Below are 66,841 nucleotides of genomic sequence, written 5' to 3' on the forward strand. Positions count from 1 at the left end.
CGTAATTTTCAGACAAATGAACGTGAAATTGGATCTCTCATGAGAGTAACGGTGGAGAATCAGCGCCCCTTTGTCGGTCTTGAACTTACCGTCTTGGCATTTTACGGCATTGCCGTCTGGGTCGGCGTTGCGCTCGTTTTCTCCGCTTTTGGGCCAGAAACCGGGTGTTTTGGACGACGCGTGTTCCACTGCCCATTCAGACCGCAAGTGATAGAAACAAAGAATCTCCGTTCAAAATGGCTGCCATTTTGGCCGCAATACTTTGCGGGTACTTGCACACGCGTGTGTATGTTTCCTTCTGGTTCCGTTATTGCCTTTTGGGCCATCTGCCGCCATCACCCCAACCGATGCGCACGCTCGGATGCAAAGCGGGGGACGGTGGAAAAACAAAGGAGTCCAACTTTGGCTTGAAACGTGACATTCCGAGCTGCGCGTTTTGTGTGTCGCTGCGCAAGATGTGAATATTTAATCGCCGTCCCTCCTTGGGCCATGTATTAATCATGCCGCAGTCTGCTCGGGCTGAAAATAGCGCCTAGCAAGCTCCACAAAACGTGTTAGCCTCGCTGTGTATTTTCTGGTCTGCTGCTTGGTCACGTGTGTGTGACACAGCACATGGTCCGCTCGCATTTTCCCTCCCCTTGTCTGACTTCAGCGAGGGGGGGGGGCGGGGGGGATGCTGGCAAAGGTGGCCATTGTGTTTGCACAACACATGTTCACCTTTCAAAGTGCTGCTCGACTCCAATTTGGGCCAGCAAATTGCCTTTAGCGAGCTTCGGCGGGATCATTTATCATTATTTTATCATGTGCGTTACCTCAATGGACCGTTCCGGTTCGGCTGCGGAAGCTTAAATATGAGAAACAAAGAGCGATTGGATCGTATTGCGGTTTTTAGTGAACAATGGTCTGAAAAAAATGAAACGGCTTTACACGCATGCGCAACGGTAGACGATAAAAAATGTCCTCAAATTTTATTTGGCGCTCTCGAAACATTAAGCTAATTTCTTTCGAGAGTTAGGGTGCGCCCTGTGCAAGTGGAACTTTGCATAGAAGTCCAACGTTTCCGGGATATCAAAATAAAAGGGGAGACCGTCGTGGCTCGTCGGGCGTGTTGGTGTCATAAGGTGTGGTTTTTGCAGGTCTGGTCAGGCCTTGCACACCAGGGGGTGCCACCGAGGTTGTCCACGGTCTATTTGTACCTCTCTCGATCACCTCCATTGATCCAAGCGGATCGTCGGAACATTTTTAAAAGGGTCGACGTCGAACGGCTCAATAATATTGCCACGACCGTCCATCGTTTGAATGTTTACGATCGGCACATTTTCACTCTGGAAAATTTTGCGATTTCTGACACCACTTCACTTTTTTTTTTTTTTTTAATAAATGAGAGGCGTTGCTCCTCTTGTGGAACGATGCTGCCCTGCTGAGCATGCAGTCGTCCCACGTGTAGTATGCTCGTCCCATGTGGCGGCGGAAATACCGATAAGGCATCGATGCAACAGATGGCTAACACTGCTCATGGCATGTATTGGTCACATGTCACGCACGCAAACGTAACGTACTGTGTACCTCCACAGACAATATGGCGGGAATATGTACATGGCGTAGCTTCCCCCCCCCCCCGGCAAGGTGCATGCGGCCGTGGGTCGCCCCGTCCGTCCGGTCTGTTTATGATCTATCTCGTCATGCGCGTGACTCATAAATAAACACTCGAGCCACCCTCACGGAAATGCCGCGGTGGCCTCGTCTTGGGGAAACACCGAAAATCAAGCACATTTCGACAACGCCCCCCCCCCTCCCCCGTGTTTCAATCACATCACAATCAGAACTGCCAGCCTGGGCCTTCCTGTTTTACAACATGCGAATGTGGGTTGGGGCATCTGTTTGTTTTCCTGAACACGCATGTGACATTAGGCCACGCCCTCAAAAACAGGAGACCAGACACAAAATGTGCGTGCGTACATGCGTGCGCACCTGCCTGCGAGAATGCAATTGTGCGGCTTAAAATACACTTTTTTGCCACATGGCAAAAAAAAAAAAAAGCTTTCTCCCACTTTGCACAAATTAGCAGCAGCCCACACACACCACTGACACATAGCTAGCGATCAGAGCGCAGATGCTGCAGGGATTGAGGAGGAAGGTGGGAGAAGAAACTAGACGGGCGAGAAGAGAGACATGCATCATTATTTACTTAGTATTTACACACGCGCATATATATACTGTGTATATATATATATATATATATATATATCCATCCATCTTCCGAGCCGCTTGATCCTCACTAGGGTCGCGGGGGGTGCTGGAGCCTATCCCAGCTGTCTTTGGGCAGTAGGTGGGGGACACCCTGAATCGGTTGCCAGCCAATCGCAGGGCACACAGAGACGAACAACCATTCGCACTCACACTCACACCTAGGGACAATTTAGAGTGTTCAATCAGCCTGCCACGCATGTTTTTGGAATGTGGGAGGAAACCGGAGCACCCGGAGAAAACCCACGCAGGCCCGGGGAGAACATGCAAACTCCACACAGGGATCGAACCCGGTACCTCTGCACTGTGAAGCTGACGTGCTAACCACTGGACTACCGGGCCGCCCTATATATATATATGTGTGTGTGTGTGTGTATATAAAATACTGCGTGCCAGTACCACTTGTGCTATTCATTCATTCATTCATCTTCCGTACCGCTTGATCCTCACCAGGGTCGCGGGGGGTGCTGGAGCCCATCCCAGCCGTCTCCGGGCAGTAGGCGGGGGGACACCCTGAATCGGTTGCCAGCCAATCGCAGGACACACAGAAACGAACAACCATTTTCACTCACACTCACACCTAGGGACAATTTAGAGTGTTCAATCAGCCTGCCACGCATATTTTTGGAATGTGGGAGGAAACCGGAGCACCCGGAGAAAACCCACGCAGGCCCGGGGAGAACATGCAAACTCCACACAGGGAGGCCGGAGCTGGAATCGAACCCGGTACCTCCGCACTGTGAAGCCCACGTGCTAACCACTGGACTACCGGGCCGCCCTCACTTGTGCTATTGACACATCCAATTTTAATCCATCCGATGACAGATAATTATCTAACAAAGCTCTTTCTTTCTTTCACTCTGGTACACACGATGAGTTGCCCCAGGGGCAAACCGCCACAATACTTGATGTCTGATTTTTTTTTTTTTTTTTTTTTCCCCCCCTCAAGTATCAGTGGCTGGTATCGGCCACCTTTCCAAACGACTGACTACCCAATGCACTGAAATAGGGTCGCTATCAAGCCGATACCGTTACCGGCTATCAGTATTCTATTTCTAGAAAAAAAAAACAGGGTGAATTGGCAAACGGCAAACTCCGAAGTCACCGTTACATGTCTAATTGTCGACAGTCCATGCGTCTTCATCTTAAAAAGGCCAACGGCAGCCATGAAGCGGGCCTGTTGCGACAGGAATCCATCTCTCCCCGAGCTTTTCCAAACCAAACGGAATATCTTGCCGGCGAGATCACTGCAAAAGAAACGCTGCCAAGCCGACGAACAGCTGGCAAACGTCCCGGCCCACTGAGTCGAGCGGCGCTCAAACTTCTGCGTGTTGACGTGCGCGCGCGTTTGTCGGGAGCGTCGCTCGCAGCTGCACAGTGTGTGTGTGTCAATATTTGGGATTATTTTAAGTGACGCAACTTGTAAATGGAAGGAGCAAAACGCCGCTTTTGCTAAAGCCGCGCCGGCCGAGCGGCTCTCCGCGACTATTTACAGAAGCGATCGGCCGCCGCAGAAAAGTCACTTTTTGCCACGTTCGCTTTCATAAATGAGTTAGTAGACGGCCGTCCGCTCGACTGTGATCAATTTATTTATTTGTGACGGAGACCAAAAAAAAAAACGTTTTCACCCCAATGGCCAACCCTAATTTCTTGGCAACAATTTAGACGCCCCCCCCCCTCCCTCAACCACTTTTTTTAAGTTTGTGGTGGGTTTCAGAGCTCACCGTGACCACATTAAGGCCGCCAGCCAGGCTTCTGCCTCACTGGAGTCTTTTGAGGGAAGGTCTCTGAATTCATCCTTTTTACATCCGACATTATAAAGTCAGGTTCTTGTCTATTTATTTCTATCATGTGATCATCTTCAGCTTGCCGGAAAACTCATTAATTAGCGCCAGTCTTCTTCAAAAAAAAAAACCAAACCAATTTTTAAATAATGATTTTTATATTTAAAAAAATGTCACTCTCTATTTTTTAAGATAAGATAAGATAAGACAAGATAAGATAAGATATCCTTTATTTTATTTATAAACATAGTCTCAACACAATTAAATGGAATGTAAAGACCTGTTTGTTTTTTTTTTGCGACTCCTGAGGTGTGCCACATGGCCGCGTCACAGTCATGAAAACGCAAACGGTTTTCACACAAACGTGTCGCAAAAGGGTGTGCACACTTGTGCAACCACATCATTTAAAAAGATCCCGCCCCCTCCCCCATTTGACTTGAACAGGTTACAGGACACTTCAAACGGTGCGAAATTATTTCCTGGTCTTCGTTTGTAATTCACCAAAACCTGCCATTTGAACACGGATGGGGAAGGGGGTGATTGGGGTGTGGGGGGCGTTGCCCCCCCCCCCCCCCCGGCCTGCTTGCCAGAGCTCCAGATGGGCCCACAGAAACCCAACGCCACACCCACACACTCCCTGACCTGGCATGGAGCTCCGTGTTTGCTGCCAGTTTGGTGTAGGCAGCATTCAGTGGCAGCTACCTCTTGTCTGCACACACACACACACACACACACACACACACACACACACACACACGTATTTCCATTCTATACTTTAAGGTGTATTCTGATGCGAGGCTAAAACTTTTCAAAACAGTGACAGGTTAGACTTCCAATGTTAAAACACAGCAATTTATCACTACCTAATTATAGCTGGGGGTTGTGACCTTCATGTCAATGTGCGCACGCACACACACACACACACACACGAGTGCGCGCGTGTGTGCACCCAGCTGTCAGAATAATGGCGGTGGAGCAGACAAAGTAGGCTAAAACATTGTCTGCTCTGCTGGAAGACAAAAACAAGTCTGGCTCTGAGCACTCCGCCGGTCTGACGAGGCCTTAGTTAAGTGCTCGTTTGTGTCGGGCTGGACAATTATGGGAAAAAAATTAAAAAAAAAAAAATCGTTTGTGAAGCAATTCTAGATCATTTGTGTTGTTCATCGGCTTTCTGTTCCTGGTGTTCAGGCAAATAGTTTGTGATTTTTTTTCCAAGTTTTGGAGTGACCAACAGCCAACGATCTCCAGAATAGATCCTGCTTTGCACTTAACAGCAGCAGCATTTCCACATTCAGCGCCCCCCCCTCCCCCCACTTTTTTTTAACTAACCTTGTGCCCCACGTCAAATGTCATTTTTTTGTAATATACAATTTTTTTTGGTCAAGTCGCGGGGCCGCTGAAAAATGAACGGCGGGCCGTAAATGGCCCCCGGGGCCGCAGTTTGGACACCACCAAAAGTTGACGCGCTGCAACCGCAACGAAGATTCACTGGTGTTGAAAATTCACTCATCTACCCCAAAATGAGCAGTTTTGTCGCCGCCGTTCCTTTGCACCGGCGAAAACTGATTTGAAATACAATTGTCTTGAGTTACCGGCGCAGTCACGGAACAAAATATGCAACTCGTATCTCAGGACGGCGGTGCGTTCGGGTAATTGTGGCCTCCTTTTCGTCCAGGCCAGTTTTAGTGACGCTTCTTCGAATTCAAAAGCAACACTTATTTATTTATTTATTTATTTATTTATTTTTTCTTGCTACTTGAGTCGGTGTCCATTTTTTTTTCGGTCATCACTTCTTTCAGCGAAGGGGGTCCCAATCATTTTGCCTGCGTCCATATTTTTGCGCTCTTTCAAGCTTTCCTGCTCTTCTACCGGCACAGTAAAACAGAAGGGGGGTGGTGCGAGCGCGCCATATGTCCCCCTAATTTGCTCCAAATGCAAACCGCCGTCACTGGCAAGATGGAGCGGCAAGCCCTCTTCTCCACCCAAAAAGGAAAATCAATGGATTTGATCAGATTGGGCAGGCGGACGGTCACGCAATTGACCATCTTCGTGAATTTTTTTTTTTTTTTTAATTAAAAAAATTGGGGCGGCCCGGTAGTCCAGTGATTAGCACGTGGGCTTCACAGTGCAGAGGTACCGGGTTCGATTCCAGCTCCGGCCTCCCTGTGTGGAGTTTGCATGTTCTCCCCGGGCCTGCGTGGGTTTTCTCCGGGTGCTCCGGTTTCCTCCCACATTCCAAAAACATGCGTGGCAGGCTGATTGAACGCTCTAAATTGTCCCAAGGTGTGAGTGTGAATGCGAATGGTTGTTCATTTGTGTGTGCCCTGCGATTGGCTGGCAACCGATTCAGGTTGTCCCCCGCCTACTGCCCGAAGACAGCTGGGATGGGCTCCAGCACCCCCCGCGACCCTAGTGAGGATCAAGCGGCTCGGAAGATGAATGAATTAAAAAAAAAAAAAAATCAGCCATCCCAACATTTTTCCCGACCGGCGAGTTTGCTGTCAAATTTGATCGAAATGATGCTTTCTGCTGTCCAAAGTTTTATCGCTCCTTCTTTCTTGTGCCTGAGCGGTCGCCATCCGCCGATCATACGGGCCAATCTCCGTCCGTCCCGCTCGTCTGCGGGTCTTGCGGTTTCTCTTTGTGTTAGGTCAACGCCCGGCGAGATATATCGTCTACGTTTGACTTGCGGCCGTTCCTCGGCGCTCTTTCACTTCCTCCGGCTGCTTTATGCAAAGATGTACGCTTTCGTAAAGGCTTTTAAGAGCGCCAGCGGCACCGTATGGATGCCCAGCAGTCTTCTGCCAGCCATCCACTGTATAATGCATGACCACTTCTGGCTTTCGACCTTTTGCTTTACGTTCCCAACCATTTGGCTGGCCTTGTGGACCACAGACGCCGCGCGTAGCACATGCGCAGTCCCGAAAGAGGATTCCTTCCCGTCTAATGGCCGTGAGCTATAGTTGAGCACTCACCCAGTTGAGGAAACGTAAATCGGAACTCCCCTGAAATTCTTTATCACTCTGTGCTGCACAAAGCTGCTCTTAATTGCAATTTGTTCGTTCCGCGAGTGCTCACTTCATCTCCCTCATACGACGTGACGAGCTGCGATTTGCCGCCTAATCACGGTCTTCGCCTCAAAAGCTGTGCTACTTGCAGCTCCAAAGCGACGCACCGCCGACGTGTTCGGGGATCCGTTCGTCATTTCACTGGTTTACGAAACTGAATCTCGCGGGCAAACCGGGCCTTTTTGAAGAATGTATTCGTCTGTGGCATTGAACGGCGGGCTTCCATTTGAAGAAGAGAAATGAAAAGCGATGAAAATGCGTTTGACCCAAAACGGAATAAATACATCAAGAAATCATTTTTTCAGCTTTGTGTACGATGTGGTATTGCCATTTTTGTGTCTGCGCCTTTTGAGGTTGTCTTCCAAAAGAAATGGGTTCACGGAGGGCCCCGTAGGAGCGGAAGTGCTTTGGAAGAAATGGGCAGGGCGGGGAGGGGGGGCGGGGGGTTGCCGGCATCACCGCCCTGCAGCTAATGGCTCTCGCTCTCTATTGCAAGCTCGGCACAGACCCCGGAAGGCATTACCATGGAAGGAGAGCGTGTGAAATATGAATGAAGGGAGTTCCTCGCTCAAGAACAGGACAAAGATTCGGCCCGCTTTCAACCAAGCAGTTTTGGGCTTTTATATTCACAGACCGGTATTGAAGTACATCGGTGTGATGGACAAGGACGAGCAGTAGTTTTGGCAGAGAGAGCGAACGAGTATCTGAAACAAAAGATCAAATCAAGACAAAGACACATTCTGTATTTGGGGACCCCCCCCCCCCCCAAAAAAAAATTAATGAATCGCATCAATGTAGCAGTTTAATGTTAATGAACAAAAAGGATGCAGCAACACATGTATAAATGCAATATCAGAACACAGTGGACAATCACATATGCTTATTTGCTGTACTCCCCCCCCCCCCCCCCCCCCGATACTGTAGCTGATAGGAGAAATGCATTTTTATTTTATTTTTTGGGGGGAATGGCCACTACAGTGAGCATCAATTATTCACAGATTTTTTTCTATTCGTCATTCCCCGGGATTTGAGGGGTCCACTGGCATATTTTCTTTCTCTTCAATGAAAAACAATCAACGCGATTGCAGTTGACTGACCCACCGAGCTGTCAAAGTTTTCTCCGTTTGTGCAGGTCCTGCGTACCAGAAGGAAACCATATTGCAACCCCCCCTGTATCTACCCCGGTCAAGGATGACGCCTCGTACTGATGTCCAAAACGTTTATTCATGGAACACCGTGAAAACTAAAACACATTTCGAACAACAATCAAAATTATAATATCTTGAACAGGACATTAAATAAATAACACAAATGACATACCGTGTGCACCTTGGTAAACCGAAAGTAGATCAAATAACGATAAATCACGTAGATCACACGGTATCGTAGTTCTCTGACTCTCTCTCTCTCTCTCTCTCTCTCTCTCTCTCTGTCTCCCGTTGTCTTCTCGATCTTTCTCTCATTCCTCGCTATACACAGCACTTGACCCGGAAGTGATTTTTAACAAACATTCCGAATAACATATTCAGAGGAGTTAAGGAAAAACAAATATGAAAGTTCACTAAAAATATGAAATACCTTAGCAAAACAACAAGCCTAAAATAAATTATTTTTTTGCTGTCATGGCAACCAACAACTCAGTCTTGGCGCCAGTTACACCCCCGCCCCCCCGATCATTCTTTACATTCTTTATATTTCGATATGTGTTATCTATTGGCTGGAATGGATCAATGTCATTTCCATTTCATTTCATTTTTGAATCATTGGTCACAGAATGCGTAGTTATCATCTTTGTCACAAGATGGTTTCGTACTAAATTGATGGGTGGGGCATCCATGACAACTCTTGTTTTTCTTCTGAAATGAAGATATTTAATTTTTAAAAAGTCAAGTAGCATGTGAAAAAATTGGGGGGGGTTGACTAGCATGTTGCAACAAGAGTGCGTGTGTATTATAAATAACGCGAATCAATAATAAATGACACGCTAGCTCCCGTTTTTTGGAGTCCCTGTATGTGATTATTGGGCGGGGGGGGGGGGGGGGGCGGATGAAAGAAAATCCTCCCCCCCGTCCTTTTTCCTTTTTGGTCTCCAAGCAGAGGAAGACAAAGATGAATTTAAGGTGGCTCAAAATCAAAGTTGACGTTTTCGACCCGTTTTCACCCACGGGACGAGCTGCTAGCGCCCGCCGGGCCGGGCCGCGTTTGTGTGTACGTTACGAGGCCGATGCCGTGCATGATTTATTCATCGGACTTGTCTGCCCGGCCGCCACGCCGCGTACTTGGAAAAGCCATGAAATCATTATGCCGCATGCATTATTGAATGCACACGCACGCATTGCACGCACGCCGGCTCTCATGCTGATAACTACATGAGAGATTTATCCGGGATATGCTCACTTATCGTCTCGTCTGCTTCTCTTGTAATGGCACAAGCCCGCCTCCAAATTTTCGGCGTCGACAAGGTGCCTTCGCTTTAGGACAGCCGCGTCAGATTCATTTATGTTGCAGGCCGCATTTTAGTTTCTTTGGAGGGCCGTTATGACTGAAACCAAATCAAAAAGTCAATACCAACAGTTTATTCAACTACTCTAATGGGGGGGGGGGGGGGGCGGCCCGGTAGTCCAGTGGCTAGCACGTCGGCTTCGCAGTGCAGAGGTACCGGGTTCGATTCCAGCTCCGGCCTCCCTGTGTGGAGTTTGCATGTTCTCCCCGGGCCTGCGTGGGTTTTCTCCGGGTGCTCCGGTTTCCTCCCACATTCCAAAAATATGCATGGCAGGCTGATTGAACACTCTAAATTGTCCCTAGGTGTGAGTGTGAGTGCGAATGGTTGTTCGTTTCTGTGTGCCCTGCGATTGGCTGGCAACCGATTCAGGATGTCCCCCGCCTACTGCCCGAAGACAGCTGGGATAGGCTCCAGCACCCCCCGCGACCCTAGTGAGGATCAAGCGGCTCGGAAGATTAATGAATGAATGAATGAATGAATTTCACATTTTGGTCGAGATTTTAGCAAGTTGACATGCATGATTTGCTTTCGCGGGCCACATAAAAAGGTGTGGCGGGGCCAGATCTGGTCCCCGGGCCTTCAGTTTGACACCAGTGTTCATTGGCGTGGCAGCGAGGAAATCCAAATTTCACCGTTTGCCCACCGTGCCGCCTAGGGGTTCCTGAGTTTTTAAATGGATACGAGAAAAATTTTTAATGAATGACCCAGTGGGGGGGGGGGGGGGGGGGGGGGAGAGAACCGAATGAAGGCATCAAAAACTCTCCGCATTGTTTTCAAGGTGCAATGAGCTGCATGGATTATCTGCCCTGATCTTTGACCGTGTTCGAATGCTTCCCTATATGCGGCCGTTTACCCTCGCGGTCTGGCTGCTCGCTCCTCGGCCACACGTGGGGTCATTGCCCTCCGCCCGCCCCCCCGCAGGGTCTCATCCCTGTTCTAAAAATGAAGAGGGGCTTTGCACACGATTTGGGCTCTTATCGAGGTCATGAAGCTTAGGTAAGGCTTTGACGTCAGCGGCGCACATCGCGCTGATAACGGGCCCCTTTTTTTCGATGCCAGGTGTTTGTGTGTGTGTGTGTGTGTGTGTGTGTTTACCCGTCGTAGAAAAGCTTCTGACTTCAAAAATGGCACCAAAACAGGCCGATACGCACTTTGGGCCTTTCACGCACGCGGACGAGCACGTTTGCGCACAACGGCTACACGCAGATCAAAATCGGTGCCGTGATCGCAAAAACCTACGTCCAGATTTTATTTTTCTCGCAACACCCCAAACATGTTTGACTAATCGAAACACGTCGATGCTTATTTTGGGCAATTCGCCGACACATTTTCAGAAACTGTATGTTGGCAGATAACTTTTTTTATACTTTTTTTTTCTAGCCAGACCTACCTGCGATCGGTGAAAATCGGAGAACCCCCCCCCCCCCTGTTTTTTCTTTAATTTAATATTTACATTTACATTTAATACCCTGTCCCAACATTCTTTAATCACGTTGAAAAGTCGTTGCACACGCGGGAAATGTCTTCAACACTCGTTCCGTTTTCAAATTGCAAAATGACAGGCACCTAGGCAGGCATCACTTCAAAACACTCACACCATGCTATAAAAATCTCCACTTTCAGTCTAAAAAAAAATGTCAGGGAAAATAGACCAGTGCCATCTGTTCATTTAATATTCAAACTTTTCAGCGAGTTGACACACTGTGGCAGTGTAGAGACCAGGGATGGCCAACTGGCAGCGGTCGTTTTTGATTGATTTAGTGATTTATTTATTTTACACGCCCCCCCCCCCCCCATAAAAAAATCCTTAAGAAAACACTGAGAAATATTCATTATATATTCCCCTTACATAAAATGGGGGGAAATGTGGAAATAAATTCCTGTAAAGAAAGAGGGAGAGGGGAGAGAGAGAAAGAGAGAGAGAGGAAGAGGGAGAGGGGAGGCGGGCAGGCAGTCGGTGGAAGGAGGGAGGGGAGGAGAGCGAGGCAGCCGGAGGGCAGACCCGAGCCAGTCAGCGCGTCGGTCAGGGAAAACCGAGACAGGCGAGAGACACTCGGAGTGGGAAAGAGCTCTCACTCCCTTCCCACCAGGAAAACAACATTTATCTCTTGGGTGCGCGCGTGTTTTTTTTTTTTTTTTGTTGCGGACTTCGCTTCCTAGTTTGACTTGTGATTTTTTTTTGGGGGGGGGGCGGTGGGAGGCTCGCAGTAAACACTCTACTCACGTTTGCCCCGCGGAAGCGCAACTGATGGGTAAGAAGATCCTCTTGTTATTGTTCCGTATGCAATGGAAGTGTCTGTGTGTGTTGGGAGCGCTCGCTCAAGTGTTCCCGGACCTCCCGATTTGACTTGTGTACGTTGCGCCGACTTGGGGCTTCTCTTGCCACCGTCGTGTTGTTGTTGTTCGCTTGACTGCGATCTCACCGCCGGCCGCGTTCTCACTCCGGTCGGGCGAGTCGCTGTGCCCGCGGGCTCATCAACTACGTGGGCGTGCGGGGCGGCCTCGAGTCGAGTCGAGTGAGTGTGTTTCTTGAATGGTCCCGGTGTCCGGAGACGCTCCTCTCACGACACAGCGAGCCATTCAAGTGAATGGAACAGATGGCAGAGGTCGCATCTGCGCCGCCCCCGCGGGATCGTTTGTGCTCGTGTATGTTCGTTCGTGTATGTGCAAAAGTTGAGGCTGAGAATTCATCCGTCCTCTGTCTGTTTTTTTCTTCTCGGCATTTACGTAAACTAAATAAATAATAAAATATAAATAAATATAAAAATATGAAATAAAATAAAATATAATTAAATAAATAAATAATAAAATAAATAAATTTTAAAAAATAAGTTGAGAGGTTTGCTCTCTCGCCAAGCACGGCCAATTAGTGTTGCACTGCACCTTACAGTCGTCAGGTTGGAGGGTTTCGATTCCCAGAGTTTGCATGTTCTCCCTTTCTCAAGTTACATTTTCAAAACATGCACGTTTGCTTCATTGGCGGCTCTAATACCGGTGGTGCGCAAGTGTGGTCCGCGGGAGCCCCTATCCAACCTCTTTTACATGTCCCCCCCTTCCTCCAACACACCTGATTCAAATGATCAGCTCACGAGTAAGGGTTACAGAAGCCCGCTAGTGAGCTTGAGCAATCGAATCGATTGTGTTGGAGGCGGCAGACGGGCAAAGACAAAACAGGCTGCCTAGGGGCTCTCTCCAGGTCCGGACTTGGGCACCCCTGCTCGAAATGCTCCATACTGGAGGTGAGTGGCGATTGTTGGCTTTGTCTACTCACACAGTGCCGCCCAAGTGGCTGCGGCTCAGTTGGTCCAATGGGTTGTCCGGTGACCAAAGGGTCTGATGTTCGATTCCCCATTCCAACTGTCAGTGTCCTTGGGCAAGGTGCTGAACCCTAAATTACATAAGTTGTTGTTATTATTGTGACTAGCTCGTGGCCCGCCTTTCAAAATTTATGAGCTGCAAGCTGTTGGTTTGTTGTTTTTTGGGTTGTCACGGGGCAAAATGTGAATAAGCTTTCTGGAAAGGGGGGAAAAAAAACTCTGAGCACGATACTCGCTGCTGCACTCTCTGCTGTTCATTGAACAGTCAAACATACGCATGCAAAATGAAAACCCTCGCAAGGAGCATGGAAAAGACGCTAACACTCAACTAACCCAAAGTCATAAGTTCATTTATGGTCTACAGGTACTTCCTATTTTCTGCAGATGGATGAAACCTTTTGTTGGGGGCTATTTTTTTCCACCAGACTTTCTAGGTGGCGCTATTGAGTGAGATTGAAATGGTGTTTGCGATTTTTGCCATTTGTCAAGCAGACCTGCTTCCATTTCGGGCTCATTTGGACGACCATCTAAACAGTGCGGTACCCAGCCAAATGTAGAGATTTACGTTAAAAAAAAAAAAAAACTTCTTTATCTGTGTTTGTTTTTATCCCTTTTTTTGCTAGCTTTGGGGGCTTACTTTTTTATCAATATCTCGTGACCAAGACTGGCGCTTTTGCGTGTACAGGGGGCAGCACCTGCTTTTCAAAATGGAAGCCATGATGACCAATGATTTTTTTTTTTTTGTCCATCTGTGTAGGCCGCTATGAACCCAAAAAGTGGTTGGCTTACGGGAAATAAATAAAAATAGTCAAAGAGACGGCGTGTCAATTTTCGAAGCAGATTATCGGTACTACAACCATCACTTGATGAAATCAGCTTGTTGCCTATTCAAATTTCGGGACCGCCCCCAAAGTATAGCCCCGCCTCCCGTATCAAGATCCCAAGCATGCCCTTGACAAATAAAGCGCACACGCATTGATGCGCCAGCATGTCTGGTCCTGCCACACCCTTTCTTCCCTCCTTTCCGTCCTGTTGACGGGGTGTCAAGTTTCCTCCCTCGCTGAAACGCTGCCCGCTACCAACCATGTCACAGGCTAGCTGCGGCAGGAACTGCAAGCGTGTTTGCCAGCAGATTGGTCGCTCGACTGCTCGGGGCGATAAGAGGCTCACCGCTTCGAAATGTTTAGTGACGCTGAAGGAACGGAGCAATCATTGTCGCTTCAAATGTAAGGTGTGTAACGTGCATATTTTGGGGACCTCTGTCTGTGTGTGTGTGTGTGCCCGCATTGGTGACCAGTCCAGGGTGTTCTCTCACCAAGAGCAAATTGAGGTGAACTGAAGACGGCGAATTGTCCCGAAGTGTGGACGTGCGTGTGAATGGCCGCTTGTTTAATCAGTACGTGCCCTGCGATTGACTGGCGACCAGTCCCGGGTCTAGCTCGCCTCTCTTTTTGCGGCAACCCACTTCTTCCTTGACAATCGTGCCATGTTTTTGCGGTTGAAGTGAAATGAATACAATGCTAATACACTCTATCTGCGCCCTGTCCAAGGTGTACCCTGGTTCTCGCCCCAGAAGTAACTTTTCTTCACAAAAGACTCTGAAGTGTGACTGTAGGTGCTTGTTTGTCCATGCGTGCCCTAACGATTGACTGGAGACCATTCGCTTCTCTCGCCACAAGTCAGCTGGGACATTTCGCAGCTAATCTGCCGCCCTAGAAAGGATGAACAGATCGACGCGGTCGCCGTCTCAAATGGATCATCCGCACTTTTTTCATCCTCAGCCGCCAATCTCGTGTGCGATAAGATGACAACTCAAAGTGCCTTTTCACAGCAGGCGTGACATCGGCGCATCCCACAGTTGACAATCAACAAGCCACCAAATTGTTCTCGCGTCTTGCAATGCGGATGAGTCAGCCGCTTGAAGGCCAACCAAAGCAACGGTATGCACTGGTTAAAAAAAAAAATAAAAATAACGGCTTCCGATTCATTCAATTGGCACGCTGGCTAGCATCCTTGCCGTTACCATGGCGACCAACGGAATATTTCTGATTTAGCTTTTGTCTCTGCCACGTCGGCTATTCCTCGCTCCCGAGCAGCACTTCGCAACAGCACACTACAAATCTGCATTGGACTTAAAAATGAAAGACACACACGCACACACACACACACACACACACACACATGCATGCGCACACACGCGCTGACAGTAAGCCCTGTATGCGTGTCAGCAAATCTCCGCTGCAGAACTCATGTAGGAGTGGGATTGTTTTTTTTGCTCTCCGCTGCCATAATTCATCACTCAAGTCAGGTGCTCATCCGAGATTCTTCTCCTAAACCCCCCCCCCCCCACCCCCTCTCGGTTGGGTTTGTATCGGTGAATAAATGAAAGAGCTAGCGTGTTAGGCTAAGATGCTAGCTAAATCAAAGAAGATTGATATCCGCCCCACGGTCGTCACGGCAACAGGTTGTATTTTTCGACTTTTTGGGGAGCTAATGCTCTTACACAATAAATAAAACCAAAACAAAAAAGGCGTTCTTGCTGACGGGCGGCACGCCTGCCTCACAGCCTGCAGCTCATCTCCAAACATGGGGGGGTGAATTCATTTGGTCAGGTTGGGAAAATTTGGCACTTGACTGCTTTTGCAGTCGTCTTTCGAAATGCTTCTCGAAAAGAACTTTTCCACAAAAGTTGCAAAATTAGCCTACAAAATGTTTAATTTTCACCTTTCACCAGAAGTTAGCCAGGTTGTGAATATCTAATTTCTAATTCTTCCTTTTTTTTTTTTTTTTTTGGAACCAGTTGACGTGAGCGCAGCAGCCCTGCCCGCGCCGGTGCCCCCCACGGCCACAACGATCCTCCCTATGGACCTGCGGATGGTTGACCACCACCACCGCCACCAACAGACCCCCTACGGTTTAGTCCCCCAGCCCCACCCTGCGCCGCCCACCTCCACCGCATCAAATGAGCCGAGCAATGGGCCGTGCATTAGTCAGTACCGTTGAGCCATGAGGACTCCATTTACGTGCGGTCGGAGCCTGACGTTTTTAATTTTTTTTTTTTTTCCCTTGCAGGCCACCAAGAGCAGCAGCTGCAGCAGGAGCTGGTGGCTCTCAAACACAAACAGCAGCTCCAGAGGCAGTTACTCATTGCCGAGTTTCAGAGGCAGCACGAGCAGCTGTCCAGGCAACACGAAGCCCAGCTTCATGATCACATCCAGGTGAGTTGACGAGCGTCCAGCAAGCGCCCCGTCGTTCAACTTGCGGAAAGCTAACCCTTCCCGCTGCGCAAACACCCGAATCACGTTCGACGGCTAATTTCATTGCACTCTTGGCGACGCCCTGAGATTTTTTTACTACTTGACAAAAGCAAACATTCTGAGGTCACGTCATCTTCCCAAACTCTTGTTCAAAGATCTTCAAGCCACAAGTGATGCGATGAATCAAAACGATGAGCTGACTAAGCGGTTGAAGCGAGAGGGGGGAAAGGGATCCGTGCGCAACGTCGTGGCTGACCGCTTCCTTCTTCACCGAAAGCATTACGACAATCCATTTTTAAACCCTCCTGCCCCCCCGCCCCCCACAAAAAAAAAGCAAACGCAAATGGAGCTAACCTATTTTTCACTCATTATTGTCCAATAAAAATCCAGATTTTCAATGTTGAGGTGACAAAATGTTGAACGGCTCTTGCGGGCTTAAGAAGGGCTGGTTCGGTTGATTTGAAAATAAAAATTTTAATTGAAAATTTTTGGACATGCGGCGTTTTTTCCGACCGTGTCAAGTCATAACTCGGCTCAATTAACGATTAATGCAATTAACAATTCATCAAGTAACTCGAACAGCTGTCAATATAGCTCAACTTTATGTGTCGCTTTTGTCCGTGACAGCTGTCGGCAGATGTCATCGTTGTTCCCCGCACCCCCCCTCCCCAACTTCATCCAAAACATAATCCTTGAATCGTTTGTGCCCCCCTTCCCCCCACCCCCTCCTCCACGCACGCACATTATTACGCAACTCCTCGGTTGAACTCTTTCCGTCCCTCCAAAACAGCACCAACAGGATTTGATGACGTTGAAACATCAGCAGGAGCTGCTGGAGCATCAGAGGAAGGTGGAGCAGCAGCGCAACAAGCAGCAGTTGGAGAAGCAGCACCGGGAACACAAGCTACTGCAGCTCAAAAACAAGGAGCGCGGACAAGAAAGTGAGTTGGACACCACAGGCGACCAAAAGGCCACTTTTGAAGGAAGACGATTTTTCAATCTTTTTTTTTTTCAAAGAGTCGCACGCAGTCCGTCTCTTGGGTAATATTGACGGACTGAAAATTGCCGTTGAGCCAATTTGGAAGAACAAAAAAAAAAAAATTGGATGCAATAGTGGTCTAAATCATCACATCAAGAGTTTATGAAAGGTGATGACAAACATTGACTTAGTACCTGCACACCAACGTACAAATTGTCTTGAGCAGGGGTGCCCAAACTTTTTGGATCTACTTTTCGATCAACTAACCTCACGGGATCTACCGTTACCGGCGCGCGCACGCACACACACACACACACAAATTTAAGATTTACCTGCTTTATTTTATTTTTTAAATATTTTTTTTAGTGAAAATGAGACTGATTAGTGGCGGCCCGGTAGTCCAGTGGTTAGCACGTCGGCTTCACGGCGCAGAGGTACCGGGTTCGATTCCAGCTCCGGCCTCCCTGTGTGGAGTTTGCATGTTCTCCCCGGGCCTGCGTGGGTTTTCTCCGGGTGCTCCGGTTTCCTCCCACATTCCAAAAACATGCGTGGCAGGCTGATTGAACACTCTAAATTGTCCCTAGGTGTGAGTGTGAGTGTGAATGGTTGTTCGTTTCTGTGTGACCTGCGATTGGCTGGCAACCGATTGAGGGTGTCCCCCGCCTACTGCCCGAAGACAGTTGGGATAGGCTCCAGCACCCCCCGCGACCCTAGTGAGGATCAAGCGGCTCGGAAGATGAATGAATGAATGAATGAGACTGATTAGTGTGCAGTGTATATAAACACAAAAAATATATTACTAACATGCACAAAGACACACAAATGGTTGTTTGTTTTTTTTCTTCTCGACACTCCTCGGATCTACTTGGGACCTGTCTTAGATCTACCGGTAGATCAGGATCGACCTAATGGGCACCCCTGGTCTTGAGTCTTCTGTCACTCTCCCAAGCTCAAACGCCGGGATATTGTCGCGCCCGCAGAACGCCAATCTATTCGTGATGATCTCCCCCCCCCGACCCCCGTGTGTGATATCAGGCGCGGTGGCCAGCACCGAGGTCAAGATGCGACTTCAAGAGTTTGTCCTGAACAAGAAGAAAGCCTTGGCTCAGCGAAACTTAAACCACTGTCTGTCCAACGATCCCCGCTACTGGTACGGGTGAGTGTCGGCGGCCATTTCTCATGTACTTTGGACGTCTGCCTCATCACCCACTCGCCCTTTGAGAGTCGTTTAATTTTTGTTGATGTCAGTGATTGATAGCCAAGTTTTTTTTTTTAAGGCCAGATTTTTGAATGTGGGTGTTTGAAAAAGCGTTTTCTTTCTTTTCTCACACATGCTTTGTGACGTCATGCCCTGCCGTTTGAAATGGCGGCAAATAATGCATTCGCGTCTCATTCGCCTCAGCCCCATCGCGACGGCTTTGTCGTAATACTGCGATTTGACCTTGCAGACGACGGGAGACGAGCTTTCTTTCTCGCCGGCGGATTTTCTTTTTGCGGTTTTCTTAGAGAGTCTCTTGAGTGTGAACGAATGTGAAGATGCACCTCACACATCTGATTGTTTAACCTACAGGAAAACCCAACACAGTTCACTGGATCAAAGCTCCCCTCCCCAAGCGATGATGTCGGCATACCACCACGCGGTGCTGGGCACGTACGACTCAAAAGACGACTTCCCACTCCGCAAAACGGGTAAGGAAGAGCCGTCGTGTCTCGCAGCGAACCGGCTAGGCTTCGGGACCTGTTGTTGTCGCTAGCAGTGCTAGCTAGTCACTGACTTTTTCGTAATCGCCTGTAGATGTTGGCAGCAAAGTTGAGACTGAGTTTTTATGTTATTTTTTTTAAATACTGTGGTCTGGAACAACACAGACATCTAACATGTATGCAATGGTGAACCCATGTTCCCTAAAGCACTTTATTGAGGATTTAAACGCCATGAGGCTCATCAGTAGTGCTAGCTAGCATGCTAGCACGCCATGACAAAGTGATCTGACGTCCGATAGATGACTCTTAGCGAGTACGACTTGCAAAAGCAAGCGCAGTCGGGGTGTTGCCAACTTTGGAGTTTTTGCCCCCCCCCCCCCCCCCCCACCTAGACTTGTTTTGAGTCATGTCATTTGTTTTTTTTTTTTTCTATACGAGAAATGGAAAACAATTTGAGAGTTTATTTTTAGATGTCTCGCCCATCCCTATTTTCTCGTCGTGTTCAGACAAATCTCGCAGACGTCATCGATTAGACTTGTCCCGTCTCAGCCTTTGCCTTTGGGAAACATCCTTGCTCTCATGTCTCACGTCTCGCTGTCTGTTGAGTCTTTGTCGGGTTATTGTTACGTGATTATTTTCTCGCCATCGGCAGCTTCGCGTCACGCCGCTCCAGGTTCTCTAGATCGGCAGCCATCATATGTGGTCAATTTGCCGGTCTCCTCGGTTATGTTTGTATTTTGCGCTCAATGTCGGCAAAGGCGCGATTATCGGCGCCATAAATGGCACTCGACAGGAAGCGAGGAACAGAGGACCCCCCAGTTGCACGCTCCTCTGGCGAACGCCGCCGTCACGCGCGACCAACCCCCCAGCGGTGACCCATTTTAGCGATGTCTATGTGAATTATAGATATGCGGAGAATTATTTTCCGTCTAGTGAGCGCAGACACGCGGCAAAAGTGCAACAGGCACGCATTGTCCAAAATTCTGCGAGAGGCTTCGCTATACCGCCTCTGAACAAACAGAGAAGCACTTTGAATGCAGCTCCAGGAAGTGCGTCTGGACGACGCAACGCCCTCGCTTGCTGTCGCACTCCCACACATGTGCGCACGCTTGACATTTCTATGTCACTCATTGATGAAATGACTTCTACCAGCGCCGCTTTCGACAATCGGTCGCAACAGACAAACGGTTTCATGCTCATTTTTTAAGGATTTTTAAGGACATTCATCCAATTTCTCCACTGCTCTTTGGGTGTGAGACTTGCGCTTCGTCCTGACCTGCCTTGGCTGTGGAATAGGCAGAAATGAATCCGAACACACGGGCCTACTACGCTATTGTTCTTTAATGTTGGCTGTGAGAGGTTTTGAGAACCACTCGCTGAAGGCGGACCTGTAGGACATGTACACAATGGATACAGTACCTCAGATCTTCCTGCGTTATTGTAGGCGTTTATAATGGATTCCAAAATATGCACACTGGCCCACTCATGCGTTGCTCTCTTATTGATATTTAAGTATGTATAATGTAAATGAGAAAAAAAAAACCAAACACCCCCCCCCCTTTTTTTTTTCCCTACCGCCCACCTCATTTGTTGACCATAATGGGCTTTGTGAAGGGCCAGCAGTGGATGGCGCTCATTTGAACAGTGTCAGGTCACAGGAAGGCCCGCTTAGTTTTCAGCATCAGAGGGGAAAATGTCAGTCGGCTCTTTGGCGCATGCGCCCGTGTTTACCACTCCGACGTGCAGCCACAGGAGGCCCGGCTATATTTGTCATTGTCGGCTTGAGAGAAAAGATCATATCAACGTAGAACCGCGACGAGGCGAGAACGAAGCAGGGTGGCTTCGCTCGTTCGGAGTTACTAACAGAAATGTGCAAGAGACAAAACCCACGTTGTCGAAATCGATTGCCTTGCATCCTGCTGCGGTTTCTTGGAATTGGACTGATGAGTTTCGGGCCAAACTATTGATCGGTACGCATCTCGCTGCTGCTTTTCCTCGAAAAACCCGCACGACTCCACCCACGTGACTCGAGGCAATGCAGGCGGGACTCAACAGTTTTTCCAAAACGCGCAATCGGTCAATATGTTTTGTCTAATGGAAGCAATTTCCTCTCTCCTTGTTGTGGTATTAAGAGTCTGACCATCTCATCAAGATTATTGTGGGACGAATAAAGGATATCTTATCTTATCTTATCTTAAGGTAGAATGATGAGGTGAGAGTGTCCCGCTCATGTGTATGTACCGCAATGCATAATGTGGACTTGGCTCAAGCTCACTGTGCAGAGTGAAAATGGGGCTTGTGAGTTTTGCTTTTGATCTTGTAGAATAAGGCAGTGCGAAAAATTGACCACGTGCCATTTTTGGATGAGCTCGATGTTGATACAAATGCGGTTGTTGTTATTCCATCAACAAAAGGACATTCGGGCCGGTGAAGGCCCAGGGAAACGTCATATCGAATGTTTTTGGAGAAGCTCATGAAGCACCGACGCTCGTCTTCCAGTTTGGAAACGGTCACGAAGCCGTGTTCCATAAATGACTACTCGGTAATGACATCATTCAATGCAAACAAATTGAGGCTCGGGAAGACTATTAGCTAGCATCTTAGCCTAAACGACAAGCTCACGCAAACTGATGTGAATCTCGCGTGGGGAAACAAATATTCACACGAGGTTCTGAAGTCATTACCAGCAATAAACGCATGCTAGCAAAGACGGGCGCACTGTTTTTCTTAATGGCTTCATCAGCTAGCTAGAAAGCTAGCATGTCTTTTGGTAGGTTCTGAAGTCATTACCAGCAATAAACGCATGCTAGCAAAGACAGGCGCACTGTTTATCTTGATGGCTTCATCAGCTAGCTAGAAAGCTAGCATGTCTTTTGATAGGTTCTGAAGTCATTACCAGCAATAAACGCATGCTAGCAAAGACAGGCGCACTGTTTATCTTAATGGCTTCATCAGCTAGCTAGAAAGCTAGCATGTCTTTTGATGGGTTCTGAAGTCATTACCAGTAATATAAACGCATGCTAGCAAAGACAGGCGCACTGTTTATCTTAATGGCTTCATCAGCTAGCTAGAAAGCTAGCATGTCTTTTGATAGGTTCTGAAGTCATTACCAGCAATAAACGCATGCTAGCAAAGACAGGCGCACTGTTTTTCTTAATGGCTTCATCAGCTAGCTAGAAAGCTAGCATGTCTTTTGATAGGTTCTGAAGTCATTACCAGCAATAAACGCATGCTAGCAAAGACAGGCGCACTGTTTATCTTAATGGCTTCATCAGCTAGCTAGAAAGCTAGCATGTCTTTTGATAGGTTCTGAAGTCATTACCAGCAATATAAACGCATGCTAGCAAAGACAGGCGCACTGTTTATCTTAATGGCTTAATCAGCTAGCTAAAAAGCTAGCATGTCTTTTGATAGGTCCTGAAGTCATTACCAGCAATAAACGCATGCTAGCAAAGACAGGCGCACTGTTTTTCTTAATGGCTTCATCAGCTAGCTAGAAAGCTAGCATGTCTTTTGATAGGTTCTGAAGTCATTACCAGCAATATAAACGCATGCTAGCAAAGACAGGAGCACTGTTTATCTTAATGGCTTCATCAGCTAGCTAGAAAGCTAGCATGTCTTTTGGTAGGTTCTGAAGTCATTACCAGCAATAAACGCATGCTAGCAAAGACAGGCGCACTGTTTTTCTTAATGGCTTAATCAGCTAGCTAGACAGCTAGCATATCTTTTGATAGGTTCTGAAGTCATTACCAGCAATAAACGCATGCTAGCAAAGACAGGCGCACTGTTTATCTTAATGGCTTCATCAGCTAGCTAGAAAGCTAGCATGTCTTTTGATAGGTTCTGAAGTCATTACCAGCAATAAACGCATGCTAGCAAAGACAGGCGCACTGTTTTTCTTAATGGCTTCATCAGCTAGCTAGAAAGCTAGCATGTCTTTTGATAGGTTCTGAAGTCATTACCAGCAATAAACGCATGCTAGCAAAGACAGGCGCACTGTTTATCTTAATGGCTTCATCAGCTAGCTAGAAAGCTAGCATGTCTTTTGATAGGTTCGGGGCTTGTGTTGTCACAAGTTACAATGTTCTGTGGGGTTTTTAAGGGGCTAGCGCGATGGCCAACGCTGCTTTGAGAATGGCTCTCGGTGAATATACACTAGTGTGAGATTCAGACCGTCTGAAAGACGAGTCGCCGCCATTTGTAATAGACCCATGAAGAGGCGCAATAGGAGGGCCGAGTTGAAATAACGTGGAAAATTCCATATTTGCTTCATGTGTTATTTTTAGAAAAAGAGCATTGCTGAGATTGAAAAAAAAATAAAAAGAAGAGGAAGGAAAGTTATTTCAAGGGCAAGGGAGAGGTGGGGAATTAGCGCGAGAGACGAATGGAGGTGAGTCAAAGCGCCAGTGTCAGCAGTAAATGCAGTCTGGACCGCGCGCACAGACAAGAGTGGCTTTTGCGCGTGTGCGCTCGCCGCTCTGCTTTTGCCCACTCGGCATTACCGACCGTCAAAGTCACTGTGCCCCGAGACCAAGGCTCTCGTGGCGCCCGCCTCGACCTCCCTTAATCGGCCACGCCACGTTCGCTCTCCTTTTCTTCCTCCCTCCGCACTCCCATTTTGTCCGCCCTTTATTTCCAAGGATGCACAAATTGAACCTTGACTCTTTCCTGTATTTCTTGAGTCGTTTCATACAATTTGACCCAATCTGCCAATCGGTTTCCCTTTTGTAAATGTAGCATCATGATAATGCTACCTCATTCGACTAAAGATTTTTGGTCGCCGACCGACGTTATGAGATCAGAGTCACTGAAAGCTGCTGATTAAGCAAGTCTGACATCGGGTAAGACCTCCTCACCAGCAGTTGGCGCTACACTGCGCAAATCGTCATGTGCGTCTAAAAGAAAGAAAAGTCCTTCTCGGCAATGACCTGTCATTGTGTTCCTTGCAATTTGATGCGTCAAAAGTGTCGTCGTTCTGTGTCGGTGTCGGCGACCGCTCAAGAGTGAGAACTCAAAAGTGGTTGCACTTGAAGAAAGACGGTTGAAGCAAAAGTGGCGCGCGTGGCGTCAAAGGAGGCCACTCTTTCTGTAAATGTCGAAGGGCCTGTGAGATGCAAAGCTGCGGGGAAGAGCTTGAAGGTCAAACGTTTTTTTTTTAAGCGGCCCGAGTCAAGTAATTAAGCAGAAGGAAGCTGCCGGAGAAGAGAAGAAAGCTTCTTCTGTTTTGAGCTTTTCTGACCGAGGGAAAAAAAAAAAAAGTCAAGACTGGCCAGCATCCACCATGACAGCTGTACACTCGGGCAATGCAGAGTCTTTTTTTTTCCTCCAGCTACCCGTACCCCGAGTCCCACACTTAACCTCTGAATAAAGACATTTCTGTCATTTGAGGGGCGACACAGTTCTCAAAGGGGGTGGGCTGGGGGGGGGGGGGCATTTAAAAGCACTCCCTTTTAGCTCCAAATTTGATTTAGACATTCTAGTTCAATCCAGGCGGCCCGGTAGTCCAGCGGTTAGCACGTGGGCTTCACAGTGCAGAGGTACCGGGTTCGATTCCAGCTCCGACCTCCCTGTGTGGAGTTTGCATGTTCTCCCCGGGCCTGCGTGGGTTTTCTCCGGGTGCTCCGGTTTCCTCCCACATTCCAAAAACATGCGTGGCAGGCTGATTGAACACTCTAAATTGTCCCTAGGTGTGAGTGTGAGCGTGGATGGTTGTTCGTTTCTGTGTGCCCTGCGATTGGCTGGCAACCGATTCAGGGTCTCCCCCGCCTACTGCCCGAAGACGGCTGGGATAGGCTCCAGCACCCCCCGCGACCCTAGTGAGGATCAAGCGGCTCGGAAGATGAATGAATGAATGAATAGTTCAATCCATCCTTGGTTTCCTTCCAGCCTCCGAACCCAACCTGAAGCTTCGCTCGCGACTAAAGCAAAAGGTGACGGAGCGCCGCAGCAGCCCTCTCCTCCGCAGGAAAGACGGCGGCCCCGTCGTCCCTACGGCCAAGAAACGCTCCCTGGATATTGCCGGTGAGTGGATTTCCAACGTTAGCGGCTTTTGTTTTTTAAACGGTAAATTACAATTTACAATTTTATTATCATTTCAAACTCCTCTTACAGCATTAGCCTTAAATCATATTTTTAATGCACAATTTGTGCGTACGTGTTTTATGTGTTCTGTAAATTCAAACTTGGAAAAAAAAAACAAGATTTTTTTTTGGGGGGTGGGGGGGTGTAGTTTAATAGACGTATTTGTTTATTTTTGTAATGGCATCATCAAATAACAACATAGGGCAAAGACGGCTTTGTCCCTCTTCCAGACTCTGCATGCAGCAGTGCCCCCGGCTCAGGTCCCAGCTCCCCCAACAACAGCTCCAGTAACATCCCCCACGAGAACGGGGCTCCCATCTCCAGCAGCCCAGGAGAGGTAACGCCGTGATCGTGTCTCATCTCGACGTGCGAAGACGCGCACCTTTAACCCACGCACGCTCGCCCGTCCATCCCCCATTCAGACGTCCCTGCTCCAGCGCCTGGTGTCGAGGGACGGTTCCGTCAGCCATCTCTCGCTTTACACCTCCCCTTCTCTGCCCAACATTACGCTGGGGCTGCCGGCCACATGTCCCGGAAGCACCGTGAGTACACCTTTGCGGTATGTCGAAAAATCTGTAAAAACGCAGACGGAGAATATAGCGAAGCAACACCGTGCATCGGGGATGTGCGCCATCATCAGGCCATGTTACGTAAATGACCTTGATTCGATTGTTGAATGTAAACAAGCCTGCGGCTTTTATTTGCCTACCGCCTTTGAGTTCAGCTCAAGAAAAAATGAGAGCAATAATCGTCTTCATATTATTTTTTATTTCCTCACATTGCTCCTTTGGGTATGTCTGATTTCACTTCCTTTTGTGTCTCAACAATGTCTGCCTTTGCGTCTGATTTTTTTTTTTTTTTTTTTGTAGGCAATATCAGGACACCAAGATGCCGAGAGCCGCCTTGCGTTGCCCGCCGCCTTGCAGAAGGGCATTCCTTTGACTCCCCCTTTCCTGCCCGCTGCCCACTTGCCCGCCTACTTGGCATCTTCAGGTCTGGAGCGGGAGGGCGGGGCCGGCGGGGCGGCTGGCCACGCCCCCCTTCTGCAACACATGGTGCTGTTGGAGCAGAGCCACGGTCCAATGGGTCAGTATTCCCCCCCCCCCCCCCCCCCCCGAGTACAATCGGACCTGCTGCCGCGGCTTTAAAACCCCCCCGCCGTCGGTTGCGTCAATGAAAATAGTTTCCAGCTTGTCCCGACGCGTCGAATCAAAGCCGCGGCCAATCGAGTAAATCCTCAAAATGAGGAACATATTTGAAGCTGCGTGCCGCAAACCAAAATGAGTGACTTCCCGTTCTTTTTCATGCTTGGGACCTCGGGACTTTTTCGTGGGTCTTCTTCTGTAGACGTCCACCCAATTTCCTGTCAGGCGTTCATTTTTTTTTTTTTCCTCCTCCTCTGAGGTGCTAATGAGCGAATAATCAAAGCAGGAAGACAACTTAAAATTTCACCAACGGATAAAACGTCTTAAAATGGCGTAAAAATAGCTCGGCAAACAAGTTTTCCGAACCGACGATTGTATGCCACTCAAACTTTCTCAGACGCTTCACGAGACTCAAAAAAACGACTGCCGCTACTCCGCAAGTCATCGAGCTGCGCTACGCCCGACTCCGCTAATGCTTTTCATGCTTTTCTGCTCCACAGTCGGCTTAAGCGGCCTGGCGCTCCCGTCGCCTCCAATGTCCAAGCTGGCGCGCGGCCATCACCCTCTGGGTCGAACCCAGTCGGCGCCGCTGCCGCAGCAGCAGCAGTGCGCTCAGGCGCAGGCCCTGCAGCAGCTGGTGGTCCAGCAGCAGCACCAGCAATTCCTGGAGAAGCACAAGCAACAGTTCCAGCATCAGCAGCACATCATCAACAAGGTACCGCCGCATCAATTCCGCCCCCCTCCTCCCCCCCACCCCCGGGTCATTTCACATCACCTCGGCTCAAAATGAGCGGCTTCGCATCGTCGACATTTGCCTTTTTTTTTTTTGCATCTCGTAAGCAAAACTGCGAGCGGGTGTGCGAGTGACAAGGACGCGCTTTTTGCGTCGGTGGAAGTGAAGCGCTCGGGTTGAGGATGGCCAAAGAAAAAACGCAAAGTCCCTCCAGTGGTTCAGGAACTATCGTGAAATCAATGACATGTAATGGAAGAATGCAACATCAAGACAAATAAATGAGCATCAATTTTGCACTTGACGGGTGTTAAACTCAAAAAGGCCCGGTGGCCAGATCTGTCCCACCAAACAAAGTGTGAATTATAGTACCATTCAAATAAGCTTGTTTATATTTTCCTATTTTTTAAAAGTATTTTAATATATATATTTTTTTTTATTTAATCATGAAACAAAGACACATATTTTATTCGACTGCTTCATTAGCATCTTGGTGCAAGTGATGCCCAAATGAATACCAAATGTCTCCGAATATATAGCGGGCAATCAGAAAAGTCTCCTGAGCATTTCTTGTGTGTGTGTGTGTGTGTGTGTTTTCTCTCGGTCACCATGGCAACTGTTCTCCCGGCGATGCTGCCTCTGTGTATGACTTCCAGGAAATATGACTCACCCTAATCATGGTGGGCGTGTGTGGTGTGCGTATGTACAGTACTGTATATGCGAGAGGTGTAAATGAGTGTTAGGAGAGGTACAAGGTTGCTTTGTAGGAGTGTGTGTGTGGGGGGGGGCTTGGGGATTTCAGTCTCGAAATGACCTAAAGGCTTCATTGAGTGAAATTGTTAACCCCTCCGCTTCTTGGGTCTCTCTCTCCCCCAAAAATGCTGGATGCTACTTCTCGATCCGCAAGAATGGAAAAAGATACACGGTCTAGTCTTTCTTTTCATTTCGGACATGATTGAAGCACCCAGCTGTGACAAGGGACCGTTCCCTGAAACTTGGCATTTTAGTTTGACCAGCGTTCTCTATTGGCTGTGGAAAAATATATGCAAAAAAAAAAAGTGTCCTTGCAACTTGCCACGCTCCTACTTTGCTTCCGTCTGCGTTTTGCCAAAGGTGGCTCTTTGCTCCGGTCTGGACGAGGTGTTAGAGCAGCGGGCGAAGAGAAAAGCGAGGACGGGTGCGAAGCAGCCTTGCGGGAGTGAATGGCTGTTTTGACTTTGTTTGGAAAAGAGGGACGAGAATGAGGCAAGAGGCTCTGCGCTCTGACGTCAATGAACTGTTCCCTGGGCAATATGCCAGCTAAGCGTGCGTGTCTTTCGACGTGTGTGTGCATGCTCGTGTGTGTTGCATGCACAAACACTCAGCCCCTCCATTTCTCATCTGCGCCAGCTACTCGACTCATTGGACTCATTTCTCAATCACGCAAAGATTTAAAAAAAAAATAACAAAAACAAAAGCTATTTCTTCTACTTACTGTTGTTTTTGTGTTTGTTTTGTTTTGTTTTGTTAGCCCTGCTGTCATTTGCTCCGTGTTTTCCCTTTCCTTAAACCTAATCCGGATAAGTTTGTCATACTTGATTTGGAATCGAACACTCTCATGAGTCTTGAAACAAACACGAGTTTGTTTTTTTTTTTGGTCGTCGGAGTGATCAGACAACTTTTTGATGATTTAAAAACGGCATCCAGCTCTGGTAGCACTTGTTGCTGTTTCTTAAGAGGGAGTTTGCCATTTTAAATCCGCAAGCAAGTTTTGAAGTTAGCCTCACTACTCTAATGCCTCCTTTATGTCGTGTGTGTGTGTGTGTGTGTGTGTAATATTATGCTTTGTGAAAACTGGCATGAATACATACAATGTCAAGAAATAAGCAGTGTTTGCTACAATTTTTTGGGGGCTTCCATTCATCAGACATTGTGCTACTCGTTTTGGTGTGTTCTCTTTGGCCACCTGGGGGCAGTACAATACAAACATGGAGACACACGAAGAAGACTTGCTCAACTGACTCAGTAAGCTGCAGTAATAGTTAGGGCCCGACCAAATTTGTTTTTTTTTTTTTGTGGAACACTATAATTCAGAGAGATGATGTATTGGCTGATTAATGAACAAATGTACAATGACTAAAAGAACTATGCTAATAAATATGCAAATATGCTAATTTATAAGTCACAATATGCTTGTTATATTGTCTCTCTACATGTGTTGTTTCACCGTTTGTGTTCAAATACCCATTGCTTATAACTATTTGCTATGCTAGTTTTGTTAGCGAATCATTGGTGTTTCACATTATCTGTTAGCTTTAAGCTAAGCAGGCTTTGCTGAGGCAAAGCCATGTGGTTGTTTGAAATAAACCATGTCTTGAAAAACTCCCAAGTTGCCGCGCTTGTTTTATCAAAGCACAGCTGTACAAGAATTTACATGACAAAGTGACAAATAATGCGCCCAAGTCATATTTTCCACATTTTCTTATCTGCTCAGATGATGTCTAAACCGAGCGAGCAGAGCTCAGCCGCCAGCTCGGCGGCACCCGTGTCGTCCAGGCAGCACCAGAGTCACCCGGAGGAGACGGAAGAGGAACTGAGGGAGCATCAGGGGCTCTTGTCCTTGTCCTCGGTGGCCATCAAGCAGGAGCCCCTCGACCTTCAGGAGCAGGAGGAGAGGCAGGCGGAGCAGGAGCTCCTCTTCCAGCAGGTGAGGACTCGAGACGCACTTCAAGCTGCGCAAATCTCATCTCACCATCTCTCCGTCTTATTGTGCAACACTGAATTTTTCTCCCTACTGCTGAATGTTGGAGTGTTGTTTTTTTTTAAAAAACGGAAGTCAGTGGGAGCAAGCAGACAGCCCTGGCAGATGGACAATAACACACCACACTCACACTTTTATAACTATACTCTCAGTTTCATTTGCAAAAGGAAATTATGCAAAGGCGGTTGCATGGTGATTTTTATCGGTCAGCGTTTCTGCCTCACAATCAGCAACTTTTCAGCTCTGGACGTTCTGTGTGGGTGTCGATTTGAGCATTAAGTAACACTTAAATAATCAGAAGACAAATACATGTCATTTATTGACCGGCTGTCCGCAACCGTGACATCTTCAGGCCCCGCAGATGAAAAAAAACGCGCCCGCTCCCGAAACGCAGTCAGGATGCCGCGTCCTCTTCCTGTCTCGCCCATCCCGGCCGGCCATCCGCGGCCAAATTCAATCAGACGCTTCTCTGCCTGTCGCCATGGCGCCCGTGGTGTAAGCGGACACGCCTGTCGAGATGGCAACGCAGGAGTGCTTGATGACTTGACTCGTGGAGTGGAAAATGTGTCCCATCCTGTGCCAATACTTGGCTGTAGTTTCCATGAGATATAGTTTGTACGATACACTTATTAAAAAAAAAACAACATACGAGTAGGGCATGTGCGCTTTAGGTGATGACGTTTATTTTCACTTTTCTGCGCGTGTGCTCAAAATTTGACCGTTTGTCTGCTTTTCCAACGAGGTTCTTTTTCAACCTCATCAGTTTAGCAGTCACCATCTGGCGTCACAGCTTTGAATGTGTGCCCGGGGCGCCATCTTCTGGCGAGAGGGAGAACGTGCAGTCCCCACTGGGCATGCACAATAACCCGAAAGCAGCGGGTGTTAAAAACTCCGCTTGGGTCTGAGCGAGCGATTGAAAAGCTGCGAGTAAATGACGCCCCCAACCCCTCCCCCACTTTTTTTTCCTTTTTGCATTTGACTATGTTGTTAAATGGACTCTACCGTGAATAGTACCAGTGTTGAACATCTGAAGTGATTTTTAAAATGCGATAGAGCCTACATATGGCCAAAAAAATAATCTGCCTTGTGTGTGTGTGTGTGTGTATATATATATATATATATAACATAATTTGTGTGTGTGTGTGCGTGCACGAAAGCAGCAGGCCCTGCTGTTGGAGCAGCAACGTATCCAGCAGTTGAGGAGCTACCGGGCGTCGATGGAGGCGGCCGGCTTGTCGGTCAGCCTGGCGGGCCACCGCCCCCTCTCCAGGGCGCAGTCCTCTCCGGCCTCGCCCTCCTTCCCCATGACGGTGCAGGAGCCGGCGGTCAAGCCACGTTTCACAACAGGTGTGTTGGGGGCGGGCGGCGTCTGTGCTTCCACTCCTCAAGCATTAAAAACAAACTAAGATTGTGCCATGTGTCAGGAACTCTTAACTTTGACCCATTACTTTATGGCGTTACGAGTTTTTGGAGGATGGCTTTTTTGACCATCGTATTTTGTTCCATGTCCTGTGATTGGATGGCAACCAATTTAGGGTGTTGCCCCACCTACTGCCTGAAGTTATCTGGGATAGGCTTCAGCTTGTGATGACTTTGATATTCAAATGAACAGTTTAGTGCAAGATAAACTCTTCACTGATGCATGAACTTTGCATGAATTTTTCATGAATGTTGAACTTTATCCATGTTCTCACACCGGTATTTTTCGCATGACACCTCACCAGAGGGATTGTGTACTGTACATCATACACACGCTCTACATGTGTGGACTAAGATCTGTTCAAAAGCCACTCCTGCCATCTCGTGGTGATTTATCATCCTGAAAATATTCCCACAGCCTTAAAACTTACTGAGGAGTCAGTCAAGCGGAGCTCTATATTATTTATTGTTTTAAAAAAAAAAACACCCAAAACTTTTTTTTGACGTTTTGGCACTAAATGAGATAATTTCCTGTCAAGCTTTATTATTGACGGTTGGGCCTTTCCACTATATTGAATTTTCTTCATTACATCCTAAACTAGGAGGGCTAATGCGTTCAATATGGATTGGAACTGTTCAATGTTCATTTGGTGATTGGTCGCGTTTTTTGTGTGTGTCCGTGGCGCTGTTGATTGTTCAGGTCTGGTGTACGACTCCTTGATGCAGAAGCACCAGTGCATGTGCGGCAACACCAACAGCCACCCGGAGCATGCGGGTCGCATCCAGAGCATCTGGTCGCGTCTTCAGGAAACGGGCCTCAGGGGCCACTGTGAGGTAAGGCAGCACTTCAACGGAATGACGGACCGGACCGCAGATTCGCATTCTCAAAATAAATTTGTGTGTCGGGGGGGGGGGGGGGGGAGAATAACGATGATATTCTGAGTAACTCTGTGGGTGGCTGGATGAGGTCGTTCTTACATTTTGAGTTGACTCAAGGGAGCAAATGTGGCTTTCACCAATAGGGGGAGGTGTTTTGCCAGTTATGGTGGAGAATTGCCTTGCGCCCCCCCCATTTCTGTCCCCGGGGAGACTTGAAACAGAGGGAGGCTTCCTAATTCTGTCTTGAAGTTCACGTGACATCTACAGACACCGACTGTGCATCATTTTCTTGCAATGGCTTTGATACGGTGGGTAGTCAGAGTGCCGAGACACAAGCCGCTAACTCGTATGTCGTCTTCTTTCTTGCCTTCAGTGCATCCGGGGACGGAAAGCCACACTGGAGGAACTCCAGACGGTGCACTCCGAAGGTCACGTTCTGCTGTATGGAACCAACCCACTACGGCAGAAGCTGGACTGTAAGTGACGCGCTGATCAGGCACACCCTGCGATTCAGAGCAATTCTATTGCATTCAGTTTGTCCGCTAAACTCGATCCAATTCAGTTTAAAAGAGTGTCACCATCCAAAGGCTCAAATCCAAAACTCGGTGTTTGCGATGAGAGGCCCCTAAAAGTTGCGAGCCATCATAACTTTCGGGACTGGGGCAAAATCATACCGGGACGGAAAAAGCTCCTTCGCTGCTCTGGCTACACATTAAATCCATTGTCATCTCGTCATTTAAACTGGATTGTCTTATTTCTTTGTTTTATTTCTTTATTTCTATGGTCACGAGCTATGGGTCGTGACCGAAAGAACGAGATCCCGGATACAAGCGGCCGAAATGAGTTTTCTCCGCAGGGTGTCCGGGCTCTCCCTTAGAGATAAGGTGAGAAGCTCGGTCATCCGGGAGGGGCTCCGAGTCGAGCCGCTTCTCCTCCACATCGAGAGGAGCCAGATGAGGTGGCTTGGGCATCTGATTCGGATGCCTCCTGGTGAGGTGTTCCGGGCATGTCCCACCGGGAGGAGACCCCGAGGAAGACCCAGGACACGCTGGAGAGACTATGTCACCCAGCTGGCCTGGGAACGCCTCGGGATCCCCCGGGGAGAGCTGGAAGAAGTAGCTAGGGAGAGGGAAGTCTGGGCTTCCCTGCTAAAGTTGTTGCCCCCGCGACCCGGCCCCGGATAAGCGGTAGAAGATGGATGGATGGATGTTTTATTTCTTTCCAACCAAGCCTTAAATTTCTTTCAAACACGCCCACGAGTTGTTCAAGGATTCATAGTGGCAATTTTCCCTCAAACAAAACATTCATCAGGTCACATTAAAAAATCCACCCATTAGTCGTACTTGGGTTGACATTGCAAGGGGGCTTCTGTTTCTTGCCAACTAGAATCCCTTTTGTATTACATGATGACCCCCCCCCCCCCCCCTCATGGCTTTGACATGCTCTTCTTTGGAGCCTGGCAGACAATCAATTCGCTCAGGAGGGTTGGAAAGGCACGAAAGACCCCCAAATATTTGGGTGCAAATCCTTCAAGAATACGACGTGCCGTCAACACACTATATGCTTTATTTACCACCGTGGTTTTTTTTTTTTCCATTCTCATGAAACAGATCTTCTAAAATTGCAGGGCTCCCAATGGATGTTTTTGTAATATGTATGTAATGGATGGATATTGATGTGCTTCCTCCCTCCAGCTTTCCCAATACAGGAGTGGCCTTGTAATCTTACTCACTGCTGCAATAGGTCACAAAGTCAAATGCAGAGGGGGGGGTGTGCAATTTGTGCATGCCAATGCAGAGAGTCATTCATTAGATGAAATTTGCATCATGGACATTTGCGAGCACAGGGTTGTGGAATGACTATTATTCATATTTTAGTCTCGGTCCTCGCCTCCGGTCCCCCTTTTCACACAACCGATAATTGAAATAGCTGAAGCTAGCAAGGCTAACCGCTAAGCTCTTCCATGAACGTTTTGTTTTGTACTCTTGGAAACACGCCGACGCCTCCGTGTCCGAAACTGTTGCCGCTCCACCAAGTCTGGTGAAGGCAAGGTGAGTCCAAAGTCTTCTGGAAATTCCTGAAGATGAGACGAGAGTCTTTCCGGTCACTTCGACCCGTCGTGGACGCGGCTATCATAATGGGACGTACGAAATTGAACAGGAGTCGGCCATTTTTGATTTGAAGCGAAAATTCCCTAAACGTTTACAAAATTGTCAAGCCCCGCCCCCACTCTGTCCAATTCGGGTAGAGCGTAACATCAAGTTTGAAAATCATTGCGAGGATTCATCATCAACTGCAATAATAACCCCCCCCCCCCCCCACCCTCCCCCTGCTGTTCATTGTTCCCAGGTTCCGCCAGTCCCATGTTTGTGAGATTACCATGCGGAGGCGTCGGGGTAAGTCATTACTTGTGCTACTACAGATCGAGCTTTTGACAAAAGTGCATCATTAAGCCTGTCTGGCCTTTCACGTGAATCACCCAAATTGTGTTGTTCCGACATCAAATCAACCAGTCAAATAGCCCGATGTTTTGGGGGGTGGGGGGGACGGTTGTTTTTTTCTTGATAAACAAATAAGTGCTTAAGTTGCAGCAGCCGCTTTACTCTGCGTCCCCCGCCTCAATAATAATTCCATTACGACACACACACACACACACACACACACACACACACAAACACGGCCCCTCAAGCACCGGAGGCAACAAAAGCTGTTGCTCGCCTTTCCACTGCGTTTGTAATCGCAACCAGATGTGCGTTGTGCGTGCAAGGTGTGTGCGTGCATGCGTGCGTTGTTGTTCTAACGGCGTGTCGGCGTATTAGTGCAACGCTGATTTGGTTTCTTGCCAAGTTGAAAGTGGCCGTGATGGCTTTTACCGCTGCGTCTACCAGCTCCCCACACGCATCCATTAACAAAGTCTTTCTTCATCTCCGCTCTATCCACCAACCTCCATCCTTCTCTCTCTCCTTTCCTGACCCCCCCCCCCCCGCCCCCCCCCTCCCTCCATCGCTCCCATGGGCCTTTACGGCTCGCTGTGGTGGGAACAATATGAGCCAGAGGCTCAGTTCTGCTCTTTATAACGGCAAATGGGGCTAAATTGTTGTCTTCCTGTCATACACATGCATACGAAATGCGCACGCTCTCTTACAGAGGAAAGGGGAGGAGGGTGAGGAGGGGGGGGGGGCTGAAATTAGCCTGTCAGCTTGTGGAGAAACATCATTCCATCATACCAGCATGCTCCCGCTTTTTTATTTATTTATTTATTTATTGCGTACCTGATGCACACGTAAACATCAGTTCTTGCCTTGAGGTAATATAGCACCAACCCCCCCCCCCCCCCCCACACACACACACACACACGCATGCAAGCATGGATTCCTCTCCCGTGGCTGCCCCCAGGCCAACTTCGTTTAAGCTCCTCGACACTTTTGAACCAACCGCCCAACTGTTGAGCGCTTCTCTTTATTTTGCGCACTTTGCGGTTCTCTAACACGGAGCCGAAGGACGACATTCGCAAACGAGTGTTTGATGCATTGGAAGGTTGCATGCCTTTCGGTGACTCTTCCAGTCTCTCCGATGACACTCTGCACAAGACTACACACAACTCACAACTGGTGTTTGTGAGAAGTTCCAAAAACAGACCAGGAGCTGATTGAAACAAACTCACATCGGGTGGTTCTTCAATCTTCAAGATGGGAAACGCATTGGAAAGCCACGAACCTAATCGTCTAAAATTTGCGTCTGATTAGCCGGAAAAAAATAAAAATAAAAATTGCGCACGGAAGGGGTTTTTTGCGTTTACATTTCAAAGCCGCAGCCAAAGTCTGGCAGCAAGCGCGGCCCACATGTGCGCTCCGAATGCAATGACACGCTCATCTCCACATTGCTCTTTTCCTGGGCCAGCTTCTCCTCGCCGTGTTTATCCGTCTACGCTGATGATGGCTCTTTCGATAATCACCAGCATCGCTTTGTGTACGGTCCGTCGAGGTTGTGTGTGTGTGTGTGTGCGTGTGTGTGTGTGTGTGTGTCACCACCCCGCCCCGGTTGAAGTTTGCTGTCATACTAAACATAAAACAATGAGAATTACGCATTGTGTGTTTAAATCGACGACCTAGCTTTGCTTCAGCTAAGTTTGTTTTGCTTTGTGCTAGCAAACGATACCGTAGACGGCTTCATTGATAGCATCTACGTCAGGCATGTCCAAAGTACGGCCCGCGGGCCAAATCCGGCCCGCGGTCGAATTTCATCCGGCCCTCGGCCCCCGTCATAAAATCAGTGCCGTCTGGCCCGCAGGTTGGGCGCAATGGAACACGTGTTGCATTGACTGAGGTCTCGTTGACTGGCGAGTGATGTTTCATAGAGTACTGCTTCCCTCTAGTGGCTACATGAGTAATAGCATTCACTAAATGAGTAATAGCATTTAGACACTAGAGGGCATCACTCACGAGTTAACAAGACATCACTCCGTGTTTATATTGACTGATATGTCAGATTTCAAATTCCTGTTTCAAATGAACCAAAAGAAATTCTTAAGATTGTTGAAATTCAAATAAAAATGGAAACGTGAAACAGACTGGCGTACTAAAATTTGTTGAACAATATTGTTGTTCAATGTAAAGAATGTCAGCCAAGGTCGGCCCCCCGACATTTTACCACATAAAATCTGGCCCCCTTGGCAAAAAGTTTGGACACCCCTGATCTACGTGGTGATGTTGAAGTAATGGATATTTAAAGCGGCGTATCTAGACAGGTGCTGTCGTATGGCAATACTTGCAGCCATATATTCTTTATCTTCACCGAAGAATGACTAAGGTTCACAAAGCTGTTCTGAGGCGTCGCAAGCCTGATCGGGGAAGACGTTCGACTCGTATCTTAAGGCGCCGTTGTACTGCCGAGACATCTTCACGGACCCTTGGCCGTGTACCGTATCTGCGTGTGTGTTTCGCCAGGTGGACAGCGACACCATTTGGAACGAGATCCATTCGTCCAGCGCGGCTCGACTGGCTGTGGGCTCGGTGGTGGAGCTCGTCTTTAAAGTAGCCTCAGGAGAACTGAAGGTTGGTTCATTCACACGTCCGGGAAGCTAACTCGGCGCTAAAAGGTGATTAGCCGTTGTACACAAACTCCGGGCCAGAATCCGCCCGGCAGCCAGCCGTCCTTTGTCTGTCCGAAGGGCTGCTTGCGGTTTGAGCCCAGCAGGGCGGCGCGCGGCACGGGGGGCCCTCGCAGACGCTCGCCGTCCCGACTAACAGGCCCGTTTTATTGGGCCGACGCGGCAGCCACCTGCCGAGCAGACTTGGCGGTCGCCGTTAGCTTAGCACCTACACACCGCAGACTAATGGCTCTGCTCAAAGGAACGGCGGTGGGCCCTTTTTAGCCCGATTCCTCCTTGTTACTTGCACACAAGGTTGTAGTCACACAACCTCCTCAAATTTTTATTAATTTTTTTTGGGGGGGGGGGGGTTCCAAAATAATTGCCAATATGAAGTGCTGGTGTAAAATGCGCATATGGCAAAAGACTCTCCTTAAATTGCACTCGCAACCTAGGCTAAAATTAGCTCTTGCCTGCCAAGATTTCATCTCCCAGTCATGATGTATCGCTTCCGTCGACTTCCTTCGCACCAATTACTACTTTCCTATCAGCCGCGGCTTTTGATGCTATCTTATGGCATTGGGATCGGTCCCACAGAAAAATAGAAGGCACCCGAGTCCCTCGGGCATCTCAACGCAGACGCCGCCAGAGGCCCCGCCTCTTTGTTTTTTTTTGTGTTCAGATATGTTGATTTGAAATCAATCAAAAAGTATATTCTCGTCAACGGAGGTTCACGGTCAATAAATTCGACTCGGCATTACGAATTTAAAATATTCCCCGCGCTGTCTTGCGTGAATATCACGAATGCGGGGGTTAAAGTTGACTCCTATTGACTTGCCCTCTGCTTAACCCGATTTTAACACATGCGTTCACACCCGCGCACGCACACAAGCTTCCGCGCGCGGTCCTCCGAGGAGCACTTGTGAGCAAATTCCACCTGCGCCAACAATCTTCAGCGCCGCAGGATGTGCCGTAAATCGTCCCCCTCTCACACCTACGGCCGCGCGCTCCCTCGTGTCTGTTTTGTTTGTTTTTTTTTTCTCCTCCCCCCCATGTAACGTTTCAACCTATGGATATTTTTCCTGCTACTTGGAAAAATAAGGTCGCCGGTGTCTGTCATACGCTTGGTTTACGCAACGGGCTTTTTTTCGAGTCCAGCTGTACAAGTTGTCTGTGGGCTAATCTCCCGACCGGCTACTAATCCGCAGCAGCTGGCTCAACATCATTAGTCCATCTTGCCTCACTTAACATCACCCTGGACATTTATCTCGTGTCCCCTTATAGTGCTGGGAGTCCCCCAAAAACACTTGAGAGAGAAAAAAAAAAACTCTTTTAACTCATTGCCGTGTGTGTGTTTGTGTCCTTGTGTGACCGTGTGTGGGGGCCTCCCGACAAACTTGAAGAATTGTGGCCCCTGAAGCTGAATTTTTAAAGGCAGCGTGTTGAAAATTTAAGGGCGCACACACGACACTTCAAATTGTCTTTCGAATAAATATTCACATTTCTGTTATAGGAGTTGGTGAGCACCCAAAAAATAATTAAAAATAAAATTCAGTCATATCAAGAATTATAGCCACGGTAATGGTCCTAATAACATTTGACAGGCAGTCTGGAGCCCTGTCAGAAAAAGTCACGTTGTAGGAAGGGGGGGGGGGACTGGCGGTGGCATGACTTTGCACAAATGACATTGTTGTCATCCGTCCGCCAGAACGGTTTTGCGGTCGTGCGACCACCTGGACACCACGCGGAGGAGAGCACGCCGATGTGAGTAAATGAATCCTCGTCGGGACGCCCCCCCCAACCCCCACCCCCTTTTCCTCCTTTAACATGAGCGACACGTGCCTCCATTCTCAGGGGATTCTGTTACTTCAACTCGGTGGCCGTCGCCGCCAAGCTCCTGCAGCAGAGGCTCAATGTCAGCAAGATCCTCATCGTGGACTGGGTAAGTGCCACAGAAAACACTGGCAAAAAGCCGCTTCCGTCGGCTTCCGGAAATGTGAAAATGGGATCGTGTCTTCTCTGTTTGCACACGTTCTGTCTCGTCTTTCCATCAAAATTGTTTTCTCATCGGGCCCTGTTTTGAAAAAAGCCTTTATGATCACTCCTGGCGGCCCGGTAGTCCAGTGGTTAGCACGTGGGCTTCACAGTGCAGAGGTACCGGGTTCGATTCCAGCTCCGGCCTCCCTGTGTGGAGTTTGCATGTTCTCCCCGGGCCTGCGTGGGTTTTCTCCGGGTACTCCGGTTTCCTCCCACATTCCAAAAAACATGCATGGCAGGCTGATTGAACACTCTAAATTGTCCCTAGGTGTGAGTGTGAACGTGGATGGTTGTTCGTCTATGTGTGCCCTGCGATTGGCTGTCAACCGATTCAGGGTGTCCCCCGCCTACTGCCCAAAGACAGCTGGGATAGGCTCCAGCACCCCCCGCGACCCTAGTGAGGATTAAGCGGTTCAGAAAATGGATGGATGGATGGATGGATGATGACTCCTTGGACAATTTTAAGGAAGAAAAACAAAACTGCACAGCGGGCGCAGGTTTCACTGATTGCCATCAACTTTGTTGTCCGTCCTCACGCGACACCTGAAAAAGACTCGAGGCCAAAAATAAATGAATAGGAAGTCGGCCATTTTGGCCGAGTTTCTACTCTTGTACTTTGGTCAACTCCTACTTGGGAATTTGTCCAAATGACGCACCGTTGTTATTAGCCAGTGTTACAATGTTGAATGTCTTATCTAAACTCACCTATTGTTTGTGTTTATCTGTCTTTATTTGCAGAAACCGGCTCCTTAACACTCTGTTGTTGTTTTTTTTTCCCAGAAAAAAAATAATGAGAATAATCCAAACAAATACTTGTCAGGGAGTGTCAGTTATGTTTTCCCTTCATCACTTCAACATCCTTCCTTGACTCCGCTCGGCGCTCCGTCAGCCAGGCCTTTGGCACCATCTTGAGATGGCTACTCAAACAACAACTAATAAGTTATAGATTCCACAAAAACAAAAAACAGAATTTGTGAAGATACTTGTGACTCGGGTCATCATGCGAAGCGCCCAAAAGCTGATGACGCCGTTTTCGAGGCCTTTGTTTTTTTTTGTTTTTTTTTTCCCCTCTCTGCAGTTGTTGCGTAGCGTGTCGCCACACCAAACGATCCTAAACAGATGACTCGCCGCATACTTGCAGGACATGTCGTCCAAAAAGGGCTTTGAAGAGTGCACGGCAACGCCGTGGTTGCGTTCGAGGTGGAGCGTGCCAGCTCGTGACTATTCTCGGAAGCCTTTTATTTTCCATTTCCTCTTGGTCCGTCCGTCCGTCCGCTGTCTGTCTGCGTGTCTCCTGCTGGATGAGATGTTGTTCCGCCAGCACTTTGTCGTGCCACTCTGCCGCCAGACAACGGGGATGTTTTTGGGGCCGTCTATTCAAACCAGCCCCCCCCTTTTTTTTTTTTTCCCCCAACTCAGAACCAGCTGCCTTCAGTCATTGCGCCTTTTCTTTGCCTCTGTGCACAATCTGTGATTCTTGTCATTCTTCTCACTAATGGAAGCTATTTGGGGGCGGGGCCTCAACATGCCACAAAACTGAGCTTTTTTTTTTTCCATTTGGGTGACAATGAATGTATTTTAGGGGTTCCGAACATACCCTCTGCCCCAATACTCACCTGCTAGCGCACCTGGAAAAAGAAAAAAAAAGTCCCTGGCACCAATTTCACTGATTGACAAGTGATTGAAAAAGTCTCATGGCTTCATGCTCGCAGTTGCGCAGAAAGGCAGCCATTTTGGTTTGAAGCAGCCTGACGCAAAAACAGCTGAAAGACGCATGAGGCAAATTGAATCTAGGCTCAGACTTTGACGAGCTCCGGGCGGAAGCCGCCACAGATAATTGTTGATGCCGTGAATTCATTTTGTCTTGACCGCACTTTTCTCTTTACCAAGCGCGACCCTGAGCTGCCGTTTTTATTTGGCATAACCAGGATGTTCACCACGGCAACGGGACCCAGCAGGCTTTCTACACCGACCCCAACGTCCTTTACCTGTCCTTGCATCGCTACGACGACGGCAACTTTTTCCCAGGAAGCGGAGCCCCCGATGAGGTACCTCTGTCCGACCGACCGTGGCCCTTTCAAAAATACCATTTCTTGATGAATTCACGAACCGACTCGTGTTTGCCGGCGCTGTTAGGTTGGCAGCGGCCCTGGTACCGGCTTCAACGTCAATATGGCCTTCACTGGAGGACTCGAACCACCCATGGGCGATGCCGAGTACTTGGCAGCATTCCGGTAATTTCTTGTCTCGTGTAAATCATTTCGATTGGCTGGCCGGTCCCATGCGAGCGAGTCACCCTTCACCTCCGTCCCGTACTGCCGAGCCAATGGTCACAATGGCCTCCGTCACCATGACGACCTGAGGCGCGGCTGGGGGGGGGGGGGGTTGAACAAGGCAAGTTGCCTCTCGTCAGGGTCCAGAGTGTGAGGAGGGGGGAATAATTTTCCCTCGCAGAAGCAGCACTTCATACGCCACATTTCATCCACTTCGCAGTGTGCAGATCAGCAAATGTGGCGCATGTAGAGGACACATTGCAAAACAAAAATCCCCCCCTACCCACCAATGACCAGCGGGTCGATAAATTCATCAGGTTGTTAGCTAATGTTAATCTCTGCATCCAACCAAAGTCAACGCAGCTCTGCTTACCTTTTGACTTTAACATGATCGTGCTTCACAAAGTGCAATCTCCGTTTGAAAGTGGCATATCGTTACCGAGTCCCAGCTCGAGGATGGAGAAACTGTGGATGTGGTTTTAATGTAAATTAGCCACCGAGGGCTCACTCACAAAAAGTGGCACATCATGTTTGTTGAAATTCTTTCTCGGTGGGTGGCCGGGCCCTCAGGACACACGACTATTTATACGCAAAGTCCATTTTCCTTATGTCTCCTTCAAGTATATTTATAACCGCGCGGGTGGAGATGTCTCAAAAGAAGAAAGTGATTCCCTTTTGTTCCAGTGCTGTCTCTGAAAAGGCGCCAGTAACTCTCCAACGACAGATATCAAACCGTCAGTCGGCTGTTGTGGGCACGCAGTCTCCTGGAAGCGCGCAAAACATCTTCTTAATGCATGCCAGACCTCGTGGCCATCTCCCTCTCCATCATTCTCTTCCTCGTCTCGATCGGCATGTGCGTGCGGGCAGCCGCCTCGGGAAGATCCGTCCGAGCGTGCGCTAGGCGATAGCGTCATGCGGTGTGAAAAATGTCTTTGCCTTCACTCCAAACTCGAGAAATATGTTTGCCACCTTTACGATCGCTTTCAGGGCGAAATGTGGGTAGAATGTGTCAAAATAATCATCAAAATCGCCATCTCCTTTAAAAACATGTTTGTTGGTTTTAATGCTGGCAACTATTTTCCAGCAAGCAAAACCCAATTTTTATATTTTCATTCTTGAAACATGTCAAGACCACATGTGGAAATGTGAAGGAGAGTAAATGTGGCATACCAAAAAAGTCTCACCTCCAAACATCGGAGTTTTGTCTTTCTAATCTGCTGCCTAATCTTAATCTTCAACTCAAAAGCTGTGCTGATCTCAAATCCAATGCGACTGGTGATCTGTTAGTCAGCACGGATCAGCTCCAAAATCCCGAGCCGATTCAACGCAAAGATACGGCTGCTTACATGGAGGGCGACAGAAAAATAAAACCCCAAGGCTGAAATTCCGAGCATTTGGGTACTTTTAAATTAAACTACGTCTCGAAACAATTAATTGATTTTAAAAAAAAGGATTATCGATCAATGGGATCATTGATAAGTAGTTGATTCTTTGGAGCGCGCTGAAGTACAACAACACAGTCCTGCCGTCCTCTTTTTTTTGGGGGGGGGGGGGATGCACGCCCTGTCTGTTGCCCCAAACCTTCCTCTTGTGCCACGTTGCTTTTACGGGGGATCAAGTTTGAGCCGCAAGAAAAAAAGATAAGAATATTGCTTCTAATGAAAACCAGAAGCTTCCTCTCCCCGAGTCTCTTTTTCTTTCTCTCTCGCTCTCTCCCTTCTCCTTCCACTTGCTCAATGAGAGGGGAGAAGAATTAAACTTAATTCAAGCCAGCTCTCCTCCGAGCCAGATGACACGGCTTTGAAGAGTTAGTGTGCGTGTGAGTGAGTTTTTTTTTTTCTCATTCCCTCTTTCGTCTCGTGTTCTGCTGGACTTTTTTTTATGAACGGAGAGGGAAGCCCTGAAGGTTTTGCCATGTAGCTTTGTGTTGGCAGCTTGAGGCGGCCCTTATCCCAAAACAGCTTTTTTTTTTTTTTTTTTGCACATTGTAAAAGATTATTAAATGGACCTACAGTCCGTGTATGTTCTTAGAAACCACATCAACCGTTCCCGAGGGTGCCTACGGAAATGAAATATTCGCACTAAACGTATATTTATCTCGTCACGGACGGCGTCGTGGTCCGCTCAGCTGACTTGAAGTGCAGGCAGTGCAGGCTCACTTCCCACTCGGTGATGGTGCGAACCAACCATAATTCATTCATTCATCTTCCGTACCGCTTGATCCTCACTAGGGTCGCGGGGGGTGCTGGAGCCTATCCCAGCTGTCTCCGGGCAGTAGGCGGGGGACACCCTGAATCGGTTGCCAGCCAATCGCAGGGCACACATAGACAAACAACCATCCACGCTCACACTCACGCCTAGGGACAATTTGGAGTGTTCAATCAGCCTGCCACGCATGTTTTTGGAATGTGGGAGGAAACCGGAGCACCCGGAGAAAACCCACGCAGGCCCGGGGAGAACATGCAAACTCCACACAGGGAGGCCGGAGCTGGAATCGAACCCGGTACCTCTGCACTGTGAAGCCCACGTGCTAACCACTGGACTACCGGGCCGCTCCCAACCATAATCCACTGCATAATTCCTCCTCCTTCTTCCTCTTCTTCATCTTCTTCTTCTTCTATGGGGTCTATTGGCAAAAGTACATTAATGACGCAGTAGCGCCACCAACGGCTAATATCCTTCCACTGCAAGGAAACCGAATTAAAAGTAGCCGAATGTTGTCAAGTTTGCTGCTGCCACCTAGTGGTAGTGGTGAAGAACGTATCGCAACGTTTTGCTCCTATCTCGAGTGAAATAAATAAATCAGACGAGCGCCGGGTTGTATCTCAAAAGCCTTGTAAGTTAAGGCACTTGTATCTCAAAGCACCACTGTATAAGACAAATTTCCATCGCAGGCGCCCTTCGAGCATATAAGTAGTGCTCATGTAACAGATGATTTGATTCCAAAATAACCGACATGGCAAATACATCACGCACCATAAGTCTTCCTGAAAAATTCCGTCTTCCTCCCACGTGCCAGCCTCTCCGACCGGATTGCTGTAGCCGTCTCACTTCCTAACATGTCAAGATTTTATTCCGGCGGGGCGGGAGGCACAAGTCATCAGAGCAGCTGCTTTTATCATCGCCACCAGAAGCGCCTCGTTGCGCTCAAGGTTGGAAGAGGTGGACGGAAGAGCTGCGGGTAAAACGTGGCGGTCAAGGTTTTCCTTCGCCGTGGCGTCTCGCTCCAAATGCGCACATGTGCCGGAGTAGCAAAAAAAATTCAACGTTTGTTTATGCCGCTTCCACTTTTAGACGTCGGTCATGATTCACCTTCATCGACGTTGCTGACTCACTCACAGATTTTTGAAATCGGCAACATTTACTTTTGGCCCCCATAAAGTGTTCAAGTAACCAAACGCAACTTTATTTAGTTCTTTATGTAGCGCTTTAACAGCAGCTACACCAGAAACGGGAATATCGGCTCTTTGAAATTGTATCGTAGTTTATCGGTAAACCTTCAACCATGTTCTCCGACGATGCAATAAATTGAAATATGGTCGGAAACTCAATTTCAATGAGTGAAACTCATATGCATTGCTTCACCGCGATATTTTTTTTTAATTGATCTTTTTCCAGTTTCCTCCCACGTTCCAAAAACATTCGTGGCAGGTTAGCGGAACACTCGAAATTGTCCCTAGGTGCGATTGTGAGCATGGATGGTTGTTCGTCTCGGTGTGCCCTCTGATTGGCTGGCAACCAATTGAGGGTGTACCCCGCCTGCTGCCCGAAGACAGCTGGGATATTCTCCGGCATGCCCACGACCCCCATGAGGCCAAATGCAACAGTATGCCTTATCTGGGCATCCTAACCGCACCCTAAGAGTGCCTCGTTCCCTGCTGAGACAAGTGCATGAATGTTTTGGCGGTGGTGGGGGGTGTGGTGTGGTCTTCCCAGTGTAAAGTAGTAATTTGGTGGTGAACAAGATTGGAAAAGTGACGGTGGCCCCCTCCAGAGTTAATAGCACGCCGCTCAATCAGCGAACCGTCACTGTGCCCCCGAGGCCTTTTTAAACTACAGAGGACCTACGCTGGAACCCTGTGGCACTCCGTCGCTCCCCACTAACAACACTACAGCCCTAAAAATCAGACACTCCCTCCTACCCTTTTCAAAAACGTGTGTTCAGAGGCCACCGAAGGTCTCCGGGAACCGACCGCGTGTTTGGCCCTGCGGTAACTATTTACGGAGAAAATTAAACGTCCGTGTTGTCTTGTGGTCGGCAAGGAACCGTCACACTCCTGGATGAATTTGTATCAAACACTGTTGGTCCCGATTGGATTGTGCCGATAGCGTGTGTGTGTGCAAACAGTCCATGTAAGCGGTCCAGGAGCTGCATGTCATCTTGGAGTTGTCATTCACCACACCCATCCACTTTTAGAAGTATCTGTTGGACTTGCCTTCCATGCAATTATAACTGCCCTCTGGCTCCTTTCCACTTACGGAGCTTCTATTACCGCCTCCCAAGTTCCAAAATTACCATTTCTAGAAAGTCGTGCGGTGACTTTTACTTCCGTGCACACATGTTGAATGGCTGCGTGTGTGTCTGTGCCCCCCCCCTTTAAATAAATGAATAAATAAATAAATTGGAGGGTAAAGCTCTATTCTTGCTAATCTGTCTGAGGTCTCAGCAGTGACTTTGCCTTCAGTTGACTGAGCAACTTGAAACTTCCAGACAGTTTGATCCCATCAAAAGGCAATATCATAATTTTTTTTTTGGGGGGGGGGGTCATTATTTGCTGAGACGCACTTTTTGGTTTCGATTGCACTCGGGAATGGGTGGAGTGACAGTTCTTTTCTCAGGAAATGTTGTATTTCTTGGATCGGTCGGTGTTTGGCCTCGTCGGCGGCTATGTCGCTCAGCCAGCCTTTTCACATGACTGCTACAAAAATAATGGCAAATGAAATGTGCGGCCAGATAAGAGCAGCAGAAAAAGTTCTCATCGGGTGCGACCTGCCCTACGCTTACGAGACCTCTGTATGTGCAGATGAAAGTTTGTGTTCAGAAAATTGTTTTGGTTGTGGTTGTTTCCGTTTCCAGGACAGTGGTGATGCCCATAGCCAACGAGTTTGCTCCGGACGTGGTTCTGGTATCATCTGGTTTTGACCCGGTGGACGGACACGCGCCGCCTTTGGGTGGATACACGCTGACTGGCAAATGTAAGTAGCAAGTGAAACCAATTTAAGATTCAGAATGATGTTATTGTAACGAGGCTTTCTTTGGAAAGTCGTACTGTGATGGCAATAAGGCCACATTGTGAACTCGTATTCAATAAACTTCAGGGCTTCAAAACGCAAAAGTAAAAACTGCAGGAGGCCCACTACAGTACCAGCGTGCCATGCTCTGAGATGACAAAGTCATTTTAAGATCTTCAAAAGAACTCTTAAAATGAGCCGGTGAAGGGACGCCAGAGTAAGACCAATCTGCTCCCTCTTACGAGTAGCAGTCAAGAGGCGGCATTTTGGCCCAACTGGAGTTCCTTAATGGAGGATCGTCTGACTTTAAAGCAAAGCGCCTTACAGTAATCCGGCCGAGATGTGACGAAGGCACGAATGATTGTTTCAAAAGGAGAGGCACACTTTTCTTCCTCTCGTGAGTTTATTCCCCTTCTTTTAAGCCATGCGTGGGACCCTCTTTTATTATTTCTCTGATCGGTTTCCAAAAAGGAAGTGAGCGCTTCATGGGCCTCCCCAACATTTTCTTCTCTGGGCTTGTCATTTCCCGTGCGTCCAGGTTTCGGCTACCTGACCAGGCAGCTGATGGCTCTGGCAGGCGGTCGGCTGGTACTCGCCCTGGAGGGAGGCCATGACCTCAAAGCCATATGCGACGCGTCTGAGGCCTGCGTCTCCGCTCTGCTCGGCAACGAGGTAAGCCGACAGCCGGCCGGGCTCGGACCGGAGGGACGGGCGGTAGTTGCAGTCTCAAGAAATGCTCACCAAAGTAGCTAACGTTAATTTGCTAACAAGCCATTTGAAAGCGGCTTTTCCGTCACACGCCGGCTTTCGAGCTTCTCGACGGCGTCGTACGCCGGGTCCGCGATAGAGTCCTCCGCTCTGATAGGAAGTCGGCAGAGGCGCGCACCCTCCCGGAGAGACGGCGGGAGGAGAGGGTTTCCAGGCAAAAGGTTAATTGTGGGAGTGCGTGTAGGTTGGACTCTGGATCGCAACTTTTGTGATTCACGGCACCCGACAGAATAGCCGAAAGCGGCAGGAGCCGCCTCCGCTTTTTCTTGGAGCCGATGGAGAAGTTGGGCTAGTGTTCTCCCTCTGGGCCGGATTATGTAACTAAGACAACTTCTTCTTCTTCTCTTGTTGAGGGACTACTGTCTACTACGCTTGAGAAAAACCCTGAATGTCCAAATGTGGCCAATTTGGTATATATGTATATATTTTTTTTCACCAATCGATAGTCTTGGTCCGTATCCACGTTGTCGTTATTTTTACGCTTTAGTCAGCAAGTCCAAGCGTAAACGCATCAATTAAGTCAGTCCGAGAAACGTTCAACCTCGAGATTGAAAGTCTGGAGATTTTTTTTTTGTAGTTTTTCTTTGGACACTAATGAGTGAAAAGTGTTTGTTAAATTTCAGTCGGTTAAAAATGGAGCGCCGTTGTCGTACTCGGGTGCAGGAGGAAGCCGGTCGGCCATGAATGTCTGCTGTGAGCAGATTGATTTACTCCTACTGAACTGCTCAATCAACTGTTTGTTGTTGTTGTTTAAAAAAAAAAAAATTTATTGCATCACTTATGGCTCTTGGAGCAGATGATGTGACGCAGTTGCTGGATGGACATCAATGGATGACCGGTCCGTCATTTGCTCTGCTGCAAAAATTATGAATCGGATCAAGGGGTGCACGTTTAAAATTTCGGCAACCTGCCGAGCACCAGACGTGGCGGTGTTTTTTTTTTTTTTGTGGGGGGGTTGGAGGTCACTGGATGAGTGCCGAGGAGAGCTGAAAATTTGAAAATAGGCAGGAGGCAATGAGCTCCAATTGCCTGAGCCCTGCGGGACGCCCGCTCGCTCGCAGCCGAGGCCCCGCCGCCGGTGCACATCTGAAAGCGGTTACCCTCGCCAGCCCTCCTTTGCACGGGGTCGGCCCGGGTCTCGGGAGCGGATCGGACGGGGGGAAATGCGGGAATCCTTTGAAGTGGAGCGTGAGGAAACCTGATTTTTCACAAAGCGGGTTGTTTGCCACGCCGGATTGAAAATACATCTTCTTGTACTGTTCAAGGAGTTTGGAATCGGCCACTTGGAATCGCCGGTTGTTGTTGTTCTTCCAAAGTTTGTTTCGTGGGCCTCACTCAACATGGTGGAAAACTCGCCAGTTTTGCCAAGCGCGGTTCAAAGACAAAAGTTCAACCGTCACCAGCAGAAAGAGGAATCCATCTTGTTGTCTTGACTTCTACCAGGCTGTCAGGTCAGGTTAGGTTGGGGGGGTCACATTTAGATGCTCAGAGTTTTGATACCCGACGAGCAGAAAGAGCCTAAAATGTCCCCGATGGGATGAAAACAGGAAGCGAGCACCTTTATCATAATATCAGTGAAGGTCTCGGTAATGGTCATGGAATGCGGCTGGAAAACATCAATGGCGCGTTGCAGCGAGAAGGAGAAACCAGGCCCGTTTGTTTTCCGATCCTCTACCCCTCGATGCACTTTTTCCAGGCTATTTTTGCTGCCTAACTTCGGCACAATCATTTAAGCCTCCCGGTGACCTCAATAACTCCCGTGGATTTGATTCACTGAATAAAGTTGCATCCAAAGGCTTTGATGGCATTGCGCAATGCCGTAAGACTATGTCCCGATTTCATCCCCTTAGGCGTGACCCGTGACCTCTTCACCTTGGCGGCGTAGCTCGTACGCCCGCCCTTTTACCGCTCGCCAGAGCGAGAAATATACTTTGCCGTTTCTTGCCAAGTAATGAGCCCGAGGTTCTCTTGAAAAAACGCTCAAATGAATTTGCACAACAAGAGATGACAAAACGTGGACCGTACGGACCGCGCGGCCGCCCTCCGTCGACGCCGCGCGTAACGCCAAAGTCCCCCCCGCCCCCTTCGTTAAATAGCTTCCGAGTGATGTATGAGCGACTGCGATATTCGTCTGCGAACTTGGGACTAATTAATGAGGGCTCGCAAACAGATGTGGGCCCCATTGCGACACGCGCTTGTTAGCGATGATTTGATCAACAACGGGCTAATATGCTAATGGCTAGCAGCTGTCGCCGACTGCTTTCGCTCCGCTTACAGTAAGACGCTCAAATTCACCTGCGCCCTCTCGGGGCCCGACCGTTCACCCCCGTGGCTGCGCCAGTGGAAAAGATCACCAGGTTTGCTCGGCACACGCCATTACCCCCCCGCTCAGTTAGCATGACATAATCAACAGCTTTTGGCCGCCGCTAACACATGTACGCCGCCACAACAGTAAACAATGGACGCCTTTGTGCGCCTTTTTCTTTTGCTGAACAAGTGGAATCCCACCTCTTTCCACTGTTTTTGTTTCAGCCCCCCCCCCGGAATGTTTATACCGGCGCACATTCCTCGCTCTGAGCTCGTGGCTTTCCGCGGTGTCTCGCTCTCGGGTTTGCCAGGACATCAGTCATCGTGTCGCGGAAGACGTTGCGAAGCGTCGTCCGCTTCGTACCGCCTCGGGATTTGTGTCACCGTGGACCTTGTTGGCTTCCATATAGCGCGTACTGTGTGTTGGCCCTTCTGCCAGGTGGCCCCCTGCCCCCCCCCACCCCACCCCCTCAGAGGACCCTGACATGAGCCATTAAAGTTTATAAGCATGGGGCCCAGCTGTCAATCAGGTAGGCAAACCGCCCTCCCTCCCCCGGGCCCCACCCCCCCATCCAATCACTCGCCGAGGTGAGCCCCGCAAAACCCCAGAGAACCCCTGACCTCGCTTTGACGGAGAGTTCAAGCAAGCGGGCTTACAGAAAGTCATTTTCGCCCCAAGGCTCGCAGGGCAACTTTTTCAACCAAACGCCGACGCTTGGTCAACTCCGGGCTAGCTTGGAGAATTTGTCTTTGGCAAATTTCTTCAGCCTCAAAAATGAAGTTCCGTATGTATTGATGTTAGCATCATATGCTAACATCAATACTTCCCCGCATGCTTCGGCAATGCCTTCGCGGTCCACATTACGATGATTCTCAAGTCCTGTCCAAAATTGTCCGACAGTGTTTTTACAAATTTTCAGTCAACATCCCGATGGATCCCTGACATGATTGGTTGTGATGATTTACAACAGGCAATCTGAACAATATATGCGAACTTTGCGCTTTTTTTGAACCAACCATAAGAAGGCCGCCACGTTTTAAGCCCATTCGTGCACGCGTTGTCGGCGGCCTCAACTCACGACGAGTAAATCGACACGCCGACGTCGGGCTAATTCTCCATTCTACTTCACCGACGCCCACGTCACTCACCAGACCAGGTCGTGCTTTTCCGAGCAAGACGCGCAGGCATCAGCAATTATTCATTCATTCATTCATTCAATTTCCGTACCGCTTGATCCTCACGAGGGTCGCGGGGGGTGCTGGAGCCTATCCCAGCTGTCTCCGGGCAGTAGGCGGGGGACACCCTGAAATCGGTTGCCAGCCAATCGCAGGGCACACAGAAACAAACAACCATCCGCGCTCACACTCACACCTAGGGACAATTTAGAGTGTTCAATCAGCCTGCCACGCATGTTTTTGGAATGTGGGAGGAAACCGGAGCACCCGGAGAAAACCCACGCAGGCCCGGGGAGAACATGCAAACTCCACACAGGGAGGCCGGAGCTGGAATCGAACCCGGTACCTCTGCACTGTGAAGCCCACGTGCTAACCACTGGACTACCGGGCCGCCCAGCATCAGCAATTATACGTCAGCAGTTCAGTGTAGCCTTGAAATGTTTTAACTATTGCACTTTGAAAAAAAAACAAACAAATGAAGTGTAGATCGCAAATGCACCAGCACCCGGTCCGTTCCCGTGCGCGTGATGTCGTGTGGCGTGACACTGCGGGATTAAAGTATCTTTAACCCGGCACTGCCTCTTCCTTCTTCCCCCCCACCCGTGTACCCCTCCCACTCGCTATTTGTTCAAATTAAAAGAACTATTCCGACCTGGCGGAAGAACCCGAGTGCCCTTGACATCTCCCCGGCACGCCCGACTTGAACGTCGTCTTTGTGTCTTTTTTTTTTTTTGGCCATCCTTTTCATCCATTTCATGTGTCGTCTGACAAAAGTGGCGAGAAACTCCGCGTGCCGATCCAGACTGCACACGCACATATGAGCAAGCAGTTTCCATGCGTTTGTGTCCTCCGGGTGGGTCACAGTACAAAGAGCAGAGTGTCCTCTTTTTTATTTATTTATTTATTTTTGTTATAGCGTAGCAGCGCTCCGGAGTGGCCGCGGAGCGTTTTCGTGGTGCGTCAGCAACTTAGTTGGCTCTTCACACCCCCCTGGCTTGTCAGTTCACATGCAGAGCTGAGCTGGAGGAGGCAAAAGCGAACCAGAGTTCAAGTGAGGTTACCGCCGGTTGGTTTCCTTGTGAGGGCCGGGTTGGCGCGGAGCGAATTCTGCCACGCGGTCTCCGGTTTTGCTCACCGTTGGCTGAATGAGGCGCGCAATCGGAGAGCGGTCAGATAAGTCGCGGATTATCTTCGATTGCGAGCGTAGTGCGTGAATGTCCGTCAGCGGGGGTCATCGTGATGTCTGAGAACACCGTGTTTGCTCGAAACCTCAACAAAGACGCCCCCCCCCAAAAAAAAAACCAAACACCCCGGAGGAAACGTAAAATCAATCGAAAGCATCGAGACTGCGCTCCAGTCGTGTCCATCCATAAACACGCCAAATAATTGCGAATGGCGGCCAGAGGAGTCATGGGAAGATGACTTTTTTTTAAAAAAAATATTTCTTGCATGTTTTTGTTTCAGTTGGAGCCCATTCCAGACGAAGTCTTGCATCGGAGACCAAACGCCAACGCCGTCCGCTCGATGGAGAAAGTTCTTGAAGCTCACAGTGAGTGAATCATCATCAATTGGCGCTCGGAAAAACGACACGCCCACTTTTTGGCTTTTCATTGGGGTTGACCTGTTTTTTACAAATGTACTTTTTGTTTTGATTGAATTTTGCAGCAGGTTTGTTAGTTTTTGTTTAATTATTTTATTTTTTGTTTGTTTTTCAAAAACGCTTTGTTTTTGTTAGATTGAGTATTGGCTTTAGTTTTGTCAAATGTGAGTTCACAAAAAAAAAAACCCCAAAAAATCGCAATAAGGATTGATTGCGTAATAAAATCTGGTGGATATGGTTACGCATCTTCCCAATGATGTCGCTTCTGGGCGACACGCGGTAAAAACCATGTGCCAAATGTCTGTTAAAATCAAAGCCTACGACTTGCACGAAACGGTTCAAAGCAACCCGAAACACGAAATATCTGTCAACGACTGTTTGTATTTTATTTCACTGGCCAAAATGTCTTTTCAAATTTCAGCCTGAGCCCGTTCATCACATCTTGCTTTTGTCTCGTTCGCGCAGGTGGATACTGGCGCTCGCTGCAACGCTCGGCCTCCACGCTCGGATGCTCTTTGAGCGAAGTCCTACGGGGGGACGCCGACGAGGCTGAAACCGTCTCCGCGATGGCCTCGCTGTCCGTCGCCAACAAGCACTTTGGAAAGAAGTACGTTTGCGCTAGCTTGCTCGGGAGTCGGATCGACGACAATTCTGTTTTTCGTTTCATTCTTTGGCGTTTGTGGCCTTGATGCGTTCTTTATACAATACGGGACATTTTGAAAAAAAAAAACTAAACAAATGCAATAGGAGAGAATGCTTTTACAAAAAACTCTTTTGATTCGATGCGACTGTTTTTTTTAGACCATGAAAGTGTCCGCGATTTGTGATTGGCTGCCGTTCCAGGGGGGTGGGGCCAGTATAAAAGAAGAAGGTTGCAGGTGTCAAACTCGAAGCCCGGGGGCCAGATCCAACCTGCCGTATCGTTTTTTTTAATGCGAAAGCAAATCATCACCAAAATTGCCTTGACGATCCCTTTTCATTTTTTTTTTTTAATTTTTATTTTTAAACGACATTGATTCATTGGCAAAACATTGTTTGCTACTCTAGATTTTCAATCGCCTTCAGGCTTTTCCTCTCATTGCGTAGTCGACTCACCGACGAGTCGCTCCTAAACCCTTCATGCCATAACGACAGGAGTCTCGTGCCGATTACTAAAGCGTGCATGCGTGCGTGCGTGCAGGGCCGACGAAGAACCGATGGAAGAGGACGCCTCCATGTAAAGCGGCCGCCCCCGCCTTTCCAGCACTGAGACTTTGCATCCCGACGGTGGTCAGAACCACTCCCACCACGCCACTCTGCCGGCGTCATCGCCAGACGCCGACCAGAAAATGGACAGGACACGCAGAGAGCGGTCGGCCCACAAAAAAAACAACAAACATTGTCACGTAAATCTACCTTGATGTCTCCAAATGGACGTCACTTGGTGGAACGCGCGACCATTCCGCAGCATTTAGTGCCAGTACTTTTCATACACTACAGTAGACACACGTCGGGGTGTCCTTTTTTTTTTTTTTTTTTGCAACGTCAGTCAAAACCAGATTCTGCATCCTGCTTTTTATTTTTTTTTATATAAGGTCTTCTTTTCGTGTGCATATTTTCATCCAAAACCCACCGGAGGATATTAAGAATGTCATTCTGCACTTAGGTTGGAACATTCCGGCTGTTTTATTTTTTTCGTTCGTGAAAAAATTATATGAAAGAACGGAACAAAGAGATGAATTTGCTCCCATTTTTCCCAGTGTGTAATCTGGTCCGCAGGTGTTCTCATTCCGAAATGAGTGACGGTGGAAGGAAAAAAGAAAAAAAAAATCTGTGCGTTTGTGCCTTTTTTTTTTGTTATTGTTTCAAATAATATCGATATTTTTGGATAGTTGCTTAAAGCGCTTATGCCTTAAAAACGGGCTCTGAAAAAGGGCACCCCCCCCCAACCCCTTATCCACCCACTTCTCCAAGACTCGGCGAGATGTTGGGTTGCCTTGTTGACATTTGATGGCCTGCAGCAAGGCGGACGTGGACGTGCGTTTTCCTCCGCTCGTTTTGCAAGGTCAGACCCGACAGTCCACTGGAGGCACTTACAAGTAGCATGCACTGTGAAAGACAAAAAAAAAAAAAATTCTGTACGCTGTGTTCCAAATTATTACCCATGGAGGTTAAACATTTGACGGGGAGAAAAATGGCGTATCCCCTGACCGCAACCCCACTGAGAACTCGCGTCCTTAACGACAAGAAAAGACATTTTGTTCATCTTGTTCATCTGTTTTTCAAAAAGTAACTTTGCACCCAAAACAAAGGAGCAAAAACAAAATCCGAATGACAAAAAAAGTACAATTGAGAAATTGAGAAAAAAAATTTTTGAGAAAAATTTTAAGATTTTATTTTTATTATTTTATATTATTACAATTATTTTTTTTAAGTATTTACTGTTGCTCATATACTCAACATATATGCTCAACATACTGTTCATAAAAGTTCATATATTTCAGTCATTGATTGATTTTTTTCAAATTTTTGAAGCTGACAGCAGACAATCGAGGTCCAAATCAAAAAGGAGCTTGCCATTAACGAGACATTGTGATTTCCTCGGAATGTTGTCGAAGAGCTCATTGAACAATGCAAACACTTGCAGAGATTTTGTCCATATTTATCCCGCTCCGATCGAATAACATCTTTGATCAATATTATGAGGAGTTTTCCTGTTGATACTCTTCGGTCATAATTGGAAGAATGTTTTTTTTTTTTCCACAAGTAGCCCCTTTGCATTCATCGGGATCCACGAAGTTGCTTTCACTTTCCATAAGGACCTTTGAGGACCTTTGCACTAACAACAAAGACAAATTCAATTTCCGCAGATCTCTATTTCATTTGCGTATGTCATATTCTATCATTTCCATTCTATACATTCTAAATGTCTAGCTGCTGAAAGAAATGAAAATTGCGCTTGTTTGCCTAATAATGTGGAACACAGCGTTGTGGCAACGACGTGGCAAGAAGAATTATCCTGAGAAATGGTCGTCCCGGTGAAGGTTTTGCCATCCTCGGACGGAAAGAGTCACTGGCCTTCTGTTTTCGAACCAGGCGCTTTCCACGACATGCCACCTGGGAGGTTGCGGAGGGGCGGCCGCTTCAACATCTGCTCCCCAAATGTCAGGTGCTGCAGCATGTGGCGGCCGCGCGCACATCCAATTCAGCCACCGCAAATTTTCTTTTTTTTTTTTTTGCCTCACGTTACCCTCACCATATGACCCGGTTTTGTTTTCTGGTGATGCCTTGAGATACGACTGGAATTGGTGCCGTGACCGCGCTCAAAACAAAACGAAGGTGTGTTTCAAGTCAGAAAAAGCGACAGTCTTTATTATTGTGCATCATAAATATAAACCGTCATGGTGTAATTAAATAGATGGATTCCTTTTTTGTTGTTGCTTTAACTCGATGGCTATTGTGCTCTCCCTTCTGGTGTGCGTGCCTTCCTTGGCCACCGGGGGCAGTATAATAGAGACAGATGGATATCGTCTGGTTGCGGCTTCCGCCTGATTCGGATGTCTTGAGCCCGATTCTGATATTTGGCAGGATAAGATTCCCATAACCGATTAATCGGCCCGATTAATCGGATTAATCGGGCCGATTAATCGGTTATGGGAATCTTATGATTAAAAATACGATAGAATGAATAAACTAGCATATTTTAGGTCCCTTGTCGCTTATTCCATTAAAGGTATGATTTACAGGCTGAACAGTTGCTTTTTAACAATACTTGGTCCGATAGTGAAAAATTGTCGGAGAATGTATGAATGTCATTCACTTTGACTCATGTTGTAATTTGTTGGTGTTCAATCAACCAATAGTTTCCAATTTTAGAGTTTAATAGTCATTTAAATGGGCTTGTAGTGATGTTAGTCGCCCTTTCCGGATACGTCGACAAGTCTTGCTTCAAATCGCTGTTTCACACTGACGCTAGTTTTGTACGCTCATCGTATGCATTTGCCGACATGTGTTAGCACTTAAGCTAGCCGACTTTTAAGTTATGTGGCTGTTTCAAGTAAGAAATCGCCCCCGGCGACAGATCGTATCTCGAAGCACTCGTATCTCAAGGCACCACCGCAGTTAAGTACGATTCCAAATGGCATCCGATGTCCCATATGATTAAAAGTCTTCTTAACGCCAATCAGCCTTTCGAAGTCTGTCAACGGGTATTTGAATGGCTATCGAGGGAAGTTCAGTTTGAAAGTATTTGGCGGGTTCCTTCGCGTTTACGAGAGTGTCGCATGAAGTCGAATGAAAGTTGTCGTTGACGTTCTTCCCTTTCATGTCGCCCCAGCAAAACCGGCTGAATTGGTAACCGTGAGCGCGCAAATGTGGATTTTTGTTGTCTGGACAGTTTGACGTGAATGACGTCGATCTTCCTTGCACACATTTTTCTTTGAACCTTCTTTCCGGGGACGTCGTAAACCGATTTGAGCTATTGTTGTATTTGTTTATCGTTTTGTATATTTTGTTGATGTTGCCTTGTGTTCCCTTGCTAGACCGATGAGGGTCCTGAAATGGACTGAGCGTACTTTTTTTTTTTGTTTTGGGGCGGGTGAGCGGGGGCTGGGGGGGTGTTTCTACTTTGTATACAATTGTGCATTGTCTGTTGATAGTAGAGTTCTATATATGAAAAGAAAACGATTCTATTCTATAAGCGGGATGTGCACGTTCCCATGTAGTGGGCCCCTTTTTACGGAAAGTGCCGCTAGTTGTCCTTTTTGCTATGTGCTTTTTTTATTATTTTTATTTTTATGGGCTCTCTTTTCGTTTTTGGACGAGGCGTTTTTGGACGTGTTCATTCCCATCGGCCTCTTTGCTTCACCTAGTCGTGCACATATTTGTACTTTTCCAAACTGCCCTCGTCTTCTTCTGTCCTGAGATTTGGATTGTAGACCAACGTGCGTTTTTTTATATGGCACCTGTTACATTTGAAAAATTCAACAAACCCGAGACCAACATTAAATCTGGATTTTACAATTCACCAACGGGACTTGCCGTCTGTGGTCAGCTGCGACGTATGCCAGACAAGTTTCTCATCTTGCGTTTTGACTGAGAGCGCTCTGTGACAATGTAAGCACTGAAACTGCCAACAAAAAGGAAGGAGCAGACATTTATTTCACCGGGAAAAAGATTTATCCGTCTATTAAATAATCATTTTCATTCACAAAGGCGGTACTTCATCCGCGACAACTCTTTCACTTGGTGTATGAGGCGCACGGAGCAAAACACAAACACAACAAACGTGTGCCGCTGATCAGAATCTAACGCGGTCGCCTGCCACAAACCTGCGCGTCAAGAGAAAACTAAATGCAGCTCTGCTTACCTTTTGGCTTTGGCGTGATTTGAAAGTGGCAGACCTTTATGATCGTTATTGTGTAGAACTAAGTTGCTTTTTTTGAGTCATTTTCAAAACAAGTGGTTGTACATTTTCCAACATTTGTCTATGAGCTGGCCGGCCATTGTCATGTAAATATTAGTTCAGAATAGAAATATATATATATATTTTTTTGTCCAAGCCACTGGCCGATAATCCCAACATAATTTCCGCAGCGATGCAAGTTCTCATAACAGCGGCAGACGGGGGGGGGGGTTCGCTACCGCTGAATGATTTAGTTTCTCGGATGGAGCCAAAACTAGCAGCTTCTGATGACAGCGTCTGTCCGCCTCCGCTGTTTATCTGTCCAAACCTGGCAACTAAAAAAAAAAAAAAGGGCAACATCCATCCATCCATCCATTTTCCGAACCGCTTGATCCTCACTAGGGTCACGGGGGGTGCTGGAGCCTATCCCAGCTGTCTCCGGGCAGTAGGCGGGGGACACCCTGAATCGGTTGCCAGCCAATCGCAGGGCACACAGAGACGAACAACCATCCACGCTCACACACACACCTAGGGACAATTTAGAGTGTTCAATCAGCCTGCCATGCATGTTTTTGGAATGTGGGAGGAAACCGGAGCACCCGGAGAAAACCCACGCAGGCCCGGGGAGAACATGCAAACTCCACACAGGGAGGCCGGAGCTGGAATCGAACCCGGTACCTCTGCACTGTGAAGTCGACGTGCTAACCACTGGACTACCGGGCCGAAAAGGGCAACATTCCATTTTCATACCATTTCCAGGGCTGGGGTTTCAGACTACAGTATTGGGTTTCAAGCTAGGGCTCGGCTTTTCAAGTCGGGTTTCAAATTAGGGTTAGGGTTTGCAAGTAGGGTTTTAAACTCCTGTTTAAAGTAGGCTTTAGAACACTAGAATGAAGTTTTCAAACGAGTGTTTTGAATTTCAAACTAGGGTGAGGGTTTTAAACTCGGGTTAGGGTTTCAAACTAGTGCATGTGTATATTTTAGAGTTCTTCCAACGGAAATGTCCTCAAAAATACAAGTTGTATTTTTTGGGGGGGGGGGGGGTGTTATACTGCAGAATACCAATGAGTGTTGGCGGAGTGCAGCCACTGTGGAATAGCATCGAGGCTCCCACAGTAGCTTTGCGAGCATTTTGCCACCCAGCGGGGAAGGTCAAAGGTTTGAGCTTGTCTCCAAATAAACGGACGAGAATCCCTGTCGGTGGTGGAACTAACGCAAAGACAACACAATTCCAAAGCAAATACAAGGGCTTCAAGCTCCTCTCGGATAAACACGCATTCCTGAGAGGGCCTTTGTCTCAAGTCTGAATTAAGAAAGTAAGAGTGTCAATAGCGAGCGCCGCTTTCGGCCTTTGTTCGCTCGTCAGATTGCGTTGCGTGAAAGGCAAAGCGAGACAGCTCAGCGGACAATATTTGCTATTTAGCGGTTTTACATTTTTTTGTTTGCAGGTGAAAAAAAAGCAGGAATATGCTGATTACATCATGTTATTGACGACATTTCTACTGGCCTGGTCAGGCCAGTGTCTGTGAGGTGGCCCGAATCGGTGCCATCCGGGCCATCGGGCCACCATTAATGTCGGACCCAATAGTTCAAATGAGTGAAGTTTGCTAATTGGAAATTCGATTCAACATTGATACAGATTCTTCTGAATCACTTCTGAGTAGATTGGAAAGGAAGAAAGAAAAAATTTCAACACACTCCACACGCCAGGATAATCGCTCGGGATAATCTTTTCGCGACATCCGATTATCAAGCCTTTAATTAGAAAGGGGGTGGCAGGAGGGGAGCCCCAACGCGGCATGCTTAAGTACGCGCACATTCATCATCTCCACCGCGGAGAGACGCGTAACCTCGTGACCCCACCGCAAAGTCGGGTCAGGAGAGAGGTGGGGAACGTTCCTCCTTCCTGAAGGCCTGCCCGCAAGATGGCCGCCCCGTCTCCACAACATAGCGCATGGATGTCACAACTGATTGAATGATGGCAAGAATGATGGCATGCCCCCCCCCAACCCCCCTCAAACACACACACACACACACACACACACTGGGATTCACTATCTTCTTTTTTTCCACTTGATTCTGCACTGTGACATTGCGGTCTGAAGCCTTAGCGTCTGCCGTTGTCAGTTCTCTCTATCATTACACAGCCACCCGTGTGTGTGTGTGTGTGTGTGTGTGTGTGTGTGTGTGTGTGTATGTGTGTGTGTGTGTGTGTGTGTGTGTGCGCACGCCGCATCCACACAGCTGGACTCATCATACAGCACATTTTAATTGGAGGTTACAGTGTATAAATGAGTGATGCCGCTCGGGCCAGCGAGACTAATTACAGATCACGGTCATTACAATCGTTTTTTGGATCGGCCGCAGAGCAGGCGTGGAAAAAGGTAGATGACAGGCGAGACCGATTGCCGTGCAATTCTGGACAGGGTGACAAAATCCAGATCCAAAAGGTAAACTGGTGAAGGAAACACCAATTTTTTTCGATTACTGTATAGTCAGCCGTTTTTAGTTGAAAAAAACGACCATGTATATGAATGTGTTTTTAGTTGGAAAAAAATGACCATGGTTAGTAAGGTGTTTTTAGACGAAAAAAACAACCATGTATAGTAAGGCGTTTTTAGATGAAAAAAACGACCATGTATATGAATGCGTTTTTAGTTGGAAAAAAATGACCATGGTTAGTAAGGTGTTTTTAGACGAAAAAAACAACCATGTATAGTAAGGCGTTTTTAGATGAAAAAAACGACCATGTATATGAATGCGTTTTTAGTTGGAAAAAAACGACCATGGTTAGTAAGGCGTTTTTAGACGAAAAAAATGACCATGTATATTAAGGCGTTTTTAGACGAAAAAAAATGACCATGTATAGTAAGGCGTTTTTAGCCGAAAAAAACGACCATGTATAGTAAGGCGTTTTTGGACGAAAAAAACGACCATGTATAGTAAGGCGTTTTTAGACGAAAAAAACAACCATGTATAGTAAGGCATTTTTAGCCAAAAAAAACCACCATGTATAGTAAGGCATTTTTAGCCGAAAAAAAACGACCATGTACAGTAAGGCGTTTTTAGCCCCCAAAAAACAACCATGTATAATAAGGCGTTTTTAGCCGAAAAAACCGACCATGTATAGTAAGGCGTTTTTTGAGGAAAAAAACACCATGTATAGTAAGGCGTTTTTAGCCGAAAAAAACGACCATGTACAGTAAAGCGTTTTTAGCCGAAAAAAACGACCATGTATAGTAAGGCGTTTTTAGCCCCCAAAAAACAACCATGTATAGTAAGGCGTTTTTAGCCGAAAAAAACGGCCATGTATAGTAAGGCGTTTTTAGACGAAAAAAACGATCATGTATTGTTTGCATATGTTCAAACCCCGCTCAACGATGTGTGAAAATACACCAGTTTTCTTACTGTAAACCCTCCAGAGTGCATGTCAAATACGCCTATCGTGCAGGGCAAGTCTCAGTCACTTGTGGTGTAGAGGTATACCAGCAGGCTTTCCGTCCAGGCAACCCCGGTTCGAACCCTGGTCAGTTATGTGAGAAAATACAACACCAGAGAGTTGCTTTTTCCTGCAAACCCTCCAGAGTGCATGTCAAATACGCCCATTGTGCAGAGCAGGTCACAAACACTGGTGGTGTAGAAGTATACACGCTGGCTTTCCGTCCAGGCAGTGCGGGTTCAAACCCCCTCCAGTGACAGCATAAGTGTGAGTTGCATGGCCTAAAGCTGGCATAGGCTCCGGAGAGTTCCCAGTGACTGGCACTTTTAGACGAAAAACACGACCATGTATAATAAGGCATTTTGAGCCTAAAAAAACGTCCATGTATAGTAAGTAACGCCTACTATACATGGTCTTTTTTTTCGGCTAAAAATGCCTTACTATACATGGTCGTTTTTTTCAGCTAAAAACGCCTTACTATACATGGTCGTTTTTTTCGGCGACAAACGCCTTACTAACCATGGTCATTTTTTTCAACTAAAAACGCCTTACTATACATGGTCGTTTTTTTCGGCGAAAAACGCCTTACTATACATGGCCGTTTTTTTCGGCTAAAAACGCCTTACTATACATGGTCATATTTTTCGTCTAAAAACGGCTTACTATACATGGTCGTTTTTTTTTCGTCTAAAAACGCCTTCCTATACATGGTCGTTTTTTTCATCAAAAAACGCCTTACTATACATGGTCCCTTTTTTTGGCTAAAAACGCCTTACTATACATGGTCGGTTTTTTTCGGCTAAAAACGCCTTACTATACATGGTCGTTTTTTTTTCGTCTAAAAACGCCTTCCTATACATGGTCGTTTTTTTCGGCGAAAAACGCCTTACTATACATGGCCGTTTTTTTCATCAAAAAACGCCTTACTATACATGGTCCCTTTTTTTGGCTAAAAACGCCTTACTATACATGGTCGTTTTTTTTCGGCGAAAAACGCCTTACTATACATGGTCATATTTTTCATCTAAAAACGCCTTACTATACATGGTCGTTTTTTTCATCTAAAAACGGCTTACTATACATGGTCGTTGTTTTCGGCTTTCGGTACTTTGCTTGTTTTACGACGGCCTGACTTTAGTCTGGTGTTGCACATGCGCTGGCAGCAGAAAAATGGACCGTCCAATGAGAAAGGAAGCTCACCATAGAAGTGTTGCAAAACTTTGATTCAGATCTTTCGCTATTTCACAAAAGCATATAATTTACCTCAACTGTTTTCAATTTCAATTTCAGGAGTCCGTTGGGGGTCCCTTGAAAGGTTGGGGTGGTCATCAATGGTTGATCTTACCTTGTTTGTGGTCGGCCTTGTTCCACCAAGGTGTTTGGTAAGTTGGATTTCAAAGAAGATGACCCCCGCCTTTTTTTTTTTGTCCTTACTGTCCTCAACGTGTTCAGTTTCTTCTTCAGAAACACAAAAAGTGTAACTCTGCTTGTGAGGTACACATTCAAAATCCTTCCAGTGGTTCTAATGTGCTCACGTTGTTATTTTGGCTTCATTTCCTGTGCCCTCCGCTCCGGGGCTGGTCCGGCACGGCCTGCGAGTAAAAGTCCAAACAAGAGCGAGCGATCGGCCTCCTGAAATAGCGTGACCTTCTGACTTGTGCTGACCTCGGCGCCATCGCTACCGCTAATAAGCCCAGGGGAAAGTTTTTGGCTCATCGGGGTGCAAGAAGCAAGCCCGAGGCCTCCGTGGACTCCTCCCATCGGGTTTCGCAGCCCCGGAAGAAGCGCGGTGAAAACAATGCAAACAAATAGCCCGGGAGCCACTCGTGGAATTGACGAAAGCACAACGACTGGCTTTGTTTCGGCACTTGATTGCTTGTTGCCATTATAACAAGCCTTGAAAATATTCCCCCGGTGAGATGTCGTATTTCAGGCCGAGCGCTCTGCTGGCAAAAACTGTAATTATTCTTTGGCTAACAACACCGATACTTAAGTTAGATCCACTCAGAGATGCTCGCTGCGCAGGCGAAAGTGTCAGCGCGGCCGAGGGCCCTCGCGAGCGAAAATGTGCCAAAGTGGAGGCAAACAAAAGAGGCTGATGAGCTTTGATTGCTTCAGGGATGAAAGCGGCGATCGTCATGGAAAATGGAGCGCCTCGTTATTACTGCGTCGTCCTTGTGCGTGCGCGTGCAAGGAAAGATGTGCAGCGCAAGCATTGCCAACTCCCCTCCGCAGAGTAGCAATGTCAACACTGAGACGATGAGTCATCGTCGAACTCTGATGAAAACGCGTATTCTGATTTTTTTTTAATAACTTGTCCATCGTTTTTCTTTGTTTGATTGCTCATGAGATCTGCTTTTTGTTTTTTTTAATTGATTTGCAAGCAATAATTTGAAATACGGGCGGCCCGGTAGTCCAGTGGTTAGCACGTCGGCTTCACAGTGCAGAGGTACCGGGTTCGATTCCAGCTCCGGCCTCCCTGTGTGGCGTTTGCATGTTCTCCCCTGGCCTGCGTGGGTTTTCTCCGGGTGCTCCGGTTTCCTCCCACGTTCCAAAAACATGCGTGGCAGGCTGATTGAACACTCTAAATTGTCCCAAGGTGTGAGTGTGAATGCGAATGGTTGTTCATTTGTGTGTGCCCTGCGATTGGCTGGCAACCGATTCAGGGTGTCCCCCGCCTACTGCCCGGAGACGGCTGGGATGGGCTCCAGCACCCCCCGCGACCCTAGTGAGGATCAAGCGGTACGGAAGATGATGATGATGATGATGAATTTGAAATACGGAACCCTGCATGCAGCCGTTTGACAGACACTGACCAATTCCAACAAGCTAAACGTCAGAGAGGACGACATGTCGTGTATTTCAAACAAACACGTCACGCTGCATCGGGAAAGTATGCGAGCTTGATGCTAAGGCGAAATCCAAAATGCCATAGAGAGGCTAACTACTAGCATCGGTGTTGTGGCGTTATAACCCTTGAAGCAATTGGTGTTTGAACACAAATGGTGCAGCAACACACATAGAGAGACAGTAGAACAATAACGACTGGCTGACAAGATTGCCTGACGGCTATTTCAGGTGTGCCGAACGTAAGCCTTTCTTCCGTTTTACTGCAAATTCAAGTTATGTAGCTCCCCCCCCCCCCACCCCCCATCTGATTTTACAGGAAACATCTGGATCTCTGGCCCCGACAGAGCTGCGTGGCCCCCGGGTGATTGTGCGCCGCTCAGCTGCGAGGGCCCGGAATTAATGAGCGGGTATCACACGGGCTCCCGCCGAGAAGCGGGAGGCGGCCGGCGGCATCCGAGACCACCGCGCCAAAACGTCCGCGCACGATACGCTCCCACGTGTGAAGATTTCTAGCGTCTCAAGGAGACTTTTGATGCTTTTTTTTTTTTTTTTTTTGCTCGGGTGTTGCAGCAAGGCTCCTACTTTTTTGAAGAGGAGGGCAGAATGTTGAAAACAATGGCTGTGAAGATAAAGAACATAATTTTCAGTCACGGAGGCGGCACTTCCCACACTTGTCCTTCAGTGTTTCGGGGCAACGTTAGCATGCTACGATGAGGCCATTTGCTGAAGTGGACTGCTGAAAAAAAAAGTGATTGCTTCTGACTAAGATGAGAGCATTTTCATCGACGGAAGCGCCACTTTATGTACATCGATCGATTTTGTACGCCTCGATCGGTGATGCCAGGGTGTTGCGCGAGGTGAGCTGCCTCTCATGGCTAAAGTGGAGCCAAAAATGGGGAAAAAAATTGCCTCCGGTCAAAAATAAAAGCATTTTCATTCATTGGGACAGAACTTGACAAACTTGTCAATTAATGTGCGGAGACAAGCGGCTTCCATTTGTCCAAAAACAGAGCTCGGAATGTGGAAAAAAGTGACCCCCCCAACAATGAAGTCCTTTCAGGGTTCCCGATTGCATCAAAGCACGTCTGGGAAAACAAGATGCCGACAATTTCAAGTTGTTTTTTTTTTCTTTTTTTGTAAGCGCCGAAAGAGTCATTTGCATTGTTGTTTTTCTCTTGGGGGGGGGGGGGGGGTCTGGGAGCTCATTTGGAATGATTGCCACGCATTTAAGCAGACAAGCATTTTTTTCCCATGTATGTGGTCAGGTTTGAAAGTGGCTCACATTCTGCTGTTAATGAAGGTGACTTTTATGATCTTTTTTTGGGGGGGGCGGGCTGGGGAAAAAAAAGAGGAGGGTTGAGCAGGGTTGAGGGTTGGTATTTTGGGCAATCATAATGAATGCTCATGGAAATGTTTTCAGCACAAGTGCAGGCCAGAAATTCTGCTCGTCATATATACATTAAAAAAAAAGATGCACAACATTTCCTTCAAAAATATGTTTTAATAAATAAGCAAAAATGTACACAAAAAAAAAGATTTGAGGGTGATCACGTGTGGAATTGCCTTGGCCCCTTTGCAGGCTATCGGCGCACGTTGATGTACACGACGCATTCATTTCGATATCGACAATTTGGCGGAAAAAGTCTTGGGGGGGGGGCGGAGGGGCGGATTGGGGGGGGGATGGCGATCCTTCTTATCGCTTTTGCTGTCACAGCGTCCCAACGACAGCTCGTGCAGTCTGCAGGCACGCGCGCACGCGCGCAGCCTCCTCATCGCTCGTGAGCGCGTCAAATGACGTCACGGGCTCTTCCATAGTCCGTTCGGGTTTTGGAGACAATCTGCAAGAGAAGAATGAACGACAAAAGTTGCCAGTGGATGATACTTTCGATGAGTTCGGTGACATTCACACGACATCAAACTGAGCATTTTCTCTTTTTTTTTTTTTTTTTTAGCATTTTCTCATCCGATGTGAACGTGAAGGCTGCGTGACGTCATCGAGAGAGCGACCGTATTTCGTGCGAAGGGCCTCTGAAAAATGGCTGCTTCTTTTTTCTTCCATTTTTAAAAAGTGTTATTTGTTTACCTAATTGTCCGCCAAAAAAGGGGCACCAACAGACATGAAAGGAATTTACAAAACCAAAAACAAATTCGGGAGCAATTATTGTTTGGGATGGGGGGGGGGGGAATAAACAAATGGAGCGAACGCTTGTTTATTGATTGTGACGTAATCATACGTTAGATTGCCTATTTCGATGTTCCTGGAGTGATTCCTTTCTATCTCGCCTCTCGTTTGTTGAACGCGATCCTGCGCTTTTTAAAAAATGAGGAGACGGTTTTGTTTTCGCATCGGTTCCTGCGGCGTGCACACAACGCAGAGGCCCGTTGCAACAGCGGCATTTGAGTGCAGGCCACCGCCATGCACGCGAGAAAAGGAACAGCAAAGCAAGAGTTGTGGCAAAATTGCCTTTGCACGATTGCCTGAACCGAATGCACTCGGACCGAAAGAGAAAGTTTGTCTCGGTGTTCTTTAGATTCTTTGGGATATTTGGCCCCATTTTCCGTTTTTCCCTCCGTAAATAACAGACACCAATGTCCAATAATATTTTCCCACTCTATTTCGATGAGAAAGTTGATGTGAAGCCCATTGCTTCAATAACCGTCTCAAAAAAATTATTTGAAACATTTTTGAAATGACCCCCCTCCCTCCATTTCCCCCCTAATTTCTTCTTTTTGCCTCCCTCCAAGAAGCAAGCACCGATGCCCCAAAATGTTCCAAACAGGAGACATAAGATGTCTGGTGATAGAAGATGATCATGTTGCGATGAAAGCTGCTGAGG

At 47.8% G+C, this 66,841-nt stretch overlaps 2 protein-coding genes across 4 annotated transcripts in view; one reads left to right on the forward strand and one right to left on the reverse strand.

The window, feature by feature from the left end:
- Positions 1-11,551: 11,551 nt before the first annotated feature.
- Positions 11,552-57,337, forward strand: LOC127611838 (histone deacetylase 4-like). 3 transcript variants are annotated; one of them, XM_052082619.1, is made up of 26 exons: positions 11,552-11,854; positions 15,720-15,908; positions 15,992-16,137; positions 16,967-17,117; positions 18,191-18,305; positions 18,726-18,844; positions 24,743-24,877; positions 25,168-25,274; positions 25,360-25,479; positions 25,807-26,023; positions 26,583-26,797; positions 29,286-29,498; positions 30,710-30,899; positions 31,672-31,805; positions 32,224-32,326; positions 34,200-34,246; positions 36,797-36,904; positions 38,648-38,703; positions 38,794-38,881; positions 40,905-41,024; positions 41,113-41,210; positions 46,327-46,445; positions 47,020-47,153; positions 52,197-52,281; positions 52,798-52,939; positions 53,513-57,337. In XM_052082619.1, the coding sequence occupies exons 1-26, from the start codon at positions 11,851-11,853 to the stop codon at positions 53,550-53,552; spliced, it is 3,195 nt and encodes a 1,064-aa protein (XP_051938579.1). In that variant the 5' UTR covers positions 11,552-11,850; the 3' UTR covers positions 53,553-57,337. The 3 variants fall into 3 exon arrangements, with proteins under 3 accessions (XP_051938579.1, XP_051938577.1, XP_051938578.1); XM_052082617.1 differs by having other exon boundaries at positions 11,553-11,854; positions 18,191-18,311; XM_052082618.1 differs by having other exon boundaries at positions 11,553-11,854; positions 18,191-18,311; positions 30,713-30,899.
- An 8,148-nt stretch (positions 57,338-65,485) lies between these two features.
- Positions 65,486-66,841, reverse strand: part of LOC127611862 (twist-related protein 2-like) — a 3,841-nt gene continuing 2,485 nt past the window's right edge. The window contains exon 4 of the mRNA XM_052082653.1: positions 65,486-65,842. The gene's annotated coding sequence lies outside the window, so the exon portion shown is untranslated. The remainder of the gene's footprint in view (positions 65,843-66,841) is intronic.

Source organism: Hippocampus zosterae, chromosome 12, assembly GCF_025434085.1.
Source record: "Hippocampus zosterae strain Florida chromosome 12, ASM2543408v3, whole genome shotgun sequence".
NCBI lineage: Eukaryota > Metazoa > Chordata > Actinopteri > Syngnathiformes > Syngnathidae > Hippocampus > Hippocampus zosterae.

What these genes read in the sequence shown, in the direction of transcription:
- LOC127611838 (XM_052082617.1), top strand. An exon ending in GAGCAATGGGCCGTGCATTA is followed by an intron (nt 15,909 to 15,991) that starts GTCAGTACCGTT and finishes TTTCCCTTGCAG; the next exon opens with GCCACCAAGAGCAGCAGCTG. An exon ending in CAAGCCACGTTTCACAACAG is followed by an intron (nt 30,900 to 31,671) that starts GTGTGTTGGGGG and finishes TTGATTGTTCAG; the next exon opens with GTCTGGTGTACGACTCCTTG.